The following is a 60,948-nucleotide window of genomic DNA, read 5'->3' as shown; positions in this document are numbered from 1 at the left end:
TGTATATATATATACACTCCTGTTTGCGAAAATTGCAACCCCACGAAGGGCTTACGGGAATGAGCTGAAAATTGCAGGAAATGTAAAGTAGGGCATCATATGCAAATGATTATAATTGAAGACCGGTAGCGCATGCGTTGCTGAGTAGCGCCCTCTGAACGGCGGATCGAACCGAATATAAATAGACGGCTGTAGCGAGGCGTGTATGATTATCGGTGGTTATATGCTAGAGTAAACGTTAACTGAATCTTTACTATGTCTCTTCGACGAAAGAAAGTGAAATTTGAGCAAATTTCGGAGTTTGAACGGGGCAGAATCGTTGGCCTTGTGAAGCTGGATTGTCTTATCATGCAGTAGCCGCTCGTGTGCAGCGTAAGAGCAGCACAATCATGCGTGTTTGGAAGCCGTGGACGCACGAGGGTCGTACTGCTCGGAAATCCGGGAGTGGACCCCGAAATATGACGTCAGCTCACGATGACAGACACCTGGTGCGAATGGCACTGACGGACCGCACAGCTTCTTCTAGACAATAGGTAGCAGAGTGGTCAAAAGCTACAGGTGTTTCATTGTGTGCTTCATCAATTCGAAGACGTCTGCTGCAGCATGGGCTGCGCGCAAGGATTCCTTTATACATGATTCCTCTCACGCAAAACCATCGCCTCCTGCGGCTACAATGGGCCAATGTGCATAGGAGCTGGCGCACTGATTGGCAGCAGATCGTCTTTTCTGACGAATCCCGCTTCAATTTGTGGCACCATGATGGGGCGCTATGCCGGTGAACGGCCACATTCCTGAGTGCATTATCGAACGCCACAGTGGACGAACACCCGGAGTTATGGTCTGAGGTGCCATAGCATATCATGGACGATCACAATTGCTACGAACTGTGGGCACTTTGAACAGTACTCGATACATAAACGAAGTTTTACAGCCTCAAGCTATTCCTCTCCTGCAAGGATTGCCAGGGGCTGTATTTCAGCAGGATAATGCCCATCCAAATGTCGCCAGGACTGTCAAATCCTACCTTGATTCGCAGCCGGTACAGTTTCTTCCTTGGCCTGCATATTCCCCGGATATGTCACCGATTGAACATGTGTGGGATTTCGTTGGGCGGCGTCTCGCTCGTGATCCTCGTCCTGTTTCTTCGACAGACGAACTTTGGTTGAGCATACAAACAATATGGAATACTCTTCCGCAGGCAGATATTCAAACTTTGTTTCACTCCATGCCGAGTCGTCGTGTATCATCCTCTTTATTGCTGCGCGCGGTGGCCACACTAAATACTAATTTCTATCTCTTTTTGTTGTTTGTTTGGTTTGAAAATGTAATCATTTATTTGTACCATTACCACTCAACTGTGTATTATATTTATATATATATATATATATATATATATATATATATATATATATATATATATATATATATCTTCTATATATATAAAAATGAATGTTTGTCTGTATGTCATCCATGAACTCAAAAACTACCCGTCAGACTTGGCTGAAAATTTCACCGTTTGTTAGTTTTGGTACTGGGAATGTTTATAGACCAGTTCGAAAAAAATTCGATCGATAGTTCCTTTTTTATTCCAATTTAAGTCACAATCTATTGGATAAATACAAATAAAATTATCAGCTGCAGAAATTAATTCGCGTGAAAGATCTCATTGATAAGAAGTTAGCTGTTGCCATTTTTCTTGAGTTTGAACAAATAAATTCTTTCTTTATTGTTTTATGACTTTTCATGCAACGGGGGGATTTAAAACTTTTTCTATTTGATATTTTTAGCGATTGATTGATCTTGCAAACTGCGTGAGTACAAAATTTGAGTATAGTCACGGCTTCACTTGATACCTGGACAGATTATTATGAAAATTGTTATATATATATGTGTATTTTTCCACGGAGAAGGTGCATAATATGCTCATTGAAGCCACTTGCCACCAGGTGGCACTGCAGAGTAGCAACTTCTGCCCCGTTCAACCGATTGTCATGAAAATCAGTATAATGATGTATTTTTTTTTGTTGGCGTAGCAACGCGCGTCGGTTACAGGTAGTATATATATATATATATATATATATATATATATATATATATATATATATATATATATATATATATATATATATATATATATATATATGGACAACCCCTTAAGAGTTTTCATTTAATACAAAATTAATGTGTTTTTAACTAATGATGTGGGAAATAAATTTTGGTGCTTTTGTTTCTGTTTCGGTTCTTTTCCTTTTCACAAAAGTAAAGCGTTAACTAATTGCACTTAAAACTGCACAACATGAAAAATGTTCTTTAATGATGCAAATATGTGCTTCTTATATATTTAAGTGAAAATAATAAATATATAATTATTTTTTGGTGACCATGTATCATTTTCTCAAAAAATCACATTTTACTTTTTTTTTGATAAATCTAGTTTTTAACAGAAAAATAATTTCATCCATGCCATTGAAAACATATCACATGAGCCACTTTTGAATCTGCAATTTGCCTTGCTTCCATTGCACATAAAACTCAGTTATAGTGCCCTCTTTCTAGGCACTATAACTCGGTTTACGAAAATATTTAAAAAATCTGGAGAGAGAATCTCAGTTGCATATCAGGAACAGTTTCTAAAATTTTACTGAGGCGACGAAGGGTTTTTTATTGGACGACAAATCAAGCATTTTTTGTCGAAACAAAATCTCTTAGTTTCATTTATTTTAAAGAGCTAAGAAAAAAAGTTCAAATTTATTGTGCAATGTTATCTATCTAATGCTATCTAGTAATTAGTGACTATATTGGTACTCTTTAATTAAAAACAATTGGAGGGGAGAGGATATTAAAGGTTTTATTTGCGCTTTTAGTTTCATAATTTCATAATTGATCGTGCAAGTTAAAAAGAAGTAGTACTTCAATTAAACCGATCTGCAAACACATCTTTTCACTTAATTTTATCCGCGTTTAGTTGCATTAATGTTTGGAATGTAATACGTACCTAATGATCAGGAACAGAGTCGGAAGAATAAGGACATGCGGCACGGAATTTTACAGCAAACTTTGGCAACGTCTTGAAATGGAATCGAATGGGGATCTGTGGGAACAAAATAGGCGAGTAAGAACAGTGCAATTGAAATTGTTTCATTAATAGCACTGCGTTCTCATAATAATTATAACAGTAATAATAACTGAATAAATAAATAAATTATATGTGTGTGTGTGTGTGTGTGATTGTGTGTAATATGTTCTTTTTCTGCTCTTCGAAGATAGAGAGCGGCTTTTGTTATTCAGGGATTCAGGCTTCGATGAAGAAAAAGGCTTTTGTCTTTTTTCTGGTACGAAAACAAGTTTAAAATTTGTGGATTCCAGCGCATTGTGGTGTGGATGGCAAAGGACAAGCCGACCTGTTTGCAAAAAAGTACCTATGGTTCTACCAATGATTAAAACCAGTTTTTTTTTTCAACTGCAAAACTCATCAATAAACACGCCTATAACAATCAAAAAGATCTAGTGTCAAAAAAAAAAAAAAAAAACCTCCTAAAAAGTTTATTAAAGGCTACCTAAGTGAATGTCCCTGATTTGCCCAGTCTTACAGTTGTGGCGACGGCAATTACGCAGATTTGTTTTTTGTTGAAGCTTGATTGTTGAACACGCGTCAGTGGACATAACTTTTATTTTCAAGGTAGACCGTACAAAGTCGGGTGACGCAGCTAGTAATCCTTACTAATATTACAAATGTGAAAGTGGCTTTGTTTGTTTATTTGTTACCTTTTCATGCCTTAACTACCCAACCGATCATCATGAAATTTGTATATACGTTGTCATGGGTGCCAGGGTGCTGAACATAAGGCATCTTTCATTTAGAAGAAAAACGATTCCATGATTTTTATTTCAATTTTAAAGAAAATCATAAATTTGCGAATATCTCATCGAAAAAAAGTCATATTTACTCCACTTTTGCCAGTTGGTTGAGGAAAAGAGGTGCAACATTTCTATTTTGTAAATCAAATTAATTCCTTTCAAATCAAATTAATGGCAATGGAATTGTCGAAGGCTGAAAAAAAAAAAAAAAAAAATTAAAAATTAATTTGAATTTTGACATCTGAAATTCAAATTATGTTTTTCGCAATCACGAGTGTGTGTGTGTGTATGTAGGCGTGTGTGTTTGTGCCTGCGTGCAGGTATGAGTGTGTGGGCAGTTGTGTGTATGAGTGTTTGTGGTGGGGGGGGGGGGAATGTGTATGTGTGTGTAGGCATGAGTGTGTGGGTAGTTGTGTGTAGGTGTGTGTGTATGTGTAGGTGTCTGTATGTATGCGTGTGTGTGTATGTGTTTGTGTATGTGTGTAGGTGTATGTATGTGTTTGTGTATGTGTGTAGGTGTATGCATGTGTTTATGTATGTGTGTAGGTGTATGTACACTGTTAAAACTACAGGATGCATTCGGCACCTTTCAGGGGAGAAACGCTTGGCGGCACCCAATACGGAGCCGAAATCGCACCTCTAAATAGGGTGAAAAACAGGCACCTTTTAAAAACTAGACAGCCGGAGTGAAGAAAAGGAACCTTCGGAGAGAGAAATGGCACCCTTACTATAGATCCTCCTCCCCCCTCCCCCGTATTGTGTGCGTTTTTGAATACAGTTGTGTATTTTTTTTTTCTTTTTTTTAAGTTTTGTTTTGATTTATGATATTTTACGTTTTGGACATTTTCACATTGAACTCGGTATTGGGAATGCTTAAAACATGTAATTACAGCATTTGATCATATTTCAGAGCTTTCAACATAGTTAAGAAGTGCTCATAGCTTTAATTCATCTGATCGTGCTCTAACTCAGTGTTTCTCAACCTCTTTTGACACACGGGAGCGGTAAAAGCAAATGAAAAACTTTGCGGACCGGTGAAATCTTTATCGTTTTCTTAAAAATTCATAAAATAAATAATATGAATAATAACTGTGGGGCGTTAAAAAACATGTGAAAAAATTCAGGGTTCTGATGGTTTTTTTTAACAAAAAGTAATGTTAAAAATTAATAAAACAATAAATATCTACCCCTCCACTTGGTATCAAAGATCTGTCACAAATACGTTATAATTTAAAAACGAGTAATTTTTTAAAACATGTGAGAAATTATACATTTACTAAAACATGACGTATTCCGAAAATGAAGCATAGCTGTACTTATGGATTATTTACATGATGAGCCAAAAATATTCAGGGATATTACAATTACGGAAGAAAAAAATCGTTTCATAAACGTTAATCAAGAGTAACAAAATAAAATGCACATAAAGTTTTTCAACCAGTTAAATAAAAAACCAAAAGGAATTTCTAACGCTATCGAGCATCAACCGCTAACAGGAAATGATTCTAACCTTGAATGAGAAAGCAAAAAAAAAAAAAAAAAAGGAGCTAGACTGAGAGATATTTTTTTTCTCTCGCTAGCTTTCTGTTATAATTACGAAGCACAAGAAACATTTTTATTAAGGTTCTTTTGGTGATTAATAAAAGCTGCTTATCGAGTATTCAAGAAAGTAATGACAGATATTTTTAGTAGCGTTTTGAATGATGGAAATTTCACGATAGTAACGGTAAACGGGAACTAGAAGACTAACGGTTACTGAAAAGCAATAAATGCACTTTTAAACACTTAACTATGTTTGAAAGCCCTAAAAGCTACAAAGTGATCAAAAGCTGTACTTACTTGTAATTTCGGATAATTAATCCTAGAAAAGTTGTGTTTTAATCCAATAGTGTACTTCATTCAATGTGAGAGACACACAAACGCAATCATTATTTGTCCGCCATATTGAGGTGGTTGAATGTATTTCTAAAGCAAAAAGCGCATGCGCAATGAGTCTTTCTGCGATTGCATGCTGTTTTGGCTCCTCTGCTCTATTTTCTGGCCTGCATTGCTCCTTCAGGCACTATGCTTTCACCTTAGAGGGAATATTTTCACTCGTCTGGAACCCCTGGTTATAACAGTGTATGCGTTTGTGTATGTGTGTAGGTGTATGTATGCGTGTGTATGTGTTTGTTTGCACGTGCGTGTATGTTTGCGTGTAAGTGTAGGATATTGACGCAACCTGGAGACGACTTTCGCTATAGGAACAGCATCGTGAAGCGGCCGGTCCACGGTGATGGTGCGGAGGGTGGCGGTGGGAAAATAAAATGATAGGACATCAAAACAGTCAAATGAAAGCAATAAGCAATCTTGATTGCTCAAAAAAACAGTGGGGAGCTATCTTCAAAAAATTATGATTGGGGGTCATGTTTCGACGCAGGGTGTCAGTTTACTAAGAATTCAGCAAGAAAGGTTTTGGAAACATTTAAAAAGTTTTTCATTTGTGTAACTGCCAGTCATACTTACAGCAAATAGCTGATATTTATGCAAATAAATCCATTCTCGCATGATATACGATTGCGTCACAAATAACCGTTACCTATTGTCAGCACCACAAAACAATAACCTATAGAAGATTACAGACTTCGGTTAAATTAATATCATCGTTAATTTATGTCATCCGAAGGCCAACCTAGCTGAAAACACTCTCGATCACTCTCCTTTCGAAAATTTTTTTTCTTCAAAATCGGTCCATCGGTTTAGGCGCTAGAGTGCCACACACAGATACACAGACATGTCAAATTTATAACCCCCCTTCCTTTGTGTGTCGAGGGTTAAAAATGAGCTTCTAAATTCGTGCAAGTATGCAAGTTTTTCAATTCATTGGCACAAATAAGACATTTTTACGCATGTATTTGCACTTACTCCCGGAATTTTAAACTGGTTTTTCTTGTGATATACTCCACTATAAAGAACCATCATGCAGCATCGGGACGATCCCGAAAGGGGGGGGGGGCGCAATCTCTTAAGTTTGAAAGGGGTTCCAGACCCCGAAGATACGCTACTGACTTCAGACGACTTCAATCATGTTAGAGGGAGGAAGTTTCGAAAATGACTTCGAAATTGAAGTTCTAAAACGCAATTCTTTAGGACACCTCTTTCAACGTTAGAGGGAAAGGAATTAGGTTCGAAGACCTTCTCGGATAAATCTCTATATTTTAGTTGTGTTAGATAAACATAGTGTGGCACCCACCCCTCAAACATACATAAATTGGATACGTAGTAAGAGGTAAGTAAAAAAAAATAAGCAACCGCCCCCTCTTTGAACAATTTCTCTATCCGCTCTCGAGAAGTGCGCCAGAGTACGAGTGAAAACACGGAAGCAACCAATGTCAGGCTACTTGTGAGCAAATTCAGACGAACATTTAGCGTGGTTCCCTGATGGGCGACCAACAGCGCCTGACGATACCGGTTAGTCTCAAAAAATGTCCCAAATAAAAGGATAGCAAGTGGATGACCGCAGGTAGAATTTTGAGCCAGTCCCTGTACTGCTTGCTTGGCGAGTAAGCAGTGTTGGCCTAGCAGCTGGTTGGAATGTAAATGGTTGCAACTGAAAACCATTAACTTAAACCCACCCCTTACCACGTGCTGAGCTAGCAATATCAGTCAACAGCTGGTTGTAATGTAAACGGTTGATATTTAAAATCCCTACTCCCGGCAATAAGCTGGGTCATTGGATTTCTTCGTTAAATACGCCCTTTGTGTAACTTTGTCAAACATATCTATCAATTGAATCATATCATATCTAGTTAGAATGTAAACGGTTGCAATTGAAAATCCTTGGCTTAAAAACGCCATTTATCACGTGCCAACTAGCTAGCAGTATTAGTCAACAGCTGGTTGTAATGTAAACGGTTGATATTTAAAATCCTTACTCCCGGCAATAAGCTGGGTCATTGGATTTCTTCGTTAAATACGCCCTTTGTGTAACTTTGTCAAACATATCTATCAATTGAATCATATCATATCTAGTTGGAATGTAAACGGTTGCAATTGAAAATCCTTAGCTTAAAAACGCCATTTATCACGTGCCAACTAGCAAGCAGTATTAGTCAACAGCTGGTTGTAATGTAAACGGTTGATATTTAAAATCCTTACTCCCGGCAATAAGCTGGGTCATTGGATTTCTTCGTTAAATACGCCCTTTGTGTAACTTTGTCAAATATATCTATCAATTGAATCATATCATATCTAGATCCTAAAATCCTTACGACCAAACGGCACGACCATGAGGGTCACGGATTTGGACAAAATTCTATATATATGTTCATTCCCACTAGATATGAGCCCAGGTAAAGCGGTTTGACTGCATAGGCCGTAGTTTGGTTAAAACGAGGGTCCAAAGTTGCTAGTTTGGTCCCAGAAATGCAATAGCGTTTCCATTGGAATTTCAGACTTCGACACTGTGTTCGATGTTACTACACATTTGTCATCTTTTGTTAGTACAACGAGAGGAATAGAGAACACCTATTTATTTATAAGCATTACTTAAGTTACTTGAATAGTCGAAACGATCTCGTATTTTTGTTTTTGTATGTGCCATGTGCACATACAATACGCTACATAACAATTAGAGCTTTTTCTCCTTCTCCCAGTTTCTTCTCATCATTGTGGAACATCTTTGATAGCAGACGATAAATGTTCAGTTAAAGTTAATGTTTTCATTAGCGAACGATAAATACTTTTTACTAGCAGAGAATTAATATAAAACGAAAATAATTAGTTTCATTTGAAAACGATAAATACTTTTTACTAGCATAGAATTAATATAAAACGAAAATAATTAGTTTCGTTTGAAAACGATAAATATCCTGTAACTATGTTATTTTTGCATGCAAATTATTGAAATTAAAAGTAGAGTCGAATTTAAATTTGAGAACCACTTATTAAACATTGTTATTCACCGTTGTACCGATCCCACTTCTTGTGTAAAGACGACAAGAGAATGCATGGTCTTTTAGAGACGTTTAATGACATCAATATTTACAGCTATATTACAAATTACAGATTATTTAATGTTACAAAGATATTTTGAACTGCGTGAGCCACTCCGCGACTCACCAGCATCTCTGCTCTACGAGTGTCTCCCTCTTTGACCTATTTACTTTCTCTTATATACGGGGAATCGTTTGGCGGGGAATGCACCCCTGTTTACAACAGTCAGACGATGTTGACAAGGTGGTGGAAAAATGTTCCCTATAGTGTCACAGACATCATATCACAACAAACGAAGAAAGTTTATGTGCACAACAAATGTCCAGCTTCGGATAGAATTCAGCAATTCTGAAGATCTAATTTCGAACATTTCTCAGAAAAGGGGAGCAAAAACCGTATTTACGTGTGGTCTTATACTTATCCAGCTCCCATACTGGTGACAGATATAAAACACCCGCGTAACATGTTTTTCTCACGATGAGTGTGGTCTGGGAAAGAATTTCTAGACCGACCACACACATTGAATCACAACAGCAAACAATCTGGAGAAATCGCATCGGTATACCGTAATTAATTCAAAGGTAAGTGCATGCAAATGGCTCATACTGAAGTACAATAGCACACAAAGAGGTAAAAATGGGAATTCTTAAGGAAACTCCATTGCATTTCTGGGTCCGAATTATCAACTTTGGAACCCCGTTGCAGCCGAACTAGGACCTATGCAGTCAAACCGCTTTACCTGGACTCATACCTAGTGGGAATTGTCCGATATCTGGGATTTTGTCTAAATCCGTGACCCTCAAGGTCGTGCCGTTTGGTAGTTAGCTTAAAAACGCCATTTATCACGTGCCAACTGAGCTAGCAGTATTAGTCAACAGCTGGTTGTAATGTAAATGGTTGCTTTTGCAAATCCCAACACTGCAAAAACGATTCAGGAACGTTCCTGGAAATAATGGGCAGCTGATTTGCACAACGCGAATTTCTCTGAATTTTTCAGTATACTTCCAAGATAATGTCCGGAATGTTACTGAATTTCAGCGAAAAACATTCCTAGATTTTGCAAGATATGTTACTTTTCTCCGCACACACCCCACCACTTAGCTGTAAGCCTAGGTTCCACCAGCTAAGTGGTGGGGTGTGTGCGGAGAAAAGTAACATATCTTGCAAAATCCAGGAACGCTTTTTTTTTACAGCGAAAAACGTTCCTGGATTTTGCAAGATATGTTACTTTTCTCCACACACACCTCACCACTTAGCTGGGGGTGTGTGGAAAAAATAACATATCTTGCAAAATCCAGGAACGTTTTTCGCTGAAATTCAGTAACATTCCGGATTTTATCTTGGAAGCATACTGAAAAATTCAGAGATATTCCCGTTAAAAGCCAGTTGTGTCTTTGGAAATTCGAGTAAACTTAAGAAAGTATAATATAATAGCTCGGCATCTTCCTGATTTATCAAGAAAGTTCCAAGAGCATTATAGCAAACATGGCCGAAGCTAAGCCAGAATTGCTGGTAAGTAACGATAATTTTACCCGCTTGCAAAGTAACGCAGTTCATACTTATTCGCTTCTTTTGGGAGCTTAATTAGCATGGACGGACCGTAGTTGAACTGAAGCCGATACACTTTACAAATACGCTCAGTTAATCTTTAAACTGGGAGCTAAAAATATTTTTCACTACAATGAAAAGTCTGCATTCGTGCGACTTGTAGCAATTCAGGAAACTTTTTGACTATGATGCTTGATTTTTCCAGGAAGTGGATAAAAACCATCAAAATCCCGAAACGTAACACAGAAATACCCAGTAACGTTTTGGATTTTTTTTAACAGTGAATAAGCTGGGTCATTTCATTTCTTTGTTAAACGCGCCCTTTGTGAAACACATCAATTCAATTACATCATATCAATAATCTTACACGGCTGGTTTTCTAGTCCTTGACTTCTTTTCCTAATAGAACAAGCTCTAGCAATGACTCGTAATAGATCTTCCCCGGTGCAGACATGCACCATTTCTTCGAGCATCTGCTGGTGTCGCATCAGGTTGTTGCTCTTCGTATTTCTAATCAAGAGTATGGAGAGTACTAGGGTATATAAAATCTGAAAGAAAAAGAGAATGAAAAACTTGTAGAATTGATTGTTATCAGCCTACTTCCAGCAAAAAGGTTTATTTATTTATTTACTTATTTTTTTAAAGAATGAATAGAAGACTTAACGTACTTAAAAAATACCGTTTTCCTAATCTCTATTATTATTTTTAATTTGATTCATTTAACAGAAAAGTTAAAAGCATATAGAAATAAAAATTCTGGCAGCTGGGTATTAGCTGGGCATTGAGTGTGTCTATCGGTCCATTGAATGTCGGTTTTCCCTTCTCCCTTAACCCTGCATAGACCAATTAGAACAAACCATTTTTTATGCAAGAGATCTCATCCTGAATACCCATTTCCTCTCTTTTTTTTTATTCGGACAATTTTTGTTCAATTTCGAACAGTTCAAAAAAATCAGCACAAGCTGCCCGGTTTGCTTCAGGTATAAACTTTATTTGAAAGAGCTTTTGAAGAAGAATGTTAATAATGTTTTTCAAATTGGCTACTTCAAAGGCATTTTTGAATTTTTCAAAAAAAAAAAAAATGCCCATAGAGCCTACGGGAGAACTTATAATCACTTAGACTACATCATTAAGACTACAAAAAAAAAAAAAAAAAAAACATTAAAAATCGTAGAGAATCTGATTATATTTTCCCCAAAATCTTATGTAGTTACTCTCAGCTCATATGACTTGCGAAAGTCTCTCTAAAATTGCAAGGATAAAACAGATTTAACAGTTACAGTCAAGTGCCCATACTTGGAACAGTTTTGAACTTTTGCTTTTAGTAGCATATTAATCAAATGTTTTCCATTCAAACGAAGTATTCTATTTTTAGGATGTCTCTTTTACTACTTCATCTCAAGACAAGGTATAGATGTGTTGTATAGATATGTCTCTTTACAAATAAAACAAAAAAATGTTCATTGTACCAAGTTGGGAGCTCCCTCCCTAACTTGGGACACTTATTTTGATCTTTCTTTCATGTGTTCAGCAATAGGTTACGGTCTGGGACACCAACTATCATTTTAAAGAAATTTATTTTACAACCCAATAAATAAAAAAATATCATTTGATAGAAACAATATAATCTTGTAAACTTTCAATGATTTCAGAATGTACACCTCCCCTGAAAACATTGAATGTCCCCTAGTCTTCTCAGTTCTTTCGAATGTAATATTTCTGCTTTCCCCTCTATATTTGGAAGCATAACAGCAATTGGTGAACCCAAATATTTATTAACACAGCTCATTTTTAGCTCTCCATGTTCCTTATTTCACATCTTGTCACATTCATTTTCATTCCTTTACTATGCGTGAAATTTACTACAAATAAATTAGCCTCATCCATACTTTGAGACTTATTTACTTTAGTAGAACTTTAGTAGTTAGTATGTAATACTTTGTGAAAACGTCTTTTGCTCATCAATAGGTTCAAATTCTTTTAACCATGATAACTGTTCTGTCTTGTTATTGTCCTGACACATTTATTGTCATCAGTATAGCCTTCAATTTATAAAGTTTTGTATCTATACTTTTTGTTAATACAATTATACACTTTATTTGCTCAAAAATTCCTTATAGACACTTTTTATGAATGGGGTTGTTTCCTTCAGTCAAAAGTACTACTTTTAGTCATTGAAACTGATAGAATGAGTAAAAATAAATAAATAAATAAATAACATGGGCCCAGAAAATACTTTCATTTTCCCAACAGTTATTTTTAAATTAATTTTTTTAAATGCCCGATTTTTCAAACAAGGCGTGGTCTTTATGACGTCACAAATGATGCACTTTGGCCCAGATGTTTACCGCATTTCCACGTTATGATAATCAAGAAGCGAATCAAATATTGCGCTCTACGCTTGCGATGCTATCAACCATATCGTTGCCAGTACACGTGAGTAAAGATGCAAATTAAATATTATGCTTTTTGAATGGCAACGCTGAATGGCATTTTATCATTTGTGACGTCATCCGGCAGAAGCGTAAACAATGAAAGCGCTCCGATTTAAGTAATTTTTTTAAAATATTAAATTTGGTGAAATAATTTTAAAAATGGTCAGATCCTATGTTTTTAAGCATGCTCTTTCAGGAAAAAAAATACTTTTAAAATTTTGGAAACGACCCCATTAGTATCCCAATTTGGAACTGTATTCCAAATTTGGAGCGTATTTGCAATTTCTCAAATTTATGAATAAATAAGTTCAACTGAATTGGTTGGGTGGAAATGACTTTGCTCAAATGAGGCACAGGTGCGTAGCCGAGATGAATTGTGAAACAAATTAAAACTAATGCTGCTTAGTTAGCGTAGGTATCCAAAGTTATTTCCATACTTAAAAATCACGTATGTTTTCAAAATTTTCAAAATCATAAAAATAACCGAAAAAACTGATGCATCAAAGTTCAACTAACATAACCTCAAAGACTAACTATTCATTAATTCTGTAACACCATTTATTTCTTACTGGTGAAGTACGAACAGATGTACCAGCCCTCAAACTAAATTCGGCAAAATATCCCAAGTTATAATCTAAGATCACACTGGGCTTGACTTACCCTCATCTTTCCTAAAATTATTGTTACCATAAGTAAAGAGTAAAAGTTGTAAAAAAGAAAAAGAAAAAAAAAAAGAAAACGTGAAAGTAAGAATTTCTACGTCTTTCACGTGAACTAATCAAGGTTGCCGGGGGTTGAATGATGCCTAAAGGTGAGGGTAAAATGAGCAATTTACCCTCATCGAGTTTCCGAAAATAGTTATCATAAATGAGAGTAAAAGATGGAAATAAAAGACTTAAGTAAGGTTGCCTACCTTTTTCCGCTCCCTAAGCAGGGTTGTCAAGGGATAAAAGGTTTTCAATGAAAGAGATAATTTACCCCTCATCGAGGCTCTAAAAATTGTTGTCATAAATGAAGAGTTAAAGCTGTAAAGAAAACGTTAAAATAAGGTTGCGTACCTTTTTCCGGTTCCTAACCACGGTTGTCAGAGGCTGAAAGGTGCCCAAAAACGAGAAATTTACCCTCATCGAGTTTCCACATAAGTTACATAAAAAAAAAATGTAGGCAAAAATATCACAAAACCAAGGTTGCCTATGCAAAAGTGATCCAATCATAGGGTTGTCGCTGTTCGAAGTTTCAATATTGAAAGCTTAGTTAATCTTTTTTTGGTGAATTTTTTGTTTTAATATTTTGATGTGACTATTAGTGTCAATCAATAGATTGCTTTATTTAAAAGTTAAATTTTAAATTTCATCAGTATTGATTTTGGCAACGTTTGACGATCCACTAAGCATTTCACTTTGACCGTAGTTGAAAAGAGTTGAAAATGAGCCAGAACATATATCTGTCACGGAAAAGTAGCATCACCCTTATCCGGGCTTTCGTGGCTTGTACATAGAGTACAAAATCCTTTCCGCTGAAATTTATCCTTTCACCTTAATGCAACAATGTTTAAAAAATCGTAATTTCAAAAAGATATGATAGGATACATTAAAATTTTGGCTTTTAAAAGTTTTTTCTTTTAAAAGCTTATTTCTTGTTAGTTTTTTTTAAAGCACTCTATTATACTTGGCCTGATTGTCACGGAGAAATCCGAGGCCTGGTTTTGCTTATATCTCTGCAACTAGATCATTTAAAGACTTCTGGATTTCACTAAATGATTTGCTTAATCTTAAGGTACAACTTAGCGCTGAAAAATTAAAATTCCAAAATAAAATTATTATTTCAGCTAGGATGAAAAACAGCAAATTTCTGGTAATTTCCCCATTAAATGTTTAAATATAAAACCCATTGTTACAAATTTTGTTGCCTTGCAACAGTAATGTTAAAAGCAATCATAATGAAAATTTTGAATCAAGGATTCTCTGAAGCAAGCATGAAATTAGCAAGCGTAAATCCTAGAGAGGAACAAGGATTAAATTTTAGTGCCAACTGCTTAAAGTTTTAGACACGTATATAGGTATATTCAGTAAATTACTCCCCAATAGCCAGGGCTAAAGCAGAAATACACCACCAGCTCAGTCATTTCCAGCCGAGGACTGGATAACCTTTTCCCCTTTTAGTACAAGTATTTATATGAAAAAATAAGCTGAAGTTTCGTGATGGTAAAATCATTCTATTTCTGAAATACATTTACACTGAAAAGAAAAAAATAACAGATTTTTTTTTTTTAAATACAAATCACTTTTCATAATGCATTCAAAAAGACAAAATAACTTTTCTGGGTCAGAAAGGACTATTTAAGAACTAGCAAAAATACCCGGCGTTGCCTGGGTCAGTAATAATTATGAGAAAAAATCGTTACTTGCTTTTGTTTTCTGGTTTAAGTGAAAGAATTTAAAACACATCTTTTTGACGTGATTAAAAATCGAGTTTCTTCCTTACCCATAAAAGTAAAATAGCAATAAGTATAAAGAACAAAGTAGTATTGATTTAGAAACGAAAGCACTATATTTAAGCATATACAAATTTCCAAAACATGAAATTATTCTTCTCATGTTTAAAAAGATTAATCTGTTGATACTTTTTTTTTTAACATGGAGTCTAAAACCTTCTCTGTATTGCTATTGAAGTTGTTCGTAATCCCCTTATACTTGCTTTCGTTATTTTGGGAAATTTCAATCATTGTGGGCTCTTGGTGCGATTTTACCGAATTTGCGGGAATCGTTTTGGGATACCTTCGATGATGCTCCCTCCTTCTTTCCTTACTTTGTAAAATGATATGATATTAATTTTCGTTACAAAGATATTATCGCCAGGTGCTGAGATACTTTTGGTCACCATAAAATGGTGCTAAAGAGTTTCATGCGAAATGTTTCCAAAATAAGTAGTAAAATTTGGCGATTGTTTGAAATTGTGCAAAAAAGAAAATTAATGGAAGTTTTTGTGCTGTTTATGGATTTGCCTAATTTAGTTGCAGGATTATTTAACACAGTAAAGAAAGTTTTTTAAAGATTCTTTGATTGGTGATATTTTGTTTACATGGTGAAAGCTGAGAAACATTATGACGTAGTCTTCGGCTTCAAAAACAGTGACGTTGAAAAAAAATGCCAAATGCATCAGCTACGGAAATCTTTCTGCAAAAATTTTGGCGATCTGCTGGTTGATTGGATAATGAGTAAGTGTTCAATCAGCATAAATAATAATAAACACCATTAATTATATTAAAGTTCCATTTAAATGGAAAATGATCAGCCAAGTCATGTATTATTTGCCAATCTTGTGCAAAAATCTTACTTCAAGATTTGACTTGAGAAAAGCCTTGAACAGTCACGAAAAGCAATGATAGTCAACAATACAACAATTGTCGCTATCGACAGGGAGTTGAGATGATACGCTAAATACTGTATTGAGTTGAGGAAAGCCTTCGAACATGGAACTAAAAAGCTCATAACTCGTTTTTTATTCTGCTTAGAAATTTCGAACAGGTGCCATCTTCAGCAGAAAAATCAGTGCTTTCGATGGTTATATAATGTAAATATGTGCAAGTATTTTCTCATCCCAATATTAGAGAATTTATACGAAAATTGTACTTTATTGCCCCCCTAAGGGGTTTTCCCCCCATAACGGGACGAAAACTACCCTATGTGTTATTCTGATGCATCTTACTAATATTATATATGCGAAAGTTTGTCTGTATGGATGTATGGATGTATGGATGGATGTATGGATGTTTGTTACTCTTTCACGCAAAAACTACTGAACGGATTTTGATGAAACTTTACAATAATATAGCTTATGCATCAGAATAACACATAGGGTAGTTATCGTACCGTTATGGGGGCAAAACCCCCTTAGGGGGGCAATAAAACACAATTTTTGTATAAATTCTCTAATATTGGGATGAAAAAATACTTGCACATATTTACATTATATGTCCATCGAAAGCTCTGATTTTTCTGCTGAAGATGGCACCTGTTCGAAATTTCTAAGTAGAATAAAAAACGAGTTATGAGCTTTTTAGATCCATGTTCGAAGGCTTTCCTCAACTCAATACAGTATTTAGTGTATCATCTCAACTCCCTGTCGATAGCGACAATTGTTGTATTGTTGACTTTCTTTGCTTTTCGTGATTGTTCAAGGCTTTTCTCAAGTCAAATCTTGAAGTAAGATTTTTGCACAAGATTGGCAAATAATACATGATTTGGCTGATGATTTTCCATTTAAACGGAACTTTAATGTAATTAATGGTTTTTATTATTATTTATGCTAATTGAACACTTACTCATTATCCAAACAACCAGCAGATCGCCAAAATTTTTGCAGAAAGATTTCCGTAGCTGATGCGTTTGGCAGTTTTTTCAACGTTGCTGTTTTTGAAGCCGAAGACTACGTCATAATGTTTCTCAGCTTTCACCATGTAAACAAAATATCGCCAATCAAAGAATTTTCAAAAGACTTTTTTTACTGTGTTAAATAATCCAGCAACTAAATTAGGCAAATCCATAAACAGCACAAAAACTTCCATTAATTTTCCTTTTTCCACAATTTCAAACAATCACCAAATTTTATTACTTATTTTGGTAACATTTCGGATGAAACTGTTTAGCGCCATTTTATGGTGACCAAAAATATCTCAGCATCTGGCGACGATATCTCTGTAACGAAAATTAATATCATATCGTTTTACAAAGTAAGGAAAGAATGGGGGAGCATCATCGAAGGTACCTCGAAACGACTTTCGCAAATTCGGTAAAATCGCACCAAGAGCCACAATGATTGAAATTTCCCGAAATAACTAAAGCAAGTATAAGGGGATTACGAGCGCAGCTACTTTTTTTTAATCACTTCGTACTTAATTAGCCATACAGAGAAGGTTTTAGACTCCATGTTAAAAAAAAAGTATCAACAGATTAATCTTTTTAAACATGAGAAGATTAATTTCATGTTTTTTAAATTTGTATATGCTTAAATATAGTGCTTTCGTTTCTAAATCAATACTACTTTGTTCTTTATACTTATTGCTATTTTAGTTTTATGGGTAAGGAAGAAACTCGATTTTTAATCACGTCAAAAAGATGTGTTTTAAATTTTTTTACTTAAAACAAAAAACAAAAGCAGGTAACGATTTTTTCTAATAATTATTACTGACCCAGGCAACGCCGGGTATTTTTGCTAGTAAGCTATATTATTGTAAAGTTTCATCAAAATCCGTTCAGTAGTTTTTGCGTGAAAGAGTAACAAACATCCATACATCCATACAGACAAACTTTCGCATATATAATAGTAGTAAGATTCCTGTAGTTTTCGAAAATTACAAGAAAATGACACCCCAAACGAAGAAAAGTGCGGTTCCAGTCATTTCAAACCAAGCTTTCCCAATAAGAAAAACATGTATGTTTCAACACTCAAAGTTATGATTGAAAGCTAGACAATGATAAGAAATTCTCTTCATGACTTGAGCAGCACTTTTCTTCGTTTGTGGTGTCATTTTCTTGTAATTTTCGAAAACTACATTAATTCTTAAATAGTCCTTTCGGACCCAGAAAAGTTATTTCGTCCGTTTGAGTGCATTATGAAAAGTGCTTAGTATTTTTTAAAAAATTCTGTTGTTTGTTTCTAGAAGCAGAAAAAGAAAGTTATGGTTATCCATAAACATAGAAATGCAATTTCCCGTAAACGTGCCACCGACGAAAGTTAGAGATTGCTTTCACTTTACTTCACACTCAATCAATCAAAGTTAGAGTGATTTTCTCTACTTCTGAGGTTGGAAGCAATAATAAAGGAGGTCGCATAAGTCGACAAACCAGTAAATGCATTTTTTTATATTGTTGTCATTGTTTCAATTTTGTTTTATTGCATTATGCGCGTTGCAAAAATCGAGAAGGATAACATTAATTCGTTTGTTTATTGTTTTACATAAGACATTTTAATGAAAAATATGTTTCTATTTACACAAGGACAATAACATGTTTCAAAATTGCATACTTAAATACCACTTCAAAAGAAGACAAGAGAGCAGATTTTTTTTTAATACCTTTTTTTCTGTGCATTTTAATTACATTGCGAAGAAATTCGTGAGAAAAATTATCATACAATGTTATAAACAAGGCATCAACATTTCGAAAAGCCCTTAGCCAAACTCCTTTTTTGGGACCCCAGGAAGGCAAGCTTTACAATTTTAGCCATTGGCTAAAACAATTTTAGCCACGCCGGGGGGGGGGGGGGGGGGACTTAAAAAGCGGGGGCTCTAGGCCACGGCTTAGTTAGCCTAATCAGTAATCAGTAACTGGTTATAAAAAGCTATCATATAGCAATTATACGTAAAAGGATTTTAAACTCTAAATCAAAATGAAGAGGAGTATTTGCTTTTGTTTCTTATTTGAAAGTAATTGAGTGTTTCTGTATTGGTATCTGGATTTTATGTTGATAACTGATGATAGTTCGACACTGATATGTCTTATTTTAAACGTCCAGATTGTTTCCCAAGCAACAACTTTGAAATTAATTTTCGAAATGTCGCAATTTATTAGTTAATAAGTTTTTGCAGATAACCATATAAATAATAATTTTTATAATAATGGCAATATAATAATAGTAATAATCATAAAGTAATAATAATGATAATTATAATATTGATGATGATGACGGTGATTGCAATAACAATAATAATAATAATGATGATGGTAATAGCAATAATAATAATGATGATGATATTATTGCTAATAATATTAGTAATGGTGGCGACTGTGATGTTGACGGCGATCGTAATACAATAAAAATGATAATAATAGTAATGATGGTGGTTTATTAACAATAATAATAACATTAAATGATAGATAATAATAGTAATAATAATAATAATAATAATAATAATAACAAAAAAAATGATAATAACAGCAATAAAAAATATAATTACAATAAATGATAATAATAGAGATAAAAATAATAATGATGGTGAGAGCAATAATAATAATGATGATGATAATAATAATAATAATAGTAATGATGGTGACTATGATGATGACGGTGATCGTAATACAATAAAAATAATAATAATAGTAATTACCGTGGTTTATTAACAATAATAATAACAATAATGATAATAATAGTAATAATAATAGTAACAACAATAATGAAAAAATAGTAACACTTATAATAATAACGATAATTGGTAATAATAGCAATAACAACAATAATAATAATAATAAATGATAATAATAGCAATAACAACACCAATAAGAATAAAAATGATAATAATAATAAGGGAGACGGTAATAGTAATAACAATAATAATGATGGTGATAGTGGTAGTAGTTGTAATAGTAAAAATTATTATTAATGTTACTAAAATGAGAAAAGTAGTTGATCACTGAAGTATTAAGTTCAAAATCTTACCTTGATCCAAAATACATGAGCCATGGCTAGTTCTTCGCTGTTGCAGACAACTGCAGGGAATAAATCGGGAGACAATTAATCCGATATCTGTCTGGCCCGCAGATTTCAGATTTGAAGGGCATTTGCGGCTGAGGGTGGACGCGATAACAGATGCATCGAGCAGGTGGATTTAGCACATAGCTTCCGAACCTTCGTGCTAAGCATGTCAATAAATAAACAGAATGGAAGACATTGACTGTTCTTTTTTGATGCATCGAAGCAAATGGCGCTGAACTTGGCTTGTGGTTTTGGTGCTGCTTACTTTATAGAACGTCGTCTTACATGGGTATCGTTGCGGTTCTCAATTCGCCTTTGAAAGTATAAGCCGACTGTAATTAAATTGTGATAGTACTCCATGTCATATAAGAGTACACGTAAGCCTTAGGGTGGTTCAAAAAAAACTTTTTTTCAGCTAGAATCCAGGACACCCCCTGTTTTTTTTTTTTTTTAAAGACTTACTAAAAGTTTTATGCTGCAAAAGTTTTAGCTTCTTACTCAAATTTTAAGAGGGTGCTCAATGACCCCTTAATTTAACATTGCCGTAGCATAGAAAATGTTGCAAATTTAGAAACATTTATTTTCCCCAACTGTTTTTTTGTAAATAATTATTTTATTGCAATGTATATGCATATTACTAGTGTATCTTATAAGTTTTTCAGTTCAATGTTTAGTTTAATGTTTTTTCAGTTCAATGTATTTTTTAACCCCCCTCCCCATACTTACGAATTTTGGAGGAGGGGGTTGAGCACCCTGTTTCAGTTGAAATATAAGAAGCTACAATTCTTCCAGTATATTACTATCCACAAATCTAAAAATATTGAGGGGTGTCCTGTTATCTAGGAGAAACTTTTTTTTACATGTATTTCTGAATCACCCTAGTATGCCTGTCTTTTATGGAAATTAGTTCAATAAAAAAACGGGAGTCGAAAATCGAATGTTTTTTTTTTCTTTTTCTTTTTATTGGCGTGTTTATTCTTTTTTTGCGATCGGAATGGAAACTTAAAGGAATACTCTGCACCAATTCACGATAAATATTCTTTGAGATTGAAATTTAATGTAAGGTAAACACACCAGTAGTGGCCACTCCACGGTTTATATAAGAAAAAATAGGATTCCAGGTCTCCCAATGGATTTAAAAGTGCAGAAGGTATTATCAACAATCTCCCAAACATCGTGCATATCAAGGTGGTGTAACAATGAAACGGACTTGAAAACTAGCATTGTTCGCCATGTTTTTTCTTATCCCTACTGATATGCTGAGTGAGGCAGTTGGCAATGCTTTGGTAAGCTTTCAGCATATTGTTGACCGGAAAAATGTGCACATAGAGAGCATAAGTTGATAAACAATAAATTGTCTCATTGGTCTGAATTTTTAACTGTTTTTTTTTTTTCATTTTATGTCGCTAAAGTGTTACCAAAGTGTTTTTTTTTTTCGTAAAACGTACAGGAACGCTTCTTTGGGCAGTTTTTATGTACTCCCAACGAGGGATCTAGCTGTACAGAGTTTATGTGGTCGTTTTGGGACACCCTCTGACCCTGTATATTGCAAAAATCTCGCCCGCATAATCTGCATAACACATATTTGAAGTTTCATTCAGATCCGTCCACTACAGCTGGAACTATAAGCCACTGAGTACTGTCAGTTCAATTTTAACCACCCTGCACAATAAAGGAGGGTTCCTGATTCCTTACTCGTTAATTGTAACTTTTTCAAACGGTAAATTTATTTTCATTCAAAATTGTAATTTTAATTGAGAGTTTCCAATCCTCAAGTCAAACTCCCAGTTGAAACTGTCCAAGTGAAACGACACCTCTGGAAGTGAAACGATACCTCTGGGGGTGCTGGACCAGTGATTGCTCGGCTTCTGGTCTGGTTCAAACAATCAGAGCTGTCTTCAGAGTCCCATCCAACTGATTAAGCCACAAATAGTGGTAGGTACGGGGCCTGCAGTGAAAAGTTGAAACTGCCCGTGTGTGGCCGGCTTGGCACAAATTGTACTGAGAGCTGTACAGCAACAATCATACTTATACATGCACCAATCGATTTAAATTTTCAGTTAAAATAACTGAAATTTTCATTCCTGTCATTTCAATTACATAGTCGAGTTGAACTGACGTGAGACTGAAATATCCGCACACTGTCAGTTGAAACTGTATATATGTGTGGGGCAGGTTAAAAAGGAAAAATGCATTAAGCTCCTGTATAAAAGTATAATCTAGACTAGACTGTCAAAATAGAGGCAGAAAGATAAAAAAATGACATCAAACTGCTTGATAAATTAAGTTAGTAATTTATTTATTGGATAATTTTTAGTTACAGATCTGTTTTGTTTTTGGAAACGATAATTCTTTGCCAAGTCTCTAAATACACTCTTAAAGGGACTGTTCTTCATAACCTGTACTCTTCAGCGGCACTGTCTCTTTCATCTTCCACTTGAGACAGGACAATGAAGACGGGTCTGTTTCGCATGAACACGCCAAGGTTGGGCCGATTGGTCTGCGATTCGGAGTCCTGATACGCCATCTGGTGACCATTGTGCTCACTGGAACTATTGGATATACTTGCAACTTGGTCCTAAAAGTAAAATAAACCCAGAAATATATTTATATATGCACACATATACATTTAAGTAATAGTTATCGCTCCGATATAAAATGCTTCGAATTAAGTAAAAACTACCGGTCAGAATGACTTGTTATTTAACCAAATATTTAACCAGAACAGTCATGATTCATGAAGCCCTCAGATTTTGTTCAGCAAAAGAAAAAGTAGTTCTAAAATGTGTCGATAGATGTCACTGTCAGGGAAATGTAAATAGAGATCCTAAATCCGTATACAGTAACTCTAAATGTCAAGGGAAAAGCCTACTTAGGGGATTAGTTCAACACGAAAGTGTTGTCAGTCGAAAGGAAGCAACATATATTAAAGGTTTACGAACAATTTAATGCATAAGACAAAAGTACTTGATGCAGAGAAAACAATGATTGAGGGAAGAGAAAAAGAGGAGTTAATGAAACAAGCTTTACAGACGATTAATATACACTCCTGTTAGTGAAAATTGCAACACCATGAAGGAAGCATCATTTTTGAATGAAATTTAATACACAATTGAGTGGTAATGGTACAAATAAATGATTACATTTTCAAACTAAACAAACAATAAAAAGAGATAGAAATTAGTATTTTGTGTGGCCACCACGCGCCGCAATAAGAGCTGCTACACGACTCGGCATGGAGTGAAACAAAGTTTGAATATCTGCATGCGGAAGAGTATTCCATATTGTTTTTATGCGCAACCAAAGTTCGTCTGTCGAAGCAACAGGACGAGGATCACGAGCAAGACGCCGTCCAACGAAATCCACACATGTTCAATCGGTGACATATCCGGGGAATATGCAGGCCAAGGAAAAAGCTGTACCTGCTGCGAATCAAGGTAGGATTAGATAGTCCGGGCGACATGTGGACGGGCATTATCCTGCTGGAATACAGCCCCTGGCAAACCTTGCAGGAAAGGAATAGCTTGGGGCTGTAAAACGTCGTTTACGTATCGGGTACTGTTCAAATTGCCCACAGTTCGTAGCAGTTGTGATCATCCATGATATGCTATGGCACCTGAGACCATAACTCCGGGTGTTCGTCCACTGTGGCGTTCGATAATGCACTCGCGAATGTGCCGTTCACCGGCTAGGCGCCTGACACGAATTCGGCCATCATGGTGGCACAAATTGAAGCAGGATTCGTCAGAAAAGACGACCTGCTGCCAATCTGCACGCCAGCTCCTATGCACATTGGCCCATTGCAGCCGCAGGCGGCGATGGTTTTGCGTGAGAGGAATCTTGTATAAAAACATCCGTGCGAGCAGCCCACGCTGCAGCAGACTTCTCCGAATTGATGAAGCACACAATGGAACACCTGTAGCTGTTGACCACTGTGCTGCCAATTGTCTAAAAGAAACTGTGCGGTCCCTCAGCGCCATACGCACCAGGTGTCTGTCATCGTGAGCTGACGTCACATTTCGAGGTCCACTCCCGGATTTCCGAGCTGTCCGACCCTCGTCCGTCCACTGCTTCCAAACACGCATGATTGTGCTGCTCTTAAGCTGCACACGAGCGGCTACTGCACGGTAAGACAATCCAGCTTCACAAAGGCCGACGATTCTGCCCCGTTCAAACTCCGAAATTTGCATAAATTTCGCTTCCTTTCGTCGAAGAGTCATAGTAAAGATCCAGTTAACGTTTACTCTAGCATATAACCGGCGATAATCATACACGCCTCGCCACAGCCGTTTATTTATATTCGGTTCGATCTGCCGATCGTGCTCAACATACGCATGCGCTACCGGTCTGCAATTCTAATCATTTGCATATCATGCCCTACTTTACATTTCCTGCAATTTTCAGCTCACTCGAGTAAGTCCTTTGTGGTATTGCAATTTTTACAAACTGGAGTGTATAATAAGTTGTTCCGTGTGAAAGTCGTCTTGTTTTTCTTTAGTCGTCTCATGATATCAATATGAACTGTTAATTGTTTCTAAGCAAATGAAAAAAAAAAGGAATAATATCTACTGTTGAATCCGTGTTCGTTTAAATAAATTCATTTTATCTAACAGTTTGTTGGCACTCTTAGCTTCGATGAGATGGAGAAAATGCGCCCCCTAACGCCGAATTATTTCGAGAAAATTGGTCTGTATTGCTGGATTTTATGGCATTATTAAGACAATAGAAAGTCGCTCGTCAAGGTATGACGGATGAAAATTGATTCTACTCTTCTACATTTGAACAAAGCAATTGACTGTTTGGTGATATTTTGAGAGTTGAAATTTTAACCCTCACTCCAATGGATTAACCCTAAAGTCCAGTAGATAGCGCTCATTGCGAAACACTTTTTCGTTTCCTCGCTCGCCTAAAATGAGTCTTACCAGTAATACAGGTAAGTGACCGGATTCAGTCCAGTCTCGTCATAATAAAGCATTTCCCTGCATGTCAAACATTACCAACACACATTATCAAATCATCATGCCGTGGCGCAAGTTCCATTGTTGATGATGTCAGCGTAACTCGATCATTCACTATTGTGTGAAAGAGGATTGTCAAAATTATCCAGTTTCATCGCAATATTCGATTTTCTTCAAATACTGTGATGTGCAAAACACGACCTCAAAAATCCGGACAGACGGCCACAGTTTACTCTCTCTTTTCCTTTCAAAGCTCCATTTTAATGCTTATGAAATAATAACATGAATAAATAAAACACACACTTATTAAGTCAATTATTCTTATTTTAAGCGCATGAACCAATCAGCACTCTTAGCCTTTTTCGATCGATTGTTAACGTTGAATTTAGAAAAATGAAGTTGCAAGGCCCTATTACTTTTGAAAGTGAGGAGACTGTTGCCTCCCTCCCTTTCCACAGGGTCGGACTGGGAATAAATTTCGTTCGGGCATCCAGAAAAGATCGGCGCCCTCTCCAATTAAAAAAAACAACCTCACATTCATTATTAATTAAATATTTAATTAATATTCAGAAACATAAATTATAAAAGTATTTCATAATTTATTTTAAACTGAATAATTAATCAAGTTTTTTTTAAAAATAAATACAAGAATATTTATTTAAGTAATCAGCTAATATTTATTAAAATCAATAAAGAGCACTTTACTAAACAAAAGAGCAAATCATTTCATTTTTAATCGTTTTGTGGCAGCAGGGTGTGTTTTGAGATACGCCTAGTACAGTAGCGCAATCAGAAATAGTTTTTTTGGGGGGCATTGAAAAAAATCTTATTTGAAAATATTTTGTATTTTACAGGGCAGATGGGTCCGGGTTCTCTCCCCCGGAAAAGCTTTAAACATTTGTAGTCTTAAAAACGCAATTTTAGACTTCGCTGATATTAGGGGGGAGGGGAATGTACAGCAATCTCGGTGGAAATTTCTAGAGATTGAAGTCTTAAAAACGCGATTATAGGCCATATTTATTGACGTTAGGGTAAGTGATGGAACATAGGGACTGTCCCGATCGATTTCTTTTTAATAGATAGAAATCAATTCCTCTTTCCCTCGCAAGTTTTCAAAATTGAAGTTAAAAAAATTCAGTTGTGTAGACAATCTTTGAAGATTTTACGAAAGAAGGTTTTGGTGTTCTGCCCTAAAACATTTTCAAAATTTTGATCCTAAGAACTTCAGCGATAGTTTATATTCAGGAGCTATTCCACTTCATTTTTTTTTTTTTTTTTTTGTAAGTATGGTTTAAAAAACCTAATTGTGTATGATATTAGCAAAAGGGGCTATATAGGTACAATATTTTCTGAAATTCAAGTCATATTTTGTAATATTAGTAGGGCCAGTAATTTTCGATTAAAGCTCCAAAAACGCAATTGTAAACAATTTCCGATGTCGCTGAGTAGTATTTGGGGGTTTCACTTGGAAATTTTGCGAAATTGAAGATCGAGAAACGAAATTTCAGCTGTTCCATTAGTCTCATGTTAGTGAGAAATTGATAATAAAATTATCTGGAATGGTTTTGTTTCTTCTCTTTGTGTTATGTATGATTTTTGCCACCTTAATAACTACTAACTACAAATATCTATACAGCCTAATAGCAGGGATCTGCCCTAAATATTGGTCTATGAAAATGGTTCGCTGGCTATAAAGTTTGGAAAGCTCTGGTACAGAGAAAATAATAAGAAAAACTCCGTGTTGCTAATTTTCATAGCGGTTTTGCTATTTCAAAGTAAAAATATAATGAATGATAATATAGTAAAACGATCAGTGATAAATTCGTTCTTATGAAAATAAAGTAAAAAAGTAGCTTAATACGTGAAAATTGCTACATTTACTTACATGATTTTTAGGAAGTAAAGGGGGTCAAAAAGGTCAACACATTAAACAATAAAGATCGAGTTCAACATTATTTTTTGTTGCTAAGGTATTTGAAACTTCATCAAAATTCAGATTTTCCATCAAAATTCGTTTCTTCTAATTTTATCAAAGATCGCCTATAAGGTGATTTTAAGACTACAAATTCAAAAAGTTTCCGTAAGTAGGCCACGAGTTTTTCCTCTTCCAACATCACCAAAGATCTTCCAAAACTGCGTTTTTAGAGCTACAATTTCGAACATTTCCGGGGAAGAGCCCCCAAACCCTCTCTCTCTAATATAATCAGACAAGGGCAACAACTACTTTTGTTAAGTTTCAATTTTGAAAAATGAAAGGGGGAGTACATTCCAACTTTCTCTTCTCCTAACATTACTAAAGTGCGATTAAAATGCATTTTTAAGACTGCAAAATAGAAAATTTACGGATTGAGAACCCTCCGAACTTCCTATTTCTGAGTGAATACTTCGGTTTAGTAATGACTTATGATTCATTCTTAAACCATAAGCCGAATCCTCCTCATCTTCACTCTCTCTCTGTATATTAAAAACACCCATATCTATATTTAAAAAAAACTAAAGGGCCTCCAATTTCGTGCACTATTTTTTTTTTTTTTTTTTTTTTTGAGTTCGCGACGGTCACGGCCCAGCTCCCTGCTTCTCAATTCTCAACCTTTTGGGCTGAGTTACAGTGTAGCTTGTTAGAAGATATGGTCTAATTCTGTAATTCTTCCCATAACGGGAATCGAGGTCGATCGCATGGGACAACTAGTTTAACTCAAAAATGATGAAGCTGCACTGAAATAATGTTCTTTAAACTTTACATTTGAGTATTTTTGCTAAATTTAAATGTTTCTGGGATATTTTGAAAAAAAAAAAAAAAAAATGTCATGAATTTTTCCGGTTTTTCGTCCCCCAACAGTGCTCCCGCAGTCTTTCGTGTTGGATATGTTGTATTTTCCATGTTGGAACCAATATGTACAAAATAACAAAAAAAAAAAAAAAGTAATCTTCCACCCATTTTTCGTAAGGTATTTTGTATTGATTGATTGGACTACTCGGCGGTTGTCCATAGCAGAAACTGATTAATCTGCATCAAACTCTTAGCTACGAGAGCAAGTTGGAATGTTTTCGTGAGTTTTAACATTTTAAACATAGAATTAAGGGGCAAATTGTAACAAGAACGATGTTTTTACGCATATGCCATGCTTTGATTGTGATTAAAAAACGGTAGTTAAATACGTGTATGCTTATATTTGTCGAAGCAAATTTCATTGTGAATAGTCGGGAGAAACTGCCATATCGGATGTTTTTATCCACGAGAAAGTAATCCAAAATACACCAGATATCGTTGAGTTTGGCAAAAAACAACTCGATCAGTTCCAACGTCGAGACGATTACAAAGAACTTTTAGAGTTGACTATCACATTTCATGAAGGAATTCCCAAAAGGCAAATGGAGATTACGCTTCAGAGCTCCAGGGGATTAATTCGTGTTCAATGGATGGCAAAGGCAATTTACAGTGGTGGTAAAAAAATTGCATCACCCGCAAAATCCAAATATGTTTAGTAATTATGAAATATTTAGCGGCTCTTGCATCATATAACACGAATTTGCATCGGTACATGACGCAAGCTCTTTTGCGTAAGATTGCATCTTCCTTCTAACTGAATAACAAAACCAGTTGAATGTTTGACGCATTCATTTACGATCTGGACTTATGAGTTGCAGTATGTCGAAATACGTTCAACTGACACCACAAAGGAAGACTGTTGCCGTTGCATTGGACAAAGAAGGATTGTCGTCACGTTCCATAGCAAAAAGAATAAACTGTTCGCAATCGACTGTTGCTCGACTACTGAATAAGCTAAAGAGAACCGGAAGCACATTAAGAAAGAGTGGCAGTGGTCGTCCACGAATATCCAATGCAGCGCAGGACAGGTATTTGATACGACTTAGTTTTCGGAACAGACAATCATGAATCATCTTCTACAGGCCTTAGAACAGCATGAGAAAATGAATCGGGTGTTCACGCATCCACGTCTACTGTACGAAAACGACTGTGTGGTACGGGTTTGGTGGTACGTCGACCACGAAAGAAGCCTTTGTTGACTAAAAAAAATGAGGAAACAGCGTCTAGACTGGGCAAAAGCTCACCAAGGGTGGACTGTCGATCAATGGAAATCAGTTGTGTTTTCGGAAGAGTCCAAATTCAATCTGCATGAATCCGACGGACAGCACACAGTTAGACGCCGCAAAAGAGAGGAATATCATCTCGACTGCATTCAACACACAGTCATGCATCCCGTATCCTAGATGATTTGGGGATGTACTTCTGATCAAGGAGTTGGTGGGATTCACTTTGTGCAAGGAACAGTAAACGCTCAGGTGTATATTGGCATTTTGGAGGAGAAATTGCTTCCTACTCTCCGGAATCACTTTCCTTCAGTTCCAAACGTCATTTTCCAGGATGATTCTGTTCCATGCCATAGGGCAAACTGGTAAGTAACAAATTAAAAACCTTTAGCCTGCCATTAGATTTAAATTGACATGGGGTTAAGTATTTTTTTTCTCTAAACTCACACGCAGGTTCAGAAATGGAAAAATGAGCATGGGATCAGCACTTTGCCTTGGCCCGGAAACAGCCACGATCGAAATCCGATCGAAAATTGTTGGAATAGAATGGGTGTAGAAGTGATGAGAAACATAAGCCAACATCACTTGCAAAACTCTGGGAATCAATAATTCATGTCTGGCACCATGAACTCAGTAGAGAATACATTCAATCACCATCCGTTCAATGCCCCGTAAATGTCAAGCTGTCATTAAAGCTAGAGGCGGACCAACAAAATATTTTAGGTTATATTTTATGATGTTCAAACATTTCCATGTTACTTCTGTTTATTTTTGAACAGAAAGAGTGTTACAATTAAAACCTCTACTTACATTTTCGTCGTCCACTTGGCAACGTGGATGCACTTCATATTGCACTTGTTAGTTTTGGCCATGTATTTCCATAAATAAAGTAAACAATTATCGGATTCCTGCTGTTAGGTCGACCAAAACTTCTCACATATCCCATTGTTGTGAAAATGCGAAGGTGATGCAATGTTTTTTACCAGCACTGTACGCTCTAAAAATTTATTTATTTAGAGATCAATTTGAACTTCCTGAACAAGAAAAAGCTGTTATATGCGACATATGCTGGTTTGTAGTAAAATGCTATGTAAAGAGTTGATTTCAAGCAGCAACTGCTTGCATTGCTCCAAAAAATGATTTGCAACTCTTAAGAAGCCTAAAAAAGTACGAAAGAATTAATCATGAAATTTCAAAGTGTGCAGTGAACAAGTTTGTTCGTCATTTGTGGTATCTATCAGAGGAGCTCGTCGCTCTTGCGTTTTTTGACGATTGCATTTCTCAAGAAATGAGAGGGAAGATGGTGGACGCATTAAAGAGAAAAGGAGATGATGAACCCATAAAGAGAGCTATAAATTGTAAAATAGGTTTTTTACTTGTGTTAATTGAAAGAGTGTCTTTTTAAAATCTTGTTAGATGTGTTTAATTATAAATTGTAAGAAATGTTTAATAAATTCTGTTGTTTTTACTAAAAATGCAAAATTTCCAAATTTTTCTAAAAATTCAAAAGTTTTAACTGCGGTAGCGACCCCTAAAATTTGTCTTAAAAATCTAAAAAAAAAAAAAAAAAAAAACAGTAATTCATTTCTTTATGCTAGAGCAAAACTTGAAAATTTTTCAATTTTATTTTTTAACCTCATATAAGAACCACCCTACTATATATTAGGACGAGCCGAAAAACTTTTTTTTTTTTTCAATTTCTCTTTTATTATTTTTGTACACTCTTACCAGAAAATAAAAATAGACATGAAAGGGTAATAAAATTAATTTACGCAATCAGTTTGAATTATAATGGATACCTTTTGTAAAAGATATTCAAGGTCTTCGTTTGACAGCGTCGATCCTCGATCGCTCCCAGGAAAAAGCACTTCATCCAGATTGATATCACTGACCTCTCCGGAGTCGGCACAGTACGACACTAATGTGGACAATGTGCACTGATTTTTGCAGCATTCGTCCACGACGCCGCTGTTGAAGATTCCCGAGCTTTCTGCTTCGATCGAAGTACTATTAGCGGAAGTTTCTTGAGCTGTTCGTCGGGACTTCGAACGGAATATCTCCAACAGTGCGTTCTTGCGGCTTGGGTGAGGAAATACTGGAATAGAGATAAATCATGTCAAAACTTTGAAAATTCGTGGGATTCACAGCATAGCATAAACTTCCGGTTCTTTTCAAAGTAAATCTTTTCAAACATTTCAGGTTAAAGCATTGATGTAGCGCATTTATCGAAATGAGAACAAGAACTAAAAATAAAACAAAGGATATTTCAGTTTTGAAAATTGATAACTTGCTTTAAAAAATATTTATATGAATGGAAAATTAAATTCAATGAATAAACAAATAAGACAAAACAATTAAAAGTTAACTGAATATATTTAAAAAGATAGATTAAACAGTGGCGTGCCTAGCATTTGTGACACCCGGGGCAGTAATTTGTGTTGTCACACCCCTCCCCACATATGCAAAAAATAAAAAAGGTAAACATGAAATTCTTACAATATTCAGAAGTACACTGTAAAAACGATTCAGAAACTTTCCTGGGAAATAATATGCTGCTGATGTGCCCAATTTCTTCCAGTAACATATCTCACAAAATCCTGGAACGTTTTCCGCTAAAATTCAGTTACCTTCCTAAAATATTCAGAAATCTTCCCGTTTAAAGCCAGTCGCATCTACGGAATTTTAGAATAAACTTAGGTGGGTAGACTATAAAAGTTTGGCACCTTCCTGCGTTTCCAGGAAAGCTCCAAGAGCAGTATTGCAATCATGGCCAAAGCTAAGACAGACTTGCAGGCAAATAACAAGCATCTTACTCGCCTGCAATTCTTGAAAAGCTACAGTAGTCCATTGACTGATTTGCGCCCTTTGGACGCCTTATCAGTCTGGACGGGCCGCAATCGAACTGAAACTGATACATTTTATAAATACGCTTAGTTAATCTTTAAACTAAGGGCTAATAGTATTTTTTACAACAGTGAGAAGTCTGCATTCGTGTGACTTGTAGCAATTCAGGAAACTTTTTGACTATGATGCTTGATTTTTCCAAGAAGTGTATAAAAACCATTGAAATCCGGAAACGTTACACAGAAATACTCAGTAACGTTTCGAATTTTTTTACAGTGTAATTACATACTTTTAGAACGAAATTTTTATTCAACTAATGCATGAAAGACAAAAAAAAAATCTCTTTTTTTATGATTTGCCCTAGACGCCTATGTGAAGGGCAGTCAAAAAAGTAAAGAGATTAATGAAACTGATCGCTCCTCAATTATTGCAAACACAGGAAAAAGTAGTGTATTTTGAGCTTTTTGGTTAAAAAAGAAGTCACTCACTCGAGAAGGGGAGGAGGGGTCTGGGGGTTTCACCCCCGGAAATTTTTGAACTATGTAGTCTTAAAAATGCGTTTTAAAAGAGCGTTCACAATGATTAATGAAATGAGGGAGGTGAAGTCCGTCTTGATGATGCAAAAGCGTTTCGTAAAGTATATAAATTGTTTAAGGGGGTTCGGGACACAAAAATCGTCAAATTTTGCAATTTTTTTTTATCATGTAAAAAATTACTCCGTGTTTTTCTGCTTAAGAGGATTTTTGAATCTTGTTTTTATCTTAAATAGAACGAAAGATATAATTATTTTTGTTTCATGCACCTAACTAATGTGTACTTAACTTGAAAACTTTAAACGCGTTTTTCTCCATGATGCAATTTTTCCCGATTTCTTGCATTCAAACTCTTATAAGTCAGGAACCGATAAAGATAAAGTAATGAAACTTGGAGCATATCTTTTTCAAACAGTTAACTTTAAATTTTATTCGTCGAATTTAAAAAAAACGTTTACTGCAAAAATTACGATTTTTTTTAAAAAAAAGTATCTTCGAATTTTTCGAAATTTTTCTTCAAATATTTTTTACTTTTTATTGAATCAATATTTTTAAAATCGCCGAATAAAAATTAAAACTTAGATATTTGTGCGTAATTCATTGAAATAAAATTGAAAATTGTTTAAGAATATTTTGAGTTATAGCAATTTAAAGCAACCCCATTTTTTATAAAAAAAACTAATTAAATTTAAATAAAAAATTTTCTTTTTTTCATATTTATGTTATGATTTTGCTTATTAAATAAATGGTGAATCAGTGCAAAAAATTTCAAAACTCTAAAGTATATAATAAAAAAAATTTCAAAATGTGTCCCGGACCCTCTTAAAATATTGTGGGAAGTTTTCTAATTTGAAGTATAACTATATTTTTCAAAAACTTGCAATTTCACTTTGGATGTCACCCCTGCCCCCCCCCCGAATGGAGGACACTCAGGGAGCCACCCCCCGGTAGCGATGCCACTGGATTAAATAATGTTTGCATGTGGCTGTTATGCATTTGAAATAGCATTTCTAAAATGTTATTTACTTTTTTGATCGCTGGTTAGAAGCATTTTTACTTTTCTTTTATCATAGTCGCCAGAATGTAGTATTTATCCTTTATAGTACTCGTATATAGTATGATTAGACTTTTGATAACATTTCCAGGCCTAAACTTTTCTTGGTTTGTTGTAAAGTAATATTTTGGAAATTTAATTCATCACCAAGTTAGGACTTAGGTATTTGAATACTGTACGGAACATAATCATCCCAAATTCCAAATTTAATTATTCTAAATGCGAAAGAATATCAGACAATAGGATTTTATGATAAGAGAAAAAAAATTGTTTTCTCTTTTACTTTTATAAACTATTAAGATTGCTTACTGATTTTATTTTATCATGTCCTTTATTCGCTTTGTAATTTTTAAATACGAAGTACTGCAAATCTACAAAAGAAAGTCTAAAAACGAAGTTGAACGTCGACTGTCGTTCCAACTAAAAACAAATTGTCTCTCCTGTGAAACTTTTAAACAGGGACTGTGCTGATTTCGATACTAAACGCTTCAAATATCCAAATATATATATGATAGCAAAAATCACTGATCAAGTAACGCTCTGATGTCACCAACAATGAAACTCGCGCCGTAGGCATTATTTCGTTGTTGAAGCACAAAAAATCCAGTCAGTGATTTATAATTTGATAATATATTTTGACAATGTTTGACATTCAGGGGAATGCTTTATTTTGACAAGGCTGAACTGGATTCGGTAACTTAACTGTTTTACTGGTAAGACTGTAATTTTAAAAGACTGAAGAAACGAAAAAGGAGTCACACTGTAAAAAATCCGAAACGTTACTGATATTTAAGTGTAATGTTACGGGATTTCTATGATTTTCATCCACTTCCTCGAAAAATCAAGTACCCTTGTCAAAAAGTTTCCTGAATTGCTACAAGTCGCACGAATGCAGACTTCTACTGTTGTAAAAAATATGTTTAGCTCCTGGTTTAAAGATTAACTAAGCGTATTTATTAAGTGCATCCGCTTGAGTTCGGTTGTAGCCCGTCCAGACTGATAAAGCGTCAAAAAGGGCGCAAATCAGTCTATGGACTATGTAGCTTTGCAAGAACTACAGGCGAGTAAAATCTTGATACATACTTGCAATTCTTTCTTAGTTGTGACCATGTTTGTAATACTGCTTTTGTAGCTTTCCCCGAAACGCAGTCGGGTGCCAAACTATTATAGTATGCCCACCTGAATTTACTCTAAGATTCCAGAGACACGACTGCCTTTAAACGGTAAGAGTTCGGAATATTTTAGGAAGCTTCCAGGATTATCTTAGTAAGGTTACTGAATTTTAGCGGAAAACGTTCCTGGTTTTTGTAATATATATTACTGGAAGAGGTTGGGCATATCAGCTGCCCATTATTTTCCAGGAACGTTTCTGAATCGTTTTTACAGTGCAAGAATGAACGCTTCTGGAGTTTAGGGTTAATCCACTGGAATAAGGGTTAACATTTCACCTAACAAAATATCACCAAACAGGCAATTGCTTCGTTTAAACGTAGAAGCAAATTTCATCCGTCATACCTTGACGGGCGATTTTCTAGTTAGTTATGGTGAACTCCATGTAAAAGGGGACATGACACTTGAATTTTAAAAATTAATTTTCTGTCACTAGCCATATACCACTCTTTTCAGAAATGAATGAATTTCTTGAATCTTAACCTGTTTTTTCCCAATAGTTTGATGATTTTCAGAAAATCAAGTACAAAATCAAGTTTTCTCTTTGTGTTTTTACAGAGCAAAAAATCTCTTTTTTTGTTAGTACTGTAATTTCAACACTGTAAAAACGATTCAGAAACGTTCCTGGAAAATGATGGGCAGCTGATGTGCCTAATTCCTACTAGTATGATACCTTACAAAAACCCAGAATGTTTTCCGCTAAAATTCAGTAACCTTCCTGAAATTTTCCGTTCGAAGCCAGTCGTGTTTCTGGAACTGTGGAGTAAATTTACGTAGGTATAATGTAATAGCTTGGCACCTTCCGGATTTATTAAGGAAGTTCCATAAGCAGTAATGGAAACAAAAAAATGCCAAAGCTAAGCCAGAATTGCAGCAAGTAATGAGAATTTTACTCGCCTGCAATTCTTGCACAGCCAGCGTAGCCCATACTTATTCGCTCCCTTTGAGAGCTTAACTCCATGGGCGGGCGGTAATCAAACAGACGTCGATACTCTTTATAAGTACGCTCAGTTGATTTTTAAACTGGGAGCTAAAAGTATTTTTCCTAACAGTGAGAAGTCTGCATTTGTGTAACTTGCAGCAATTCAGGAAACTTTTTGACGATGATACTTGTTTTTTCAAAGAAATGGATAAAAACCATTGAAATCCCGAAACGTTACACGGAAATACTCAGTAACGTTTCGGAATTTTTTTACAGTGAATATACTTGTTATCAGCATATAATATTTAGGTTAACATTTATCTTTTCAATGTCTAGTTAAACTTTTCGGTAAGCAATTTAAAATTTCTCTTTTTTCAACCGTGAAATAGGTCCATTACTAAGGTGACAATTTGATGTCCTTCCGTTACCAAAATACTATATCTCAGTTAGTTCACCAAGAACCTATTGGGTATAGAAACTAATGCTTTTTTATGCAAAGCAGAATTATGTTCTTTGTCAAGGAGGCTCAGTTAGAATTTTAATGTAGAATTAATTTACATGGTTTTTAATGGTAACAGAAGGACAAAAAATACGGCAACGAAAGGACATTTATCTATAAGTTGATACAGGGTAAAATTTTAGAATGCTAGTGGAAAACAAACTATTGTTTAGAGTTAGAAGTCACATTTAAAACAAACATAACTAGTATTTGTACAAAAAATTATGTGTACTTTAATTTAAAAAACAAGCTTTTATAATATTAAAAGGAAGATACAGCTGAATCAAAAGCACCAAATAATGAGAATGTGCGAAAGGATTCATAACCTTTGGAGAAGTTTTGTTAGTTGAATGGAAGGAAAGAAATTTACAAAGGCCAATGTTGGACAGGTACTTCATACAGAAGATGAAGGAGAAAAAATATCTTATTTGAAAATGTATAGAAATGTGGGAATGATCTTTGTATTACCTGACAAAGATAAATGTTCTATGGATTCTGATAATATTTTTGAGCATTTCAAAAATTCAGAACTGTAACAGATGGCTCAGGTATTAGATGTCATTATTTCAGATTGCTGTATTAGCAGAATAAATGTTTGTAAGTTGAAATTTACCAAGTTAAATTGTTTTCCACTTCTTGTCTTGACAAATACATAATTTAAGTGCTTAAAATAATTATTTTTTAAAACTAGAGGTGAAATTGTAATGATTGAACACTCTCATATGTGCTCTAGTTTTTGTAGAATTTTCTCTTTTATAGTTTGGCTGAACTTTTGGGGAGAACATGATTGCATGAAAATCATGTCGCAAAAATGTCCTTCCGTTACCGCTGGAATTCACCTTATATTAGCGCTTTTATTAATATCATTTGTTCTTTAAAATCCTATTTCTACTGTTTAAATTGGTTAAAAAGTTTTTGCAGCGCAAAAGATAAAGGAAAAAAGGAATCCTAGGTTTTTTGATACAAATTATTTATTTTAGAGCATTTTTATTTAAATATTTTTTTTTTTATTTTACAGACGACAAAAAAAGTTTTTTAATAGAAAAGGTAACAAATTAGCTGACTTCGTGTTGATTCGATTATTTTATTTTTAACATATTCAAATTCCGACTTATTAGGAGAAAATCTTTGTATAATTATGCTCTTCAATTTGCCGCACTGTAAAAAAAAAATGTGTAAGGTTACTAGTAATAATGTGTGTCACGTTACACGAATTTTGAAATGTGCAGTACACTGTTTTAAAAAGCCCTCTACACTGTTTTAAAAAGCCAAATTGTTGGAGGAACCTTGCAGTATGGTTTCAGTGGAATTCAAAGCGCATGCGTAAAGATCAGAATCGGTGCAGAGCAGGAAATCTTATATTAGCGGAACGAAAGCCTACCTTTGTGACCGAGCGGTAAAAACTCTTGTTTTGCTACCAGCCATTGAAATTCGGACATCGCATAGGTTATTTGTATGTTAAAACAAATAAATAAATACTGTACATTGGTTGTGAAAAAGCTTGAACTTGAAAAATATTGAATAAACGAATAATTAAAAGCAAGAGCTGTAAAGAAGGTGATATTTTTTTCAATACTGTTATAACGAAATTACAAGTATTGTAACCTACTACTTTCTTTTGTAGTTTCAATTTAAAACGCATAGAAAGAAACTATTACTTAATCATTTAATATGGTATCTGGATAATTTAAACAATCAAATAGCTAACTTGAAGTATAAGTCTACTACTTCAGTTAAAAATGAGTACCCGCTCTAGAAAGTCAGATAAAAGCTTAATTTGTGCTGATGTGTCAAGCAATTTCTCTGTAAGCATACAGAAAATTCTGATGTAACCTTTCGCAGAATTTGTGAGATATTACGCTATAGTTACATTACCATGGTGTAACCACCCACAAGCGATGTATAACTTTACACCAGTTATATGACCTAAGTTATCCCAGAGCAGTGGAGGCAGCTAAGCTGCTACCAATTTTATGGAGTAAGGTTAAACAAATTTTTTACAGTGCGCTCATAAAACTATGCGCTTAAATGTTAGACAAAACAGCTTTAGTTAAAATGTTCCCAGTAGAAAATACATTGTTTGAAATTTACTTTAAAAAAAAAAAAAAATACGCTTAGAATTTGAGAAACTGAATTTGATGTTAAATATTCCATATTATTATTTTTGATTTATTTGTTTATTTATTTTTTGCATGACAGATGCATATTTTGCTCTTTGAAATCAAATCTTAATATTAAAAAGCTATGATCCATACATTTTGTTACCTCAACTTTTAAAGAAAATATTGATTCTATAGGGAACGAAAAAGTCAACCCTTTGTCCCGCACGTAACGGTTCATATATTTCATTAAAAACTAATAATTTCAAAGGGTAGTGGCAAAATTTTTTGCTTAAGATATCACACATAAGTTTGTAATTTGTCAAGCAGAAAAAAAATTGTTCATTAATGTTTTGCAGCATTATTTTCAATGACAAAAATGAGGTGTGACGTGAGGGACAAAATGACCGTTTTCCTTAGAATGGCCCTATACTATACTCAATTCAGTGAGAGCTGATAGAGGAAGTAAACAAAGAGGGTTACTACTTTCATGACTTACTCGCCCGATTGGCAATGCTGTTCGCATTGAAAGCGCGGACATTTCGCTTATCTGATTGGCGCTGCATTCAATCATCCCACCGCCAAGCAGACAAAGGTAACGCCAATTGTCACGTTGCTTTGTTTACGTCCACTATCAGCTCTCGCTAAATGGACTATAGAAAATCGATGCTGGTATACGGTAAAGTAGGCCCGTTTAGTTCTGGACGGAACTTGTATTTATTTATTTAGTTTATTTTATTTAACTTAGCTACACACAAACTAATGGATTTGGATGCGTGACAATAACATACATGTAGATAATCCATTTTTCGGGAATTGACTATTGAGGAATGAGCTTCAAAACTTTCTTAGAGAAGTCTTAAAGAATTAGAGGCAAGCATTAGGGTAACGGCACCAGTAACAGACAGTCATAATTTTGGATTTAAATAATAAGAATTTTAGGCGGGTAAAACTGATGTTGCTGTGGCCCATGAATACGGTGCAGACATCTAGCGTTATCAGAGTGAATTTTATGAGCCGCAGTTGGTATTTACTAGGACTCGACCGATGCATCGGCGCCGATGGTTCAACAATTTAGCCATCGGCATCGGCGGCCGATGCTAACTTGCAGGAAACATCGGCCCATCGGCCTTAAAAACATCGAAAAGCCGATGGAATTGGCCGATGTTTTTGAAAAAAAAAAAAAAAAAAAAAAAAAAGGACCTTTGTTGTTTTTCTTTTCAATACAAAGTAAATTGAGTTACCGATTTCATATAAAATCGTTTACTTAAATTTCAGTATGAATTTCTATTTTAGTTACCCCTGAAAGAGGTTTTAATACTGCATTTAGGTACCGAACAAGTTAATTGTTGCGTTGTTTCTTGCAGCTGGATGTACGTATGTACCTCTCATAAGTTATAACTCAAAAATGGTAAGTTGTAGAATGCTAAATTTTCGCATGTAGGGTGTGCGTACGTTCCAGTTGTGCACTTCCCTTTTTGTTTTCGATCGGATGTTCTAAAAAGTCTATTTACTTATTTTTTTTTTTGGCTATTAATTACTTATTTCAATGCAAAACTAATTTAGTGTCTCAGACTGACGATCATTTGGTGATATTTTGCCGCATTGGAGACCATGGAAACAAATATGAGATGGCGAAACCGGTTTTGTTTCATTTTGTTAGATTCCCGTTGAACCGACGGTAATTTTTAATTTTTCGATATTTGTAATATGAATCACAGTATTGCAGTTTTTTCTATATCTCTTCGGCGGAGCTACAAGTTTGAGGCCCATCGAAATACATTCTGGGGCCCTATTTCTCTATCACAGAAGTTGTAAAACATTTATCATAGGCATTTTTGTAATTCCTACGGTTCCCATATGGGTTATGGAGCCTCTCGCGCAATTGCAACATTTGCTATATTTTGAATCCGCCACTGCACATCAAAACAAACTCGGGTGCAAGTATTAAAAGTGTTTTTCTGCTCAATGTTTATGATTATTTTGAACTCTATTTTTTACGACTATTTTTTGTATTTCCGAGAACACTTGTGTGCCCCTCCTCCCACTCCCTCAATTTCTGAAACTAAACTCTACTTATACTTCTGAGTTGTTTAAAACTAACACCATTCATAAAATTAGAGATTTTTTTTCAAGCTTTATCTATTGTTTATTAAGAATTTCGAGCATTAATGTAAGAAATTGATTAAAGTCGTTTTGAATGGTGACATAATTCGGAAATCAAAGGGACTTTTGAATTTTTTCTTCGGAAGTGCTGAAGTAGATTCAGAAACTCTTCCGAGGCGTTGGTGGTAGCGGTTCTGTGCTATAAAAAGGGGGCCGAAGTTGGGGCCAAAGTTTAACGTTGTGAATTACTCCAAAATCAGAGGTTGACAACCCCCCTAACCCACCCTCGTCGTTTCAAGCATTTCCTAAATATTTAACGATAATTTAATTTGGTCAAGAAATGTCATTTTGCATATTTCTTATACTTGTTTCACCTATATTTCGTAATGAGCCATTTTTTTTTGCATCATTAATAGCGATCGATTTTTTTCCTGTTGTAAGTAACTATTTTTATGTATTTATGTAAAATCAATGAATAAGTTAATTTTGTTTTCATCATATTTTTAATAATATGTTGTAGAAAAGTTTCAAAAATTTCCTATTACACATTTTTTTTAAATTTCAGAAAATTATTGTTAAATTGAAAAATTTAATTTGAACTTGTTTCTAGTGCTTCAAAAAAGATTAAACAATCAAATTGTTCAATATTACGTGTGCAAACATCAGATCAAGTAGTATATGTATTCAGTTATTAACTTGGTGTAAATATTGAGTTTGTTTATTGTAGCTGCGTTTTAAGAACCTCGCTCTTTTCATGGCTATTCCTTTTTTCAGCAAAATTTATGTCACTGTTATAGCTTTTATGAAAAATGCAAACTTTTCTGTTCATAAACTTTAAATAAGTATAAAAATATTCCTGTTAGGATTTAATATTGTAATTTATCTGTTATCTTTTTTGTTTAATTTGATGACTAAAAAATGTCTACGTGCACTCTTTCCACTTTAATTGCGTAATTTGTTGACGGTTTCATAGTTTTATTCTTATTATTTTTTTTGAATGATTAAACAACATAATTTAAAGTTTTTTAACTATCTTTAGTGTACCTAAATCCATACATTATTATAATATTACTGAAATCTTAGTTATATGTTTACTTAAAAAAGAAAACAAATCAATTGGTTATTAAACAGTCTCGTTGTTTTTCCTTTTTTTTCTTTCTTTCTTTCTTTTTTTTTCTTTGACTGTTCTTTTTTGTCTTCCATCATACAGCAGTCAAAAAAGGAGCAGCATAACTACACCCTGTACAGATTGTACGTAATACGATTCAAAAGCTCGAGGGACAAGCTGTTATCAAACCTTACCCAGAATAGTTCACATTACCGAAGCACATCCACCTTCAAAAGGTCACCTTTAGGGACTATGTATTTCTGCCAGTGTTCATATAACTTTTAGAAACACTCCTGGAAGCCACTTTTTCGCTACCTTCTGTGATGCAGTTTTATCTTCTCCTGACGGAAGAAAGCGGCGCTTATGCAAATGTTTTTTTGCTGAGAACAGGTAAAAGTCACACGGAGCTAAGTCCGACGAAACGTTATTATATTTGTTTGTCATATCAGAGTATTGATCAATCAAACAGTGCATCCTCAACATGAAAGTCGACTTCTTCCCCACGATGAAGATGAAGCAGCAGCGCAAGAAGCCTTACAGAAGGTTGCGACAAATGTGTTCCAGGAGTCCTTCTAAAAGCTATACGAACGTTGGCATACGTGCATAGTCGTTCAAGGTGACTATTTTGTAGGTATATGTACTTCGGTAATGTGAATTATTCAGGGTGAGGTTTTATACAACTTGTCCTCGAACTCTTAGATCATACTACGTGCGTATGAGGTTTCAATTTACTATTTCATAACGTTTTTGAGTGACGCAAGTTTTCGCACATAAAGACATCACAAAAGAATTTGCGATAATTAACTAAGGAGGTGTTCGAAATGGATATTTTGGTTATCTATATATTCTTAGGTACAGTCATAGAAAAAAAAAACGAAACACTCGATCATATTCAAAGACTATTAACACTAGAGACACGTGTAAGGTGTTGTTGTTTCAGGAATAAAGAGTTCTACATAATTATGTTAAAAAATTGTTGTTAAGGGGTCGTCTTCACATTAAAACGAACATCAACTTCATATTTTTCAATAAGAACCCCCTTTTTTTATCACATGTTTGTGATCAGCATCCTTTTTTAACTTTGTATACAAAATTTTGTTGAATTCTATCCAGCCGTTACTTCAGAATCGAGTTTTGAAAAATTCCTCTCGTAATGTTAAAACGTAATTTGATATTTTTGCTCATTTATAACATCATTATAACATCATTATCAACATTATATAACACAAAAACTAGATTGGGCACAGCAAAGATTGTTTTTTTATATCAAAATATGAATCGACCCAATAATGAAAACATCCTTTTCAACAACAAAAATGAAAATTTAATTTTTTTATGAATTATTATAATATTTTTTGAAAAAAATATGATCTGAAACCATATTAAATTTTAACAGAGAAACAATCTAGAAGAGCTCTTATGAGGGAATCCAAAATTTGAGCTCAAAATATTCAGTAGTTTTCGCGCTATGCTTAAAAACTCATTTTTCCCCACTTTAGGGGACCGTATACATTTTTAAAACAGAAATTATGAAAGTTAGTTTCTTCGTAAAAAAAGAAAAAAATTGTTCAACAAAGTAAGCAAACCAATTATAACGTGGTTTTTCTGCATTAGAGTTACGTCTATGATTTTTTTAAATGTATAAATGTATTCGCTGCCTCTGCAGAAGAACAACACAATATTGCAGCCTTCATTTTTTTGTGGCTATCGTCAATCTGTAAATAATGCGAAACACTACTTCATTGTCCAATAAAAGAATATTTTATAGAACTTTTAAAATTAAAAGCTACACTTAAATTTTGTCTCTTTTTTTTCTTTCTGCGTTTAGCCATTGCCTTTTGTAAAACAATAACTCACAAAACAAAAATTAACACGCACCAACTTTTTCATAGAAACATACAATAAAACCTCATTTTCTTGCTAGTCATGTTGCAATAGGCAGTGTAGAATTAATGGCTCTTACCGGTGATAATTTGCTAAAAGGAAAAACTATTACCTCGTCTAAATCGGGAAAAAGCACTCGAAAAATAGCCGACCGTGTGAAATTTCCTCTTTAACAGTATGCAGATGGGTCAATAGGTAATATTTTCTTTTAGATAAGTTTGCTGGTTTTTAGGATTTTTTTTTTTTTTTTTTTTGTAAAGTGTTTGAATAATTTTCAATGTGTTAAGATCTAGGAGAGGATATGTCAGTCGCAGTAGTGGGCCGCGTGCATTGAGCCCGTATTCTGCCCGAAAGTAGTAGTTATGGCTAATTGTGAACTTTTTTTTTTAATTCGTGAAATATTTAACAAAACATTAATATGGGTGTCAGATTAAGTTGAGTTTTTTTCTTTTCTTAATTATAATTTAAATTTTTTTTTTCGACTTACTTTCTCTGTCATTGTCCTTGCATTTCACATTAAAATCATTCTCGCAAGACAAAGATAAAATTTCAAATTATTTTCTTCTTTTTTGAATAACATGGAAAAATATGGAAAAAGAAAGAAAGTTATAATAAATTATTGTTATCAACTACTAAATGCCTATCTTATTAAATGCATGCTTTTCAGAATTCAACATCCGAATATTCGCCTCCAGCTTTATGACACTGGAACTAATTCTACCTTCTGATCTTATTCTTAGAGCAAACAACGAGCCACATACACCAGCTTCGCGGGCTAGAATGTGGCCCGCGTCTTCAATACGATATAATTGCGATTTGGTTATCCCATTCGATGACTGCTGTGGATCCTAATAATGAGCACAACAGCCCTGAACCAAGCTGAACTGAGCAATGAAGCAGGTTTCAGGTCATTAAAGCTGAGAGTGCCTAAAAACTGGTGGATGAAGAAAATTTATCTCACCAGTGAGATGAAGTAAACATACAGAAGATAAATTTACTTTACCTACCAGTTTATTCGCATTCTCAGCTTCAATGAGGTGACTTTTGCATCCAACCCGATTGATTCGATTCCGATTTGCAAAATCCACAGCAAGATGGAAATCGTAGTCTCTGGATCGCTTAAATCGACTGACGGGTACGCTGCATGTAGTTTTGCTACAGGTGCGGCAGTCTGAGGCCCGATACTATGGAAAATGTTTAATTACAAGTATATGGTGCGTGATACAAAATTAAATAATGATAAGCTTTGTTTGCAAGCGCGAAGCTACGAAATTAGAGAAATGACAAGAAGTCTAATTTTGGTTCACCTTGGTTTAAGATAAAGTAACTTTTGTCTTTTTAAATTACGGGTTGGGCCATCTCGAATCTCGTTGCTAGAAACAGCATTGGGAAATTACTTTCCTAAATTGCTTTTAAGAGCAATTACATGTTAAATTAAAACTGCCAATTGTGTTATGCTTTTTAATTAATACCACGCATTATGATTTTGCGCATCAAATTTAGATTTTAAACAAATTCTCGTTTTTTGATTACAAAAAAGCCGCTAAAACAATTACTGTGTTTGTCCACTGTGTTAATTCAAATAACCAAATTTTTCCCAAATAAAGTTCGAGTATAAACGGTTTGCTCATTAACGGGTATTTATATTCTCCTGTTTATGTTTTATTTTTTAGATTGTTACTTCGTTCATTTTATGTATTTCGAGAAAATTTTCATGGAATAAATGGACCTTGCTTCGCTCGTGTCTCCAATCTATTTAATGCTGCGTCTTCCCACGTTGTGCGGTATATTTTTTTATATTTTTGTATGCGATGGCCCAAATTTCTGCCGATGTTCTGCGAAACTAAAAACGCGCAACTCCATTTTACATCAAAGACTTTCTATTTATTCCAAAACAAACCAGTAACATAGGTGAAATACATTTATCAAACATATTCACATCATGACTCTAGGTACAAGGTTGGATATTTACGTTTCTATGAGTTTTGAATGATTATATAAGCAATCTAATAGGTTCATATTAGGAAAAGTCAAAAAGTTCCATTACTTTTAATTTGTCATTACTCGATTTATTAAACTACGATCTATACGATGGACCAGCCAATTCCCATCCGTCTTTCTTAGGTTAATCCAGATAGATAAAAATCTATAAATATTTTAACTTTTTTTTTTTTCAAAAAAAAAAAAAAAAAAGTTTTCGACCGTAAATTGCTTTTTGGAGCTACATTATCGGCCAAAAAGTATCGAATTACGGAAAAAAAGCGAACTCAAAAAAATCATGCATTGAGCTGGATAATCTCGAACTTTTTTTTGTTTACACTCCGTCACTTGATAAGCCGTGACCTTGAAAGAAGCGTTTTCAATGTGGTGACGGTCCCTAAAACGTTTTTCGTTAATAACTACTGTTCTGCTGCACAGAATTCAATGAAATTGCGTACATTGGCTGCATTTTGCTGTCTAAACATAATTATGTAGCAAAAAATAGGGGTTCCTATTTGAAAATCAAAAGTTGGTGCTAATTTTGCTTTGTATATGGTGCCTTATCAAAATTTTACCTAAGTAGTTTTAAAGAAGACTTTAAACTAAGACGGATGACACCTTTCTTTCCTTTCTAGCATGTATAATGGCCGAATAATTAAAAGTGTTTCGTTTTTTTTTTCTATGACTGTACATATGCATGTACACATGTGACGAAAAAACTTTTGAAATTTAAATTGGGCAATCGTAAAATAGAAATTTAGGTCGAAATCTGATTTTTTTTTTTTTTTTTGGCGATTACAATTCCTTATTTGGAGTAAGGAAGCAAAGTGAAAAGAATTAATGATCCTTTAAATCCCTGACAATCTTATCAATTTATTTCTGTTAGATTTTTTTTTTGCCATCGGCCTATGGCATCGGCCATCGGCCATCGGCAATCGGCCATTTGGAGGAAAACAATCGGCAATCGGCCATCCTTGAACAATCGGCCAACAATCGGCATTGGCCCATCGGCCAAAAAATGCCATCGGTCGAGCCCTAGTATTTACAAGGCAGTGGTGGAAGGTTACGAACAGCTACCCACCACACTGTAAAAAAATTCCGAAACGTTACTGAGTATTTCCGTGTAACGTTTCGGGATTTCAATGGTTTTTATCCATTTCTTTGAAAAAACAAGTATCATCGTCAAAAAGTTTCCTGAATTGCTGCAAGTTGCACAAATGCAGACTTCTCACTGTTAGGAAAAATACTTTTAGCTCCCAGTTTAAAAATCAACTGAGCGTACTTATAAAGAGTATCGACGTCTGTTTGATTACCGCCCGCCCATGGAGTTAAGCTCTCAAAGGGAGCGAATAAGTATGGGCTACGCTGGCTGTGCAAGAATTGCAGGCGAGTAAAATTCTCATTACTTGCTGCAATTCTGGCTTAGCTTTGGCATTTTTTTGTTTCCATTACTGCTTATGGAACTTCCTTAATAAATCCGGAAGGTGCCAAGCTATTACATTATACCTACGTAAATTTACTCCACAGTTCCAGAAACACGACTGGCTTCGAACGGAAAGATTTCTGAAATTTCCAGGAAAATTTCAAGAAGGTTACTGAATTTTAGCGGAAAACATTCCGGGTTTTTGTAAGGTATCATACTGGTAGGAATTAGGCTCATCAGCTGCCCATCATTTTCCAGGAACGTTTCTGAATCGTTTTTACAGTGCACGAGGTCTGCCGGTGTTTCACGTTCATTTGAATTTAATAAGGTTTTAGTTCTAAAAATAATGAACTTTTGCACATATTGAAGAGAAAAAAAGAATTTTGTCCATTACTCATCCTTTCATCATCGTATCTGCTACTGGGTATCAACTAGAGGTGGGCAATGTCGTTCTTTTTAATGATCCGTTCATCAGAGGATCGTTCATTCTTTTGATCCGTTCATTCAACTCGTTCGTTTGAACGACTTCGTTCATTCAAAAAACTGCATATGATATCTCTGTACGACATACTCACGTACATTCAATATGTTTCATTAGATCAATAGTATTCTTTGAAGGAAAGATAACTAAAACTATCTAAAAGTAAGAAAATATGCCTACACTGTAAAAACGATTCAGAAACGTTCCTGGAAAATAATAGGCAGCTGATGTGCACAATTTCAGTCAGTAACATATCTTACAAAAACCAGGAACGTTTTCTGATAAAAGTCAGTAAACTTTCTGAAATATTAAGAAATCTCCCTTATTAAAGCCAGTCGTGAACCTTCTAGAAAACTTAAATAGGTTTAATTTATTTGATTAGAACCTTCCTGATTTACCCAGACAGCTCCAGAAGTATTAGAGCAACCACGGCCACACTACGCGAAAATTGCAAGCAAGAACCAAGCATATTCCTTGCCTGCAATTCCTGCCTCGCAAAGCTGTAGCTATCCAGTGACTTATTTGCTCCCATTGGAAGCTTAGTCAATCCGGACGGGCCACAAAGAAGAAAAAAAAAACCAATACACTTAATAAACACGCTCCGTCAATATTTAAACTGGTAGCAAAAAATATTTTTCACACCAGTGCAAGGTCTGCATTCGTGCATCTTTTAGGAATTCAGGAAACTTTTTTGCGAAGATACTTGACTTTTTGGGGAAATAGGTGAAAACCTCTGAAATCACGAAACGTTCCACGGAAATAACCAGTAACGTTTCGGATTTTTTTTACAGTGTATGAAAAATGAATCAAAAAAATTTATACAGGTTTAGATGCATAAAGCAATTATAATTCACTTTGTAAGATATTTCTCAGTTGCCGAATGGTAAGATATGTTTTCCATTCCAAAAATCACTGGTTCCATTTGAGCATATCAAAAAATTAAGTTATTAAAATTTTCCAGCTACAGCATTGTTTTTTTACATTAGGGTGTCCCAAAAAGAACGAAAGTCGATTTTTCAATTGCAAACGAACTGCAACGGTTAAAGAAAAATGATGACTAAAAAGCAGAAAATAAAAAGGTTCGAAATGAATATAGTGTACTGTACTGAGAAAAAGGAAATTTGAGATTGATTGAGAGTTAAAAAGTTGAAGACGAATGTATATATTCTTTAAAAATGCGATTTTATCATAAATGCATCAATATAATGTTCCAAACTGCTCACCGTTCAAAAGAACGGTCGTTCATTTTTTACGTGAACGAACGGATCCGTTCATTTTAAGGATTCGTTCTTTTTGACCCATTCGTTCATGAACGACACATCTCTAGTATCCACAGATTTTTCGGTGTGTGTTACTGGGTGTTGGGCCCTTTTTTCGAAATTGAGCAAATAAAAATAGAATTAACTAATTCAGAGGATCCAAAAGCAGCCGAACGTTAGCTGAGATGAAGTTGAATGTGAGAAAAATAGTTTAAGAATTCTAAACACATTAAAAGGCTCAGAAAATTGAGTTAACCTGACAGCGATGTCTTAAGCATTTCTGTTACTGGTGCCGTTTCCCTAAATACCAGTTATTTCATTGCTCAAAATCACTCACCATCCCTCCGCATCCTGGGAGCATGAAACCCTCCATTTCTTTCACAGACGAAGTTCAACAGATCTGCTAAACGTCTACCACACAGTCGAATCCCTTCAACTTCGGCAACGGGCAACAGTCCCAGGGTGACGAGACCCACAGAGGCAAGAAGAAATCGTCTGAAAATCATGTTCGCAGCTCCACACAAAAATGTACGTTCTTATATACTTTCAGTACTGGTCAAAGTTCCCAGTAAGAGACGCGAAAATTCCCCCTAATTGCATCTGTGATTAAAAACTGAATCTTTGCGAGGGCAAAGCACGTGTGGTTGGTTTGTACTAGGACCGCTTGAAAAGGACAGGTCGACTTATCTGACATTTTGGTTCCAAGACGTCCTTGGATCCAACCTTATTATTTACTATTTATTACGATATAATATTCGCTGGTTGCTATGTCGTCAAACAATAAATGATAAGTTGAGTAAAATGTCATTTAAGGTGAATCTAGAAAGATTACTTAGTTCACTAATTCAACGAAAATGTGTCGGGAAATGTTTACCGTAATGAACCTCAATTTTCACAACTTATTTGTTTTTAATTTGTATTAGTTAAATTTTCTTCACTTCCAGAATAAAATAATCAAACTTCAGTCAGGCAACACATCTAAAGCTTGGGCACCAGTTTTCTGCGACGAGGCGTTTTTCAAGCACCCATTTTGTCCCCCCACACTTTTGGAACCAAAATGTCGGATAAGTCAGCTCCTCTTACATAGCGGCCTTAGTTTGTACGAGTAAGTGATGCGAAGAATTTTGGCGAACTTATAATTGCGTTTCGGCCTACTAGACTGGAAGGAATTTGAAATGATTAGTGCGGGGGGTTCTATTTCTGGATTTTTGTAGGTTATTGAAGCAAAATTAAACATTTAATAACTCTTACAAATATTTGCAGGAAAACAGTTTAATGCTTTACTTCCTTTTCCAAAAAAGGTTTTCGCGAAAAAAATTTCACTCAAAATTCGGCCTTAATTTCCATTTTGCTCACCCCTGAATGAAAGTTAAGTTTTTTCTTCAACCCGACCACACGCGGATAAGTGCCTAAGAACGTATAAACACCCGAAATATCCATTTTGACATTCCCGGAGTTAATTACAACGACTTTTCTCGTGACGTCCGTATGTACGAATGTATGTATGTGCGGATGTGCGTATGTGTGTATGTATGTCGCATAACTCAAGAACGGCATGTTCTAGAAAGTTGAAATTTGGTACGTAGACTCCTAGTGGGATCTAGTTGTGCACCTCCCCTTTTGGTTGCATTCGGATGTTCCAAAGAGGTCTTTTACACTTTTTTAGGGCTTAATCATTGTTGTCAAGTGGTGTTATAATTTGGCAAAATTGTTCAAGCACATCGAGAACCTTTCTCGTTTGTTTAATTGTCAGAAATTTTATCTCTTTCTTTCTGTCTTCACAAACTTTAGATGGAACACTGCTCTTAGGTATCACTATATTTCAGAAACTTTCGCATTTAGAATGAAAAAAAAAAAAAATGTGGTAAATGCGGAGTAGTTATTTTTATGTACACAAACAAAGCTATGTTCAGACTAGTACTGTGTAGGAATTTCCGCTTCCAGTGATGCTAAAGGGATGAAGGTCCATTCACGAAAAAAATGTTTTTATTAACCGATAACTAAGCGGATACTTTCACACCGCGAATCTCTTTTGAAAATTGTCGTGTTGCGGACGAGTAATTCGCGTTAGGTCTAAAATTATCTACCGGGGAAAGAATCGCGTTACAGCCATTTCGCGTAGGTCGAATCGCGTTGTAGCGAGAGTCGACTGTAAAGTGATTTTGAAATTGTGGTATAGTGTAATGCATAAATTGTATGACTTAGTAGCATATTAATTACAATTGATGAATATAGTACAGTACGATGTGCATAACTAGTTTTGCTTATTTTTCAGACTATTTCCGGTGAAAGTCAAAAAAAAGTCGTGAAGGAATGTTTGCTGCATCGGTCAAAAAAACGTTTAAAAAAGAACCAAAAGTAAATAAATAATTAAATACTAATTCTTAAAACAAACAAAGCTCAAAAATAAATAAATAAATAAATAAATAAATAAATAAATAAAATAAAATAAATAAATAAAAAATAAGGAAAGAAAAAAGAAACTGAAATTTCGAGACAGGCATGAACAGAGCATAGGTTTCTATGAGCCCCTTATCCGAAAAAATTTCATTTTGTTAAAAAAAGAAAAAAGAAAATATTGCAAGCATTGAATTTTGCGTAGAGTCACATCGCAGATCTTCGGTAATAAAAAAAAAAAAAAACCGTCCCGTATTATTCAACTTAATTCACAGATATAACTCAGATTAAAACGCTCATAAGTATGCTTATAATATACAGAATTAATGAATATTTGTATTTCTGGGGATTCACTGCCTCCATTATTTTTCACTCTATCAAGAAATGATAAACAATGGAGCCGGTGCACCCCCAGAAATATAAATACATATATTAAAGCTACTTTAAAAGCATATTCAAGTTTATTTTTAATTTTAATTATTGTTAGGAATGCAAGGTGAATATAATACGGAACGGTCCTTTACTGAAGATCTGTGATGCGACTCGAACTATGCAAAATGCGATGCTTCAAAAATTCTTTTATTTTTATTTTTTTTTTTTTTTTACCTCGTAAAATTTTTTTCGGACGTGGAGCTCATAGGAGTAAATCCTATACTCTGGTTAAATAGCGAAAAATAAGTGAAAAAAGTGTAAAAAAAAAACCCTGGAAAAAAAGATCGGTTTTGATGATTTAAAAAATATTTTAGATGGGAATACCCCATAAGTCTCCCAACTTGCTCCAAATGTTCATGCTTTTAATGTTTTAAGCTTTGCATTTATCTAGCCTCTTAGAAGAGTGTTAATGGATAATATAACATTTCCTTTCCCTCCAAATAAAAATAATGCTCATAAAACTGTGGAAAACCGAAAAAATTGGGAAGAGGGGGGGGGGGGATTTTTAAAAAGTGGGACGTGTAGGGGGACAACAGTGATCCTATTTGGATTCAGAGGGGTCATTTTACATAAGAATCAGCAAGAATTATATCAGAAGCATTTTGAAGGTATTTTCTTTTTGCCTCACAGTGTTATTTGCTCTCCTCTCTCCGTGATCAAAATAAGAGGTCTTAAGGTCTGCAGAAATTTTAAGAAGAATAGCCAAGTTTAGAAAGTTTCGGGGAGAATGGAAGACAACTTTCTCACGCTTGCAGTTATGGATGTCCTGCCATGGATGCCTTCCATGTAGATGATGAAACCATGTTGTACAAATACAAAATACAAATACAAATGTGACGACCTGCAACAGGCTCTTGGCTCAGCTAGGACTGGTCCTAGTTAACCTATCAACCCCCTTGCTCATTACCACCTCTTCCGGTAAGCTGCTCCAAGTGCCCACAACCCTACTAAAGAAGTAGTTTTTCCTTGTTTCCAGGTTAGCCTAAGATTTGAATAGCTTAAAACAATAACCCCTCGTCCTGCTTCCCATGCAAAAATGTAACCCATAAACAGCTTTCATTTTGATAAATTTGAACAACTGAATCATGTCCTCTCTGATCCTCCTTTGCTCCAGGCTATACATATTAAGTCTGGTACCTTCTTCTTCAAAACAAGGCTTTAAGTTTGGGGACTTTCTTAAACTTTCAAAAGACCTTAAGAACTTATGTCTCAATAACAGGGGGAAAAAAAGGTTTACCGTGCTCTTTCGATTGCTACTTGCTTAGTTTCTTTCTCTTATTCATCATTCCGCAATTCGCGCGGTTCGCTGGCTAACCTGAAGCAACATTTTGGAAAGAGTAGTTATTGAGTTTTTCTGAAATGTGCCTTAAGTTTGTTAACAGTCTCCCAAATACGCAAATTAAAAATAAAAAAAGGAACTAAATATCCATAAAAAAAAAAAAAGACAAAATAAGGCATAGAATCGCCAAGTAGTATGTAGTTTCAGAGCAACTTTGACCAAATGACTTTGCATTGGGCTGATACTTACCGCAGAAGATGGCACCAAACAGGTAAATCGTTAGTTAAAAATCGTTAGCGATAAATCCAATACATCGTCAATGTATTCCTATTAGATATTCAAACTCCCATGAGCTTGTCAATTGAGCAGTGAGAAGCAAAGAGACGAAAGTACATTTTCAAGTTTTTAGTAAAACGCGTTTAAAGTTCCGGTCCTAGGTAGGCTTTCATTGAACAGTTTTTCTAAGTAATGCTGATAACAGCACCCACCAGGGCTACTAGTGCTATCTCTTCCCCTAAGACAGAGGAGAGGATCACCTACCATTTATACTGATTATCTTCAAATTTTTAATTTTGGCACTTACATTCCTTTGCTTTTCCCTGCCTCATATAATGTATAAGTTACCGTTAAAGTATGAAATCCGTTATTTTACAGAATACCTAGTTATTTCATGGAATAACTGTTCGTGTCCGTTAAAGAGCAAAATTCTCTTGTATTTCATGGTTTAACTAGTTATTTCATGAAATAATTATCTGCATCCCGTTAAAGTGTAAAATAATCTACATCATATATCTTGCACGACAAATAAATTTGCTTTCCACCCCTACTGCATTTATGAACTATTCCATGCCATACGTGTCAACCCAGTGTGTCAACAAAAAATGTTTTTGTTTTAGAAATAATGTTCTTTTTACTTCCAAGTGTCATTTTAGTATTCCTTGTTGTAACAAATGATTTTATGGTACGTTTCCGTAAATAGCATTTTTACGCTGCATAAATTAGATAAATTGGTTCTTTTCATTTTAATTGTCTATTATTAGTTTATTTATAAAATACCTAGTTATTTCCTTTTAGATAAATTGTTTATTTTACACTTTAACTGTCTCTCATTAATTAATTTATAGAATACCTAGTTATTTCATAGAATAAATAGTTAAAGTGTCAAATTAATAACATATTACACACTTTAACGGACACGATCAGTTATTTCATGGTATTCTATAAAATAACTGCATTATATACTTTAACGGTAACAAATATAATGTGTTTTCTAGTTCAATCAATGCAAAAGGAAAATGTAGCGAGAGAAATTTAAGGTAATGCAAAAAACTTTGATAAATGTTCGAAAATAGGACTTTGCTGAAGGGTTCATTCCAAAGTATTCGGTAGTACGAACCTGACAAACAAAAAGCCAATTCCGAAATATTTATTATTTTTCCCACTGCGAAAAAGAACTAAAAATGATAGAAAACTTAGTTATTTTCATTTTCACAGTGAAAAGAAGTACAAATTTTTCGAAATTTGGCAGTGAACAAATGTCCCGTATGTAAGACTGTATACTGTGGAATTACCCTGAAGCTACTGGAGTAAAGTATTGTAAGGGAAAATGTGAGTGAGGATTTTCATTTCTCCATCGTAGTTGATAAATTTTTTAAGTTATAAAAGAATCTTCAAAGAGATGCGAGTTTTAATTAGCATTCATTTTTGAACGAGTTCTGTTTCAAAGCTATTTTATAGTTCATTCTGTTCAGTTTAAGACAGATTCATTAAAAAATATAATTTATCAGGATTTCGACAAAATAAAGTAATAATTTTCTGTGGTTAAAACCATTTGAAATACTTGCAGCAGACTTCTACATCTGAAGTAAAGTTCGCTTTTTCATTGATTTTTCAGGGTGATCTAAAGTACGGCACTATGAAAGAAAACTCTTTTTAAAAACCACTTCAGATTTAAGCATAATTAATGTTTTACCCTTTTCACTAAAAAAAGTATTTTTTATTTAAAATACGTTTTTTCATTCAGGAAAAAAAAACACTTGTATAGATGAACTTAAGGCATATGAGCCGACGCATCAGCTTAAGATTAGCCATTTTGGATCGGAGCGCGTGTTTGAGTGGTTGTCTTTTCTGACGAGTTATCGCGTTTGGTGATTGTTCACTGAAGCAATTATTAGCGACACGTAAATTGTTTATAAAATAAAATATTATTTTTGGCAAATTTTGCGAAATCCGAAACTTTGCTGTGGTAACCCTAGTTCCGCAACAATGAAAAATCCGACTTAAAATGGCTAAACTTAAGCTGATGCGTCGGCCTGAACTGAAACAGCAAAACGTCACCTAAATACAGAATTTCCATATTACTAGTTCTCATCATTTGAGATCGATAAAACTTAAAAATGCATAACGTTATTCGCAGTAAATAATCTTTATGATAAGTGTACTGGTGGATATCGGCCATAAAATTTTTATCTTCGTTAGCATCCACGTCACCATTTCTTTTTTTTTTTTCATGGATATGCCTCATATTCTTGATTCTAGAAAATCACCAGTCATAATATGACAGGTGCAAATATCTTGACTATTTCAATTCCATTCGTAGAAACAAGAAATTCAATGAGTAGGATCCTATCGCAATTTGGGATTCCGAAAACCATAAATTGAATTTAAGACGTCAAAATTTAAATGACTTTTTGTTGTCTTTTTTTTTCATTTTGATCCTTACCTCAAAATAATAAAATCTGTACCTGAGAGCCAGCAGGACGTAAGTCCAAAAATTGCGATTTTCTGTCTGTTAGTGCGTTGTATGTAGAAGCCTATCTCGCATCGAGCAATGTGAACATAATTCTTTAAAAAAATAATAATAATAATATCATTTTCAATTTTTTACTAGTGTTAAAAGAGCGCTCGTCCCATCCTTTGTATAGGCTAGAAAAAAAGTTTTTCCTCTGCCAAAATTATCATAATATGACTTGCGTTCCTCTGACTCTGAGATACAGATATTACTGCACTTCTGCGTAAGCATCTTTCGTAGTTCCGTGAAGATTTGAACTATTTCCGGGGGAAGGGGGGGGGGGAGTCGCGAGGGTTTGGTCATAGGAGTCCTCAGGTGGACTTAAACCGTCATATCTGTACCTCAGAGCCAGAAGGACGTAAGTCACATTGTGACAGTTTTATAGGAGAGAGAACTGTTTTCTGGCGCACGAAAATATGGGATATGCGCTCTTTTATCCCTCGTAAAAGATTGATAATGATTTTTTTTAAAAAACTACGTCAACATGGCTCAATGCGGAATAGACTTCTACATACAATGAACTAATAAACGGAAAATCGCAATTTTTGGACTTTCGTCAGTCTGGCTCTGAGGTTCAGATATTAGAATTGACGGTAAACGCTTAAGTTCTGGTTGAGCCCCTTGAAAAGGACAGGCTGACCTATTTGACATTTTGGTTCCTAGACAAACTTGGATCCAATCTCATTTCTAGTATTTATAAATACATTATAATATTCGCTGGTTGCTATGCCGTAAAACATTGGATGATAAGTTGAGTAAAATGTCACTTAAGGTGAATCTAGAAAGATAACTTTGTTCACAAATGCAACAAAAATGTATGGGAAAATGTTTACTGTAATAACCTCATTTTCACACCTTATTTGTTCTTAGTTTGTATTAATTAAATTGTTTTCATCTACAGAATAAAATAATCAAACATCAATCAGACAGCACATCTAAAGCTTGAACACCAGTTTTCTGCAATGAGGTTTTTGTACAAATACTATTTTTTTTCGCCTGACAATCTTGCAACCAAAATGTCGGCTAAGTCAGCACCCCTTATGTAGGAACCTTAGGTTTTGGGAGATTGTCCCTCAAAACCCTCGGGGGCGGTGCCCTTGGGAGATTTTTGTTGTTGGTGCACCTGCATGTCTTCAGGTAACATTGATAATGCTCAAAATAAAAAGGATTATGCGTGAATCCAAAACCGTTTTTTAAAAAAAAAATAATTTAAAATTTTCTTTATTAGTACAAGACTTTATAAATAAAAACATCCTGTACTTGGATATCTTGAGCAATTAAAGTTTTGTATATTTAGCTGGTACAGTTCGGTTGAAATTAAATACTTTGGAAAAAATTCTTCAAAATATCGAAAACTAAATCAAGAAGAATAAAAATAAGGTATTTAATATCAAACTCAGTCTCATTTACTTTTGAAAATTTTACAGAAAGATAAAAAAAAATTCCACGGTTTTGGCTGTTTTCCGAAGAAAACCAGTTTTAGCATTAGTTTTCAAACTGCTTGCGCGGAATGCGTTCCAAAATACGCTCTATTGCATGATAGTATTCACCAAAAAGTATCAAATTTTAAGAAATTTCTAGTTTCGATACTTAACGCCTGAAATACTGCTTTACAACCTACTCGAAAGTAACGAAATTTTTACTTATCAAAGACAGATTGGGTACTCACTTTGTCAAGTATCCCTTCAGAACTAAAATCCATTCATAAGCACGTTTCCCAGTGTCGGACAGGTTGTTGCATCTGCCAACAGTCCAGAAAAATTATTTGAGCCCGACAGCTGCTGTTTATAATAATCTCTTTCATAAAACGCTCTTTCTTTTTCTCGCTTTTCAATTTCTATTTGACGCAAAGCTCTTTCCAATTCCTCTTTGAGCAACCTGTTGCTTTCCTCCAGCTCATACCTCACAGCAATCCGTTTCGTTCGGCAGTTCTGAGCATAACCACGATTTTTAAGTGTTCGTCTTTTTTGTTTGATTTTTCGAATAACGTCTCGGGGATAACTTTGTAGTAAACGGTTAAGCTCCCGCACAGAAATGGATACTAAAGATTTGTCATTCAAAGAATAATTCATGATTTCCTGTTCTAACTGTTCCATTTCATCAGAGTTTTGTGCCGAATAAAGATCACCAAGTTCTGAAGAAGTAAAACTATTACCTGATACATTAACAGCAGGAGACACAGACACTGTTTTATTACGCAAGTTAATGTTGTTGGCTCGATGCTCTTGATGTAGCACCATAGATTGCATTTCTTGTTGGCTATTTTGTCGCCATTCAAATTCATTTTGAACATTTTGAGATGGATTTTTTTGTATCTCTGTAAAACAATAACAACTAGCATAGCTTGTAGAAGATGCTAATGGACTTTGTCGAGTGTCTGTAAAGCAACAGTAGCAGTTATTATTCGTAAAACATGTGGTTGGGATTTTTCGTGTGTCTAAGCAGCAGTATCCATTGTTACTTGTTGAAGATATTGTTTGCGAGTCCAAGCTTCTTTCACTAAAACTTTGAGCTTGCTCATTCACTGCTGTAATGAAAGCCTTCGTTGTTCTTTGTAGCTTGATATTGCTCGGGATTGGTTTTTGTTGCATATCACAGCCTCTCACGTTATTGTGGAACTCATTAACATTTACATTCAAACCATCATTAACACTTGAGTCAATTCTCTGCTGCGTGTTTTCCTGATCATCATTGGGAATCGCTGAACTGGATCCATAATCGTTTATTTCTGGCTCATTACTGTTCTTAGATTGGTAAGTTGTTTGTGGTATCTGAAGATCAAGTTTCATTTTTCTTTGATGCATTATTAAATGATTAACTTGGTGAAAATCAATTGATTTCCTTTGCGATTGCTTGTCACTATTTCTGGGCGCCAATGACTAAGCTTGCTTCGGGCTTTTTCCTTTATCGTTAACATTAGAATATGAATCTTGTGGTAATTTTCACAAGGATCCAATCATCAAATAATCACTCACCATAAGTTACTGAATGAAAACGTTTCCTCATTTCTATGCTGTTCGAGCATGATATCATTACTAAACCTCAAAGATGGTATAAGCGAATCTTTAGGATTATTACACATCTCCAACCTTTGGAAGACATAGGCTTAGTTTCATATTTATTTTTTAATTCGAATAAATTACTCAGCTGCAAACCAATATTTGTTAATAACGGATTTTCATCAGTTTCAGTGTTTAGCTTTTTTTCAGTAGAAAATAGTTTGGCTCCATTTCTTAACTTCGTTGATGTTCTGACGAGAGAAACGTTCTGTGAAAGATTTCATTAAGATAGCTGTTGTATCAACAATTAACTCAAGCTTATTCGTCTGTCTTAGTATCGTTCATAAAGGCCATGATAGTTACTCGTATTTCCAAACTGATAACTCAAAACTACTCAGAATAATGTTTGGAGAACGAAATTACATTCAATTTTCATTTCGAAAAACTATCATTGCCTATTTTCACCCTTTGCCATAATAGAATATGTATCCATTATTCCTGCCGAATATTTCCAAATTTCCAAAACTGTTTAGCGTAGTCGATTGTCTGATCGGTAGGATGCTTATAGAATTTTTTTAACCAACATTTCAGTTACAAAAACCATCAGTTGAATCAGATTAAAAAAAAAGTCTTATAGTTTCAATTGGATAATTTTCATATCTTGCATTAGCTCATGTACATCCTTTTAATTTATGTTGCCTTGATTGTATATGTGTCTAATATTGTTGCGCAATATTTCCAAATTTTGGCAAAACGTACAAATCGACACTCAGCACAATTCAAAGTTTTGTAAATTATCCATAGTGATGCATGAATTTGTATTCTAGCTTACAAGACTGCAACATGAAAGGAAATTGATCAATGTGATGTAGCTTTAAACATAATCTATGAGTGAGAAGAAAACACTTCGTTTGGTATTTGATAAGTATTTTTTTTCTTGAAAAGCATTCACAGCAGATTCCGTAGCTGCAAACTACAAAGAAACACTTAGAGTTTTATCCTCAGAAACATCAAGTAACTAAGTATTTTACCTACTAGCTAACTTATTCGTTAAAAATGAAACTCTTTAAAACTTAATTGTTGTAAGGATTTTTCTCAATTTCTCTTTAAGATCCTTCACTGTCATTACTTATGATTCAGAGTTCATTTTAAAATGTATCTATCTGATTAACTAAAGTTTTGACTATCTGGAACATTTAGTCCTCGACCAAATAATTTACTTATTGGAAGTTGATATTTCTTGTTAATTTGCATGTTGTAACATTTTTCTCAATCTGTCTTTTATATTGTTTCAGTATCACTTTATTTCATTTGCAGTTTATTTTAAAATGTATATAACTGCTCTTCTAAAGTTTTGATTATCTGGAGCATTAAGTACTCAAGCAACTAAATTACTTACTAACTAATTTTCTAATTAAGATAAATATTTCTTAAAAACTTACTTGCTGACAGATTTTTTAAAAATTTGGCTTCTAGTTCATTTTACAATCATTGGATTTGATTTTCAATTTACTTAAAATCAAATTGTGATTATATGGGACAGTAAGAATTGTCACGAGGGAATGAATCTGATCACTAATTGGAACTGTAACTCATAGCAGTTTCACTAATTTCTATACAGTTTGAAGAAGTTAGAGTGTGAAACTGACATTTCCTTTTTCATTAATTAAGGGATAAATATCAGGTTATGCACTCATAGCAGAGAGAAAGATCATTGCATTTACTATCTCAAAATTTGCATTTCTATAGAAGCCGATCTAAAGGGAATATAAATATTTTCGGAAAAGCGAAACAGTATTTATAACTAAAACTTGCCAATTTCCAATTTCATTTATGAAAACGTACGTGGACCAACAAAGCACACTTTTTGATGAAGAGAATAAGTAACATATAAGAGAAAAAAAATCTTCATAGGGAAGCATTGTCATCGACATTTTCCATAGAAACTGAGAAAATCTTTGACAGTTTACTTTTGCAAACAATCTCACAACGGGTGAAAGAGGAACTGAAACTATGTTGAGACAATGCTTCTGGTAAACAATTCTCAAATACATGACGCAAGTCTGACGTCATTAAAAAATATATCAAAATAATCAGCGACATAAAAGTCATTACGTAGCTGTGAAAACATTTATGCTCTATTCAAGATTTGGGAAACAAAATATAAATACCACATAACGCCAAGCAAAGCTCTACGTTCATTTTACAATCATTTCAACTTGAGAAGATGGACTATACGATTTGTTCCTCGAAATAATCGATACAGTGCTCTTATCTTTAAAAAGGGTGTTTAAAATCGATTCACTATTTTGGAAAATTGTTTACCGTTTTCAAGATTTGTCTAAACACCTGATACCCATTTGAAATTGTTTACAGAATGTTGCGGGAC

General features: G+C 34.6%; 1 protein-coding gene and 1 long non-coding RNA gene across 2 annotated transcripts; both read right to left on the bottom strand.

Annotated features, from left to right (window-relative positions):
• Nucleotides 1-3,014: 3,014 nt before the first annotated feature.
• LOC129228276 (uncharacterized) lies at nt 3,015-20,338 on the bottom strand. Its single transcript, XR_008580911.1, has 3 exons — nt 20,253-20,338; nt 10,748-10,928; nt 3,015-3,091 (listed from the first exon to the last, which is right to left on the bottom strand). It is a non-coding gene; the product is annotated as an uncharacterized LOC129228276 (long non-coding RNA).
• A 2,265-nt stretch (nt 20,339-22,603) lies between these two features.
• Nucleotides 22,604-49,160, bottom strand: LOC129228223 (uncharacterized). Its single transcript, XM_054862886.1, has 3 exons — nt 48,999-49,160; nt 31,099-31,394; nt 22,604-22,866 (listed from the first exon to the last, which is right to left on the bottom strand). The coding sequence occupies exons 1-3, from the start codon at nt 49,009-49,011 to the stop codon at nt 22,681-22,683; spliced, it is 495 nt and encodes a 164-aa protein (XP_054718861.1). The 5' UTR covers nt 49,012-49,160; the 3' UTR covers nt 22,604-22,680.
• Between the last annotated feature and the right edge of the window lie 11,788 nt (nt 49,161-60,948).

Source organism: Uloborus diversus, chromosome 8, assembly GCF_026930045.1.
Source record: "Uloborus diversus isolate 005 chromosome 8, Udiv.v.3.1, whole genome shotgun sequence".
NCBI lineage: Eukaryota > Metazoa > Arthropoda > Arachnida > Araneae > Uloboridae > Uloborus > Uloborus diversus.
Note: the sequence above shows the minus strand (reverse complement) of the source record. Positions and strands in the feature narration are given on the sequence as shown.

Excerpts from the sequence above, each read along its gene's own strand:
- LOC129228223 (XM_054862886.1), bottom strand. Across the intron at positions 22,867-31,098 it reads TTGAATATCTTTTACAAAAG|GACCAAGTTGCAAGTATATC; the intron begins GTATCCATTATA and ends TTTTACTTTTAG.